Genomic DNA, 71,368 nt, shown 5'->3' on the forward strand with positions numbered 1-71,368 from the left:
GGGTGGTGGAGGGGAAGGAAGCCGAATGTGCTGGAGCCAAAGCGGAAGAAGCTGACACAAAACCTTGAAGCTGCAATGAGGAATACTGTATGTGCTATACTTGTACCTGTTGATTTTATTTGTGGGAATCAAGTGCATTTTAAAAATAAAAACAAACACGATATCTATCCCTCCCCTTTCCCAATCTCCCAATGCTGTCCTGGACACAGAGTGAGAGAATTGGGAGCCTGCACCAACATTGAACAGATCATAAGTGAATATGAATATACCTACAGCCAGGTTGATAGATTGGGTTTTCTTTCACTGGAGCAGAGGAGATTGAGAGGTGACCTTATAGAGGATTATAATATCAAGAAGGGTATAGATGAGGTGAAAGGCAGGTGTCCTTTCCCTAGGGTGGGGCTTTCAAGGTTAGGGAGCAAATTTTGAAGGGGAGAGGAGAAAGATTTTAAAAAGACATGAAGAACTCCATTTTTATTCACACAGAGAGTGGTTTGTGTGTGGAATGGGTATCCAGAGGATGTAGTGGATGCATGTACAGTAACAATGTTTAAAAGACATTTGGAAAAGTACATGAATAGGAAAGGTTCGAAGGTATATGGGCCAATCACTGGCAGATGGGATTAGTTGGGTTTGAGAACATGGTCAGCATAGACTAGTTGGACCGAAGGGTCTGTTTCTGTGCTGTATGACACTGTAGCTGTTCTGTACTGGTCTTAAAACCATTTTCTCGGAAATCCAATGTGGCGGTGGTTTAAGTGGTCTGCTGTGGTGGGCTCTGTGCAATACCCCGGCAAGGTGGACTTTGACCCCTCCCCCCACCTCATTAACCATCCATAGGAGAAAGGAATTGCTAATATAAACTTACTGAACGTCTGGAGCTGCTGTAATTGTGGTTTGACAGGTTTCGGACAAGAATGAAAACAAATGAAGGAAAGGGGCCGACAGACGTGCAGCAGGCAGGGCACTCCCCTACTGCATCGGGGGTGCCTGGAGCCAATGCTCAAACTCCCAGGGCAGTCCCTTTGGATTTAATGGGACAGCAGCAGTTACTCTTGGAGTTTGCCAAACTCTGAGAAAAGATTGAAGCAGCGGTGGAACCATTATCTGCCGTGCTGAAAAAGCATGAGCAGGAAATTCAAATGTTGGCCCAAAGAGAATAGGCAGCGGAGGAGAGGACCGTGGCATCAGAGACTGTGGCGGAGGTCTCAGGAGGAAGGATCCAAATGCTGGAAGACCAGGTTCGGGTCCTTCAGGAGCATGTGGACGACCTGGAAAAGTGAAGTAGAAGAAAAATCTTACAGCTCGCGGGTCTTCCGGAATGCAACGAAGGCAAAGACCTTATTGGATTCTTGGGGATGGAGTTGGAGTCGGGCCTGTGGAGTGGACCCACTGGATCGCAATGTGGAGGTCCAGGTCGGACCCGCAGTCTCACGTGGTCCTAATGCGCCTCCTGCATTATGAAGAAAAACAGTTCGTGATTGAAACAGCAAGAAGACTGGGAAGAGATCCGCAGGCGTTAATGCACAAAGGCTCAAGAATAATATATTTTCAGGACTTCTCAGGAGCCTGGATTAAGAAAAGGGCATTTGATGAAGTTAAGAGAAAATTAAGGAATCTGAACATACAATATTCCTTGAGGTCCCTGCATTTCACTCATGGAGGCATGGTATATAACTTTGATTCAGCAGAAAAGGTGAAGGACTTTGCGAATTCTCTGAATTAAAGAAATCGAGTCGGGTGAAGGCGAAAGGGACATCATTACAGACAACGCTACTTTTTCGCCCCTTTTTTGTGGTTATCGGCTTTATTCATACTGCTTTGACGTAAAACTGGAATTATTTAGTATATCGGTCAGTTAAGTATTGTCGGGGGACTATTTTTTACTGCTGTCCTTTTGTTTTTGGATTGGGGGTGGCTATACCTGTGCTTAGGATGAATGGAGAAGGGGTATGGGGAGATGGGCAACCATTGTTAACTCTCAGAATGTAAATAACATGTTTTTTTCAATCTGTGGATTGCCTGGCGTTTGGGGCACAGCCTCAGTGGGAAGGAGCCAGGATGGTGGGGCTTGGGGTGGGAGGGTGGGGGGGGGGTGGAGGGAGATGTTGGGGGTGGGTGGGGAAGACATCTCTCCATAATTGGCGGTTATTTGAGTATTTTCTTAAGTTATATGTGGTGGTTAGATTTTTATTTATAGTAGTTTTTCATAGGAGCAGTTTTTAGACTTTATAGAGTTAATGTCTTTGTTGCTCACCACACATCAGATAAGCTTCCTCCTCTTGGGAAACCACGGGCTGCCCAGGATGGCCATGTCTACTGATTCGTTCAGGTGGTGCACCTGGAATGTAAAAGGGAGCCATTCCCCCGTTAAAAAGAAAGAAGGTGCTGTCAAGCCTCAGGAGGGAAAGGGTGGACACATTTAACTGATAAGGAACATCTGAAACTGCAGCAAGGAGGTTATGATAGGGTATTCTTCTCCTCCTTTAGCTCCAAGTGTAGAGGAGTGGCTATACTGGTAAGAAGGAAGAACCTCCCTTACCAGATAATTGAGCAAATTAAGGACGAACATGGACTGTCCGTCATTCTTAAAACTCTAATACATGGAGGAGAGTATGGCGTTCTGATTGTGTATTGTCCCCCCGGTGCACCCTCTTAATTTATAATTGATGCAGTTGCTAAATTAATGAGTCTTGGGGTACACCGCATGGTCATTGGATGGGATTTAAATCACCCGAGGTAGACAGGGTGCCAAGGGGCCAGGCAGGTACACCCGCGCAATCGAAGCAGTTGGTGGACATGTGTGAGGAGTTGGGATTAGTGGATGTGTGGAGGCATCTCCACCCTAATGGAAGAGACTTTACTTTCTCTTCCAACCCACACAAGTACCACATGGGAACTGACACTTTTTAATGCCATTGGATTACTTGGACAGAACATTGGCTTGTGAAATTGGCAATGTAGCTGTCTCGGACCATGTGCCAGTGTATTTAGATGGTAAAATCAACAGTGGTGGAATAGATGCACAGCACTGGTGCATGGACCCATTCCTGTTAAGGGATAGCAAATTTGTTGAGTACATCACAAGAGTTCAGAGACTTCTGGGATTTCAACTCGGTTACGGCCAGTAATTCGGAAATACTGTAGGAGGCCACTCAGGCATATTTATGAGACCTGATTATTTTTTATTCAGCGACTAGAAGGACGCAGAGGAAGGAGCAACAACAGATGTTGGAGACCCGTCTGCAGATAGCTGAGGAAATATATTATAATAGGCCTTCACTGGTCAAGCTGCAGCTCTCTGGGCTGCTCCCAACTCATTGCACACACTGGGGAAAAAAAAAAGTCTGCTTTGCTCAACAAAGATTGTTTGAATTTGGAGATACGCCAGGTAGATATCTGGCCAGAAAGAAAAATGCTTCCCAATCTATTATGTCTGTTAGAGAGAAGGCTGGCACAGTTACCCGTGAGTTAAAGAAGATTAATGTTAGATTTAGGGAATACTTTGCAGTGTTATATCAGTCGGAGGGAGATGAACATCGTGCAGCGAGAATGCAGGCCTTTTTTGAGATCCTGCACCTCCCTAATATAAACGCGGAACAGGTTTCCTGTTGAATACACCTATGACGATACAGGAGGTGCAGGATGCAATAAAGCACCACGGCCAGATGGATTCCCAAGTGAATTCTATAAGGAATTCAATTGGTGGAGCCATCTCTGGGAATGTATAGCGATTCATATGCACAGGATTGTCTTCCGTCCTCTCTTAGGGAGGCTAATATCTCCCTCATTTTAAAGAAGGGGAAAGAGCCCGAAGAATGTGCTTCATACAGACCTATTTCACTGTTGAATGTAGATTTTAAAATTCTACCCAAGACGCTGGCCCTGAGGTTGGAAAAGGTATTGTCCTGTATTGTGAAAGAAGACCAGATGGGTTTTGTTAAGGGCCGTAGCACCTCCAACACTATCAGGAGGGTACTGAACATGGTGCAGGTATGCCAGCAAAGATTGATCCCGGGTTTGGTAGCCTCCTTAGATGCAGAAAAGGTATTTGACCAGATAGAATGGCTGTACCTGTTTGGGGTCCTCAAGCGCTTTGGTCTGGGGACAACCTTTGCTCGATGGGTGGTGGTGTTGTATAATGATCCCAAGGCAGCAGTCATCACAAATGGCACTAAGTCAGCTAACTTTAATACTGGGAGAGGTAGTCGACAGGGGTGTCCTCTTTCACCGCTGCTATTTACCTTGGCAATTGAGCCATTTACTGAGGCTATCAGGAGGGATCCTGAAATAGTGGCGCCAGGAGTGGGAATGGGGGAACATAAGATCACCCTATGTGCTGATGACGTCCTTTTGTTCTTGGCCACTCTGGAGGAGTCCGTTCCTCGATTGATTCAAACAATTAATTTGTTTTGGCAGTTTTTTGGGCTGCAGGATCAACTTTACAAAATCAGAAGCCATGCCGATATGGGGGGAGAATTAGTGGAGGTGCCTGATCTGAAGGATGGAATGCAGTTCCTGTTTAGATGGTCGTCAAAAGGGTTTTTGTATTTGGGAATTTTTATTACCCCTGCCTTCCACCAGCTGTATAAAGCTAACTGTGTACAATTACTGGAGAGGATAAAGCGGGATTTGCAGCGATGGGACGGATTACCGTTATCATGGTTTGGCCGAATAGCTCTGATTAAAATACATGTTCTTCCTCGCCTGTTGTACGCTATGAGAATGCTCCTGTTGTTGCTCCCCAGATGAGTATTACTGAGGCTCAATGGTTGACTCGCTTCTTTTATTTGGTGTCACAGGTGCCCCCTAATTAAGTTTACCAAATTGCAGCTCTCACAGGGTGAGGCAGAGTGGACCTTTTGGACTTGAAGAGATATCAAATAAGCGCTTTCTTAGCATATGTGGGTGACTGTGCACGGGGGGAGTCGGGGTCAATTTTGCTTGACGTTGAAGCATTGCAGTCGAGATGTCCCCTAGTTAATCTATTATTCATTGATAAGATGAAATCCGAGACTGAACAGTGTAAGAGTACAATCATTTTAAATACAGTGAAAGCCTGGAGGATAATGAGGCAAGACAAGGGCAATTGGCTGAAGACCTCACTGATTATCCCACTGGTGGCAGCCCAAGGATTTAAACCTGGACTCCGGCTTTAAATCATGGGAGAATAAGGGAATCTCCTATAGGGAAGATTATTTGAGGGTTAAGTCTTGATGTCATTTAGCCAGCTAAGTCAGAAATATGCATTGTCTAATAGGGACCTTTTCCGGTACTTTTAGCTAAGGGATTATATACAGAGGAAGACCATGCTCCTGGCTCAGCTTTACACGTCAAATGTGGAGTAGAGAGTACTCTGGTGTACAGGCGCTCTTTCAGTTAGTACGTTGTATCATTTACAGAAGGGACGTACCTTAGGGGATGTGGAGGGACTGTCTAGGATCTGGAATCAGGAGCTAGGATAGGATATTTCATTAGAAATATGGCAAGATATATGGGAAAATATAAGGAAAATTTCAATATGTAACAGCACAGGGCATGCAATTGAAGATTTTATACAGGGCTTATGTGGCGCCAGAGAGGCTAGCTAAGTTCAAGAGAGGCGCATCACCAGGGTGTCCCAAATGTAAAATTAGTATAGTCACTCACACACTGCTATTGGTCATGTTGTAAGATCCAGAGATGCTGGAGTGCTACAGTAATGGAGCTAAAGGACATCCTTGAGGATTGAAGTTAAAGTGAATCCGGTATTTCTTCTTCTGGGGTTGCCAAATTTGCATTCTCTCGGAGAACACAGGAACAGACTGTGTAACATTCTTACGCACTGTGCAAGGAAGAACATTTTAATTAATTGGACGTTGGAAAAACCCCCAGGGCTTATGTGGTGGCATATGCTGGTGATGGAGCATCCCCCCAAGATGACCTCACAAATATGGTGCACCACAAAACAGTAGTTTTACAAGACATGGCAGCCCTTTCTAAATTATATTGATGCAGACTGATCAGCAGTATCAATTAGACCCGTGGTATAGCTGTGGGAATCAGTCTGGGCGCTCATGGGGCCCTGGGAGGGCAAGGCTGGGTGAAAAGAATACGGGTGCAATAACTGGTGCTCCCATGGATGGGAGCATTAATAGAGGTGTGGTGAGTGAAATAGAATAAAGTAATGTGATTGAATTCAAATTAACTTAAATTGTGTTTAATTTTATTTTTATTCAATTTGATTGTAGTTTAGTTGAAGCTAAGTTTGTTCTAGTCGAATAATAGGTAGCTCATTATTAATATTTTCATAATATGACATTGTTGTATTGCTATTTTTCTGTATTTTGGTATTGTTCTTTTTTTGTATAAGAGGTGTTTTGAGAGATTTGAAAAAGTTTCTAATAAATTTTGTTTTAAATTTCTTGCCTTCCCCCATAACTATTTTTGACATTCAAAAGTCAGATGAACTCAGCTTTGAATATATTCAATATGTCCCTAACTACAGGAAGGCACCCCCACTTTGAACTCAATTCCTCTTGCTAATATCCCACTTGCCTTGCTGATTGCTTGCTGCACCTATGTGACAACTGGCATTGACTGGAGTAGAAAGCCTGTGCAGAAGGTAGCTGAGGCACGTTTGTACATCCACACAGCATTCTTGATGAAGGGACTTTTGCCCAAAACGTTGACTGTTCTGCACCTCGGATGCTGTCTGACCAGCTGTGCTTTTCCAGCGCAACAATTTTCGACTCTGATTTCCGGTATCTGCAGTCCTCACTTACTCCACATCCCAATAGATCACATTTAAACAGTGTGCCTCCTTTCTGTTTTTATTTTATAGGAAAGGCTTGTGTTTGCCAATTAAGACACATACCTGAACCAACTTTGCTGCTAGTCAAGAACTGAACACCAGAGTGAAAAAATAAAATGGAAAAGGGGATGAGAAGAGTGTGTTGTGCTCACAGATGTTGGACAGAGGAAAAAAGTTGCAGTCTGGGATGAAGTTCAATCTTTATTCATAGAGAGAGGAGCAGCAACACCTTCACAAGCGCATGGTACAACTTCCGCAGTCAGGCAATAGGGGGGAGATTCTCAATGGCAGGAGAACCACACTCGTTCCAGTCCTTCAGGGCTTCCCATGGTCGCTCAGAAGACTGTTGTGAGCCGTTTCCGCTGACAGCAAAGAGCATGCGCAGTATTTTGTTGACACCAGCGCACATGCGCAATGCTTCCTGACATCGAGAAGCATGCGCAGTGTGCCCAGTGGTGATACTGGTCCAACTGCCAATCGGAGAGAAAAAAAGGCTGCAGCCACACTTTTGTTTTCCTGGGGCTCAACAGTTTATTCCTTTTGCATTTTGTCTGGCTGCTCAATTTTTGAATGTCTTTTCCCTTGGGTAGAGGAAATCCAAAACTGGAGGGGCATAGTTTTAGGGTGAGAGGGGAAAGGTTTAAATGGGACCGAACTGGTAACATTTTCATGCAGAGCGTGGTATATGTATGGAATGAGCTGCCAGAGACAGTGGTCGAGGCTGGTACAATTCCAACATTTAAAAGGCATTTGGATGGATATATGAATAGGAAGGTTTGAGAGAGATATGGGCCAAATGGTGGCAAATGGATTACCAGATTAATTTAGAATATGTGGTTGGCATGCACCGAAAGGTTTGTTTCTCTGCTCTGCAACTCTATGACTCTATTTTTACTTAATCTGAACCAACTTCACAAGATGAGGAATTGGCCATTCCATCCTTACAGCCTGTCCTCAACTGTGGCCTAATTGCACAGATTTCAATGCAAGTTTCAGAAAAATGTCTGGAGCTTTTTTTAAAAAAATAATTAATTTGATGTTTTTGAAAATATCATTTTAGCGATTCTCAATGTTAAAGATTAGCCATTTCTCACACCATCCCTTCCCATCTCCCAGGTAGAGTCATCGCCATCCGCTCTCTCTCTATCCTTAGAAGGGCTGATACAGTGATCAAAGAGGGTTCGAGGCACAAGAAAGCATGAGGGTGGGGGTGCGGGTAGAGAAATTGGACGGGAAACAGAGGCTAGGGGGAAGAGAGAGAGAGAGAAATGGACACGGGGACAGAGCATTGAAATTAGAGAAACCCTGGGGGTGCACAGGGTGCGGGGGGGCAGAGCGTTTCTCAGCGAGAGATAATGGGGGTGCAGACTGTGGGGAGAGAGAATGGTCGTGGGTAAGGGGGAGGGGAGAGAATGGAAGGGGGCAGAGGGTGGGGGAGAAAGAGAGCAACAATGAATGTTAGGAGAGGGTCGGGGAGAGAGAGGGAATGGATGGAGAGCAGAGGGTGAGGGAAGAGAGAGAATGGAGGGGGCAGAGAGTGGGAGGAGAGAGAGATGAGTGGGGGGAGAGGGACTGGATGGAAGAAGGCAGAGGGTTGACGAGAGACGACTGGACAGGGGGCAGAGGGTATGGAGATAGAATGGACGGAGGTGCAGAGGGTGGCATGTGTGTGTGGGGGGGTGGGGGGGAAGCTCGGGATAGCGAGAGGGAATAGACTGGGGGCGCTGTGGGCATGATTGGATCTTGATTGAACGGGGAGTTGGTGAATGCGTCCCGCCCACTCCCAGCAGCCCCTTCTTTGCACATGTGTAGTGTAGATTTTTGTGAATGACACGAGAGAGAATCTGGAGCGTGAGCGAAGTTACCCTCAGATCCTTGCATCAGCAAACCACTGCCTTTCTGTTTTAAAAACTAAATAAAGATGTGGGCAATATACTGGGAATGGCAAGAAGTGACTAAGAAACTGAACCGAGAGTCAGCACTTTCTGGTGAGGGGAGCTGGGCAAAAATAGGATGAATTCGAGTTGGAATCCATTGAAAGATGGAAGAATTGGAAGACAGGTTTAGGGTAGGAGATAGGGAAGGCTATTCGGTACAAACTAGAATTCTCCTATCCTATTTCCTGCCCTGCACTGACAGCAATGATGTGTTTTCTCAAGGTATTAGCAGAGGAGGATTTGCTGTTCAGGCGTGCACAAGAAATTTACTCAGGGCCTGAATATCAGCAGCGTTTGAATCCAGGAGGGGAAATTATTTCAAACATCAACGTGACTTGAGAAGGCCCGTGATTACACGCAGCCTGCGTGGGAGTGTTCCAGGGTTCTGATTGTGCAGAGAACTTTAACTCTGTAGCGAAATGTGGACTAGTGTTCTCGCTGTCGACAAGCCCTTCTTTGGATCGTTGAAGCTGCTGAGACGCAATGACCCCTGCACCGTGGAAACTCTGTGGAAGCAAATTCAATTCCCCAAACGGGCTGGAGTGTCACCAGGACTGGCATGAAGCCAATCGAGTCCTTCAATCCTGGAATGAAGTCAATCGATTCCTTCAATCCAAGACTGTGGGCGGCGCGGCAGCAGCTCAGTGGTTAGCGCCGCTGCCTCACAGTGCCAGGGAGTTGAGTTCGATCCCACCCTCAGGGTGATTGTCTGTGTGGAGTTTGCACTTTCCTCCCCCCCTCCCCCCCAATCTTTGGGTGCTCTGGTTTCCTCCCAAGGTGTGCAGCTAAGAGTGGATTGGGTGTTCTAAATTCAGGGATTAGCTGTGGAGGTTATTGGGTGGGATGCTCTTAGGGAGGGTCAGTGTGGATTTTTGGGTCAAAGGGCCTGTTTCCACAGTGTGTAGGGGGTTTGATGATTCCCCCAACGTGTCCGCAGCCTGGCTTCCAGCTGCATCTCTCTGAGCCAAAGGTCCTCCAGCATGTGTTTTCCCTAGTTTCCAGCACCCAGAACCTCCCACCTTCTGCAAATCAAAAGACAAGTCCCACCCTGCCCTCTCCACTGTGTGCTATGTAACTGCTTATCCAGTTTTAGTGGCCCAGCAGAGGCTGGTAGCCAAGTTTGGAACACATGAGGATGGGATCAACCAGGATCTTGATTTCTTGTCACATGACAGGTAAATCCACTTCACTCTCACGTGCTCTCACACCCACACAAAGCACACACTCTCACATTCACACAGATCTCTCTCTCAGACACACACACATATACACCCTCTCACAGAATGATACTCTATCACTCACACACTTTATCAAGCACGCACACACTCACACATACTCTCATGCATGCACACTTACATATAAGGCTTTGGTGTGATTTTGTATTTGCAGATACATTGTATTTGGCTCAAAAAGTGCACAATCTACAGGCAGTCAATCCATGTGAGATTTTATAAATTCCTACTTTGGAAATAGAACCAGTCTCACTCAAGATTGGGATACAGACCTTAAGTTGTCTTGAGAATGTGTCTTCAAACAAGTTCTGGGATTTACATATTAATGAACCAAAACCTGCAACCCATTCTAAAAGATGAAAGACTTCACAACAATCTAAGTCTGTTCTATATCATCATTTCTGTTGCATGAAACTGCGATCTTTTGCTATAGACTCTCCTATGATCCTGCTCCACAAACACCTGATGAAGGAGCAGTGTTCCGAAAGTTAGTGCTTCCAAATAAACATGTTGGACTACAACCTGGTGTTGTATGATTTTTAACTTTGTTTCTCGTGAATACATCCCACACTTCCAGGTGCTGCCAATAAACCTTATGATGTCGATGAAATGATGCAATACCTGCAGAGATGAAAAATTTACAATTTCGAATGATATGAGCTACTCATTGACTGCTCCTTCTGATACACGATATTGGAAACGTAGTGCAAGAGGTTGAAAGAAATGAGCAGCTTTAAAACAAAAACCTATTGGATCTCATAGGTTTCATTGACAGTCTGACACTGGGGTTAAGTTCAAGTAACCTTTATTGTCACCCAACTTTGTTACAGCTTCAGATCTCCCCAGCAAAAAAAGTGTATGAAAAGAAGCTTTTTTTTTAAACAGCTCAAAGCTCACACACTCCTCCCAACTCCACTACCTTTACAGTTGGTCCCTTTATGATTGGATCCTTGGTATAGCCATAAGCTGAAGGAAGTATTGCTTCACTCAGCAATTTCAACCCACACACTGTATCCATTTAAGTTACTCCCACTCATTTGCCAAGGAGGGGGGCAGTCAAGAGTCAACCATGCTGCTGTGGGTCTGGAGTCAGGTGTAGGCCAGACCGGACAAAGGATGCAGTTGAGATGACTGAGTGAATCCTTTCCCACAATGGCAGTTTCCTTTCCTAAAAGGGACATGAGTGAATTAGATGGCAGTTTCTCCCCCCAAAAATGGTTTCATTATTAGATTCAGAACTCCAAATTTCTGACCGAATTCCAATCTCACCATCTGCCTTGGCGGGATTCGAACCCCGGGAATCCCCGGAACTGGGTGATAGTCCAGTCGATAATGGCACTCAGCCGTCGCTCCACAATCCCCCTGCAATGGCACATGAACTCAATAGACAATACGTACAGGAGTAGGTCATTCTGCCCTTCGAGCCTGCACTACTATTCATTATGATCATGGCTGATCATCCTCAATCAGTATCCTGTTCCTGCCTTATCTCCATAACCCTTGATTCCACTATCCTTGAGAGCTCTATCCAACTCTTTCTTAAACGAATCCAGAGACTGGGCCTCCACTGCCTTCTGGGGCAGAGCATTCCACACACCTACCACTCTCTGGGTGAAGAAGGTTCTCCTCATCTCTGTCCTAAATGGCCTACCCCTTAGGTATAAGCTGTGGCCTCTGGTTCGGGACTCACCCATCAGCGGAAACGTTTCCTGCCTCCAAAGTGTGCAATCCTTTAATAATCTTATGTCTCAATCAGATCCCCTCTCAGTCTTCGAAACTCAAGGGAATACGAGCCCAGTCACTCCAATCTTTCAACATAAGATAGTCCTGCCATTCAAGGAATTGACCTCATGAACCTACACTGCACTCCCTCAATAGCCAGAATGTCTTTCCTCAAATTTGGAGACCAGAACTACACACAATATTTCAGGCCAACATGCTATTGGCTTTCTTCACTACTTACTGTATCTGCATGCTTGCCTTCATTGACTGGTGTACAAGAACGCCTGGATCTCTTTGTACTGCCCCTTTATCTAACTTGACTCCATTTAGGTAGTAATCTGCCTTCCTGTTCTTGCCACCAAAGTGGATAACAGTACATTTATCCACATTAAACTGCATCTGCCAAGCCTCTGTCCACTCACCTAACCTGTCTAGGTCACCCTGTAATCTCCTAACATCCTCCTCACATTTCACCCTGCCACCCAGCTTTGTATCATCAGCAAATTTGCTAATATTACTATTAATACCATCTTCTATATCATTAATGTATACTGTAAAAAGCTGCGATCCCAGCACTGATCCCTGCGGTACACAACTGGTCACCGCCTGCCATTCTGAAAGGGAGCCATTTATCACTACTCTTTGTTTCCTGTCAGTCAACCAATTTTTAATCCAACTCAGTACTTTGCCCCCATACCATGCGCCTTAATTTTGCTCACTAACCCCCGATGTGGGACTTCATCAAAGACTTTCTTAAAGTCCAGGTACACTACTTCCACTGGATCTCCCTTGTCCATCTTCAGAGTTAGATCCTCAAAAAATTCCAGAACTCGCTGGTGGCTCCGCTAGTGGGAGGAGCGGGTGAAGCCCTTTCCACACAGAGAGCAGATGAACGCCCTCTCCATGATATGGACCCTTATGTAGATTACAGTGTAGGTGTCTGAGTGAACCCATTCCCACACACAAAGCATGTGAACGGCCTCTCCCTGGTATGGATCAGCTGGTGCCTTCACAAGTTGCCCACATGACTGAAGCTCTTCTCGCACTTAGGGCAGGTGAACGGCGCCTCTCCGATGTGGATCAGCTGGTGTGTCAGCAGGGTGTAAGAATCGACAAATCCCTTCCTGCACTCAGAACAGGTGAATGGCCTCTCCCTGATGTGAACCTGCTGGTGTGTCTGCAGGTGGGACGACTGAATGAATCGTTTCCCACAATGGCGGCAGATGAACGGCCTCTCACTGGTGTGAACCCGCTGGTGTGTCTGCAGGCTGCACAGCCAACTGAATCCCTTCCCGTATACTGAGCAGGAGAACAGCGTCTCCCCAGTGAGAACGCATCTGTGGGTGTCTAGCCCCAATGGGGAAGGGAGCCCTTTCCCACAGTCCCCACATTTCCATGGTTTCCCCATGAGGGGAGCATTCTTTGTGTCACGCTGGGTTTGAAATTAAAAACAGAGTGGATACATAGTCTCTCCCCACTGTGAGGGGTGAGATTTTGATCCCCCAAGCTGACTAAATTGTTTGACGCATTTTTCACAGACAGCGTACTGAATCTCCCTCACTCGGGTGTCTCAGTATTATTCCTGCCATACCAGTATCCAAAATCTCTCACACAGAAAAAAGTACCCATATACCCATCCAGCTGCCTTTTAAAACGTATATTTGTGCCAGCCTCCACCACTTCCTCTAGCAGCTCATTGCACACATGCATCACCCCCTGTGTGAAAAAGTACAAATCTATGCCTTCCTCATCCCCCGTTTTAGCTGTACTGATACCTTCTGGGATCTCTGAACTTGGACAGCAAGGACCCTTTGTTTCTCTGCACTCTGTAGGGATCTACTATTTATTACTTCCTTCCTTCCCTTAATAAATTTCCCAAACTGCCTGGAGATTAAATTCCATCGTTCTAACACATTTATTAGCTGATAGATATCAGAGTGTAGCCAGAGACCATCCTCCTCCCTATGAACAATATCACCTTTCCAGCATTTTCTCCTGGACAGAGTGGGCAGCACTCTCTCCAGCTGAGCAGTGTGTTTGTTAGCTTATCAGCATGTCCAACTATATTAATCAAAAGTACCTCATGCGAGCTACACAATACACCAGTGATGTTAGTTCCCATTATCTCTTTAGTTGTGCCCTTATAGTTTTTCCTACATTCTACTTAATGTTATTCTAATATCACAGTTAGAGATTTAGTGCCAGCTTTTGAAACAATGGTCTTGCATTCCAGACCCTACTTAATATTTTCCCAATGTCATGATTAAATATTTATTCTCAATAGTCTCAAGCAGGCTGAATCTACTAATTATTAATTAGATATTTAATGTCATGTCCCAAATATTTATTGTCCCAATCCTGTCAATCATATTTAGCAGGTGAGGCTAACTTTACTGACTGTAAAGTGACCTTTCAGCCTCAACCTTACTCTGCTAATTGGTGTAAGAGCTTTCCACTATCCTTTGCAACAAATTGGCAGTGGTCTCCATGCTCTAACCCTTCCCATGCTTTCATGCTCTTTATTTTCCATACTATCTAAAAACAGACTCAGAGTTGTAGAGCACAGAAACAAACCCTTTGGTCCACGCTGACCAGATGTCCTAAATTAATCTCGTGACCCATTTGCCAGCATTTCACCCCTTACCACTCTGAATCTTTCCTATTCATATCCGCATCCAGATGCATTTTAGGTAATGTAATTGCACCAGCCTCCACCACTTCCTCTGGCAGCTCATTCCATAAGCATACCGCCCTCTGTGCGAAAAGATTGCCCCTAAGGACCCTCAGAAATCTTTCCCCTCTCACCCTAAATCTATGCCCTCCAGTTCTGGTCTCGGCGCCTTGCCCCCACAACAAGGGGAAAAGACATACAAAAATTGAGCAGCCAGACAAAATGCAAAAGGAATAAAATATCGACCCATAACGAAAAAAAAATTGTGGCTTTATCTTTTCTCCCCTGTTGGCATTTGGACACTTAAAATCTGTCTGTTAGATGAACATCCCCGTAGAGCATACTGCGCATGTTTGCCGGTTGCAACAACGCAGTGCGCACTGAGCATGCTCATCGCTGTACGCAAAAAAAGGCGCGAGACCTTCTTTTGATTGACCAATAGGCAGCATTGGAGGTCTGGAAGGAGACTGGTCCTCCTGCCAATCAGAGCAAGCCCATTGTCTGAATGCGGAAGTTGGACCATGAGCTTCTCAAGCTGCGACTCCTGATCCTCTTTGTTTGAGTAAAGATTGAGCTTTACTCAGACTGCAAATTCCTTCCTATGTCCCAGATATGTGAGTACGGCATTCTCTTGCTCCCATTCCATTTCTTTTTCATTCTGGGGTTCAGTTGTTGACTTGCAGCAATTGAAAGAAAAGAGACTGAATCCGGGAGGGACAGACTCCGGAAACGTTGGTCCAGGTCTGTGTCTCAATTTGCAAAATAGACAGGCATGAGGTGGAGAAGTCGACGTTTCGGGTGTAACCCTTCCTCGGGGCTGGGGCTGGGTGTAGAAGCTGCAGATAAAGGGGGTGGGAGTGAAGTGGGGATAGGTCAAGACAGGTAGAGGTAAGACCTGGTTGGTCAATGGGAGGAATGAATCTGGTTGGTGGCAGGGAACGAGGAGGGAGGTTTTTTGAAATTGGGAAACTCAACGTTGAGTCCTTCGGGCTGTAGGCTGCCTGGAAGATGAGGTGTGGTCCCTCCACAGAAAGGGGGTGGGAAGGGGAATTGAAATGGGTGGTAACTGGGAGGTCTGGTCAGCTCTGTGGACCCAGCTGTGAACCATTCCCCAAGTTTGCTCTGGCTCTCCCCAATATAGAGAGGACCACAATCAGCAAACACAGGGCAAGTGCAGTACCACAATATGAAGTTATAGCCTTGGCTGTGGCAAAGAAAAACAGAAAGGAGGTGCATTGCATTGTTTAAATGGAGATGTATTTGGATGTGGAGAAAGTGAGAACTGCAGATGCTGGAGCTCAGGGTCAAAAATTGTGGCACAGGAAGAGCACGGTAGGTGAGGCAGCATCTGAGGAGCAGGAGAGTTGACGTTTCGGGCACGAGCCCTTCATCTCGACTGATGTGTCGATGGGCAAAGGGGCCTCAGTGTCCTCCTACTCCAGTTGTCAGACAGGTGCAGCAGGCAATCAGCAAGGCAAGCATTATATGAGCAAGAGGAATTGAGTTCAGAAGTGGGGGTGTCTTCCTACAGCTAGGGTGTTATTGAGTATATTTAAGGCTGAGTTCATCTGATTTTTGAACAACAAAGAAGTGGATGTTTGTGGGGGAAGGCAAGAACATGGTTTTAAGACCAGTATAGAACAGTTCCAGAGTCATACAGCACAGAAACAGACCCTTTATTCCAACTAGTCATAGAGATGTACAGCATGGAAACAGACCCTTTGGTCGAACTCATCCATGCCGACCAGATATCCCAACCCAATGCGGTCCCACCAGTCGGCACCTGGTCAGGATCCCTTGAAAGCCTTCCCATTCATATACCCCATCCAGATGTCTTTTAAATATTGCAATTGTACTAACCTCCACCACTTCCTCTGGCAGCTCATTCCAAACATGTACCACCCTCTGTGTGAAAAAGTTGCCCCCCAGATCTCTTTTGTATCTTTCCCCTCTCACCCTAAACCTATGGCCTCTTGTTCTGGACCACCGCCCCCGCCCCCCCGCTATTTATCCTATCCATGCACTTCATGATTTTGTAAACCTCTATAAGGTTACTCTTTAGCCTCCAACGCTCCAGGGAAAACAACCCTAGCCACCCTATAGATCAAATCCTCCAACCCTGGCAACATTCTTGTAAATTTTTCTGAACCCTTTCAAGTTTCACAATGTCTTACTGATAGTAAGGAAATCAGAATTGCACACAATATTCCAAATATGGCCTAATCAATGTCCTGTGCAGCTACAACATAACTTCCCAAATCCTATACTCGGAGGATTGGGAAAGTTTTCAAAACCTACAAAAGACAACTGGGTAAGAATGGAGGGACAAACCAAACCTCTGAGGGTCAGCTTGGAGACATCAAGGTCTCAGGACAGGGGGTGGGGATGAACCCAGCTATGGGCCATATGCCAGCAAATGGGACTAGATTAATTTAGGATATCTGGTCAGTACAGTTGTGTTGAGCAGAAGGGTCTGTTTCTGTGCTATATATCTCTATGACTCTGGCGTTGCACTAACGTTTGCCACGTGAGTAGATTACTTACAGTGTGGAAACAGGCCCTTCGGCCCAACAAGTCCACACCAACCCGCCGAAGCGCAACCTACCCAGACCCATTCTCCTACATTTACCCTTTCACCTAACGCTACAGGCAATTTAGCATGGCCAATTCACCTAACCTGCACATTTTTGGACTGTGGGAGGAAACCGGAGCACCCGGAGGAAACCCACCCAGACACGGGGAGAATGTGCAAACTCCACACAGTCAGTCGCCTGAGGTGGGAATTGAACCCGGGTCTCTGGCTCTGCGAGGCAGCAGTGCTTACCACCATGCCGCCCCGGGTAGGTTCACTTTCTCTCCACTGTCAATGTTAATGCCTTGACGTCGCATTTTGCTCCAACCTTCCCGGGGACGATAACCATTTTGTGTCTGGTTGTTCCTAAAGAAGCTGCGTGGCAGGTTCACCCTGAATTGGCACTTTCTTTTTGCTTCCCAAAATCAGACCTGCTCACTCTCAGCAGTATCCCAGTGTTGTGAAAGATATTAGCTTTTCAGGCGGAGATATTCAAAGTTCAGAGAGATGGCAGTCTTGACATTTTTGCTTTTCTGCTCTGTAAGATCCTGAATCAGCACCCTCAGGAGAAATTAGTTAGAGCTGAGTGAAAACAGAGGGGGAGAGAGAGTGGGATGGTGCTTTCAATTATGTGGAATAACAAAAGAAAAGAATATTGCACAGAAAGTAGAATTGCTTGTTCAGAATTTCTACCCTGCACTGACAGTGATGACCTTTGTAATCTCTTTATACAGAGAACAGTAGCGCCTCGACATATGAACGACCCCATTCATGTACAAATCGGTTTACGAACAGGATTGTATGTAAAATTTTGCTTCAATGTACATATGAAATTCAAGGTATGAACGCAAAAAGCCCATGTGCGACCACGTGGTTTCATTGTTCTGCTTTGCTACGCGCTTATTGAACGCAAAAGCTCTCGGGCCCCGAGTGATCTCATTCAGTCCGTCTTTGGTGCGTGTGCTGTGAACAGCCGTCCAAGCATTCTTACACTATCCGAACAATGGGAAAAATTGATTCAGTTCACTGAAACCAGGAACGGATTAAGTTTGTAAGTCGAGACACTACTGTATTTGAAGATCTGAAGACGGAAGTTTCAAAATGAACAGATGAAGGCCTTATGCCCGAAACATCGACTCTCCTGCTCCTCAGATGCTGCCTGACCTGCTGGGCTTTTCCAGCACTGCACTTTTCAGCACTGACTCTCCAGCGTCTGCAGTCCTCACTTAGACTTCAATGTCTGACAGTCACTCAATCCATCGGGACCGCAACGGTTATCAACTATGATTCTGTGAGAAGGAGTAAAGCTTTTTGGTTCCTGTTTGAGTACGTTTTCAGCATCAGTGGGACTGGATGAGAGACCCTACCATTGCAGCGCACTGAGTGTGGAGCCTAAAACAGCTATACGGTCTGGAAAGAGGAATTCACAGCAGGAAGTGGCTCCACACTTCGGCCATGGAGAAACCTGAGGAATCCCACCTCTTGGAGAAACCGTGGAAGTGTGGTGACTGTGGGAAAGGCTTCCGTTTCCCGTCTTCCCTGGAGATTCATCGGCGTAGTCACACCGGGCAGAAGCCGTTCCTCTGCCCTGTCTGTGGGGAGGGCTTCAGACATTCCTCCACCCTGCTGACCCACCAGCGGATCCACACGGGGGAGAGGCCCTACAGCTGCCCCGAGTGCGGGAAGGCCTTTACCCAGGTCTCTGGACTGCTAAACCACCAGTGGGTCCACACGAGGGAGAGGCCCTTCAGCTGTCCCGAGTGCAGGAAGGCCTTCAGTGATTCCTCCTCTCTGCTGAGGCACCAGCGGGTCCACACGGGGGCGAGGCCATTCAGCTGCTCCGAGTGCAGGAAGGCCTTTAGTGATTCCTCCTCTCTGCTGAGGCACCAGCGGGCCCACACTGGGGAGAGGTCCTTCAGCTGCCCCGAGTGCGGGAAGGCCTTCAGCGATTCGTCCTCTCTGCTGAGGCATCAGCGGGTCCACACGGGAGAGAGGCCCTTCAGCTGCCCCGAATGCAGGAAGGCCTTCAGCAATTCCTCTGCCCTGCTGAGGCACCAGCGGGTCCACACCGGGGAACGGCCCTTCAGCTGCACTGAGTGCAGGAAGACTTTCAGCAATTCCTCCGCCCTGCTGACTCACTGACGGGTCCACACTGGGGAGAAGCCCTTCAGCTGCCCCGAGTGCGGGAAGGCCTTCAGCAATTCCTCCGACAGGCTGACCCACCAGCGGGTCCACACCGGCGAAAGGCCATTCCCCTGCCCCGAGTGTGGGAAGGCCTTCACCCGCTCCTCCAACCTCCGGAGGCACCAGCGAGTTCATGTACAATCGCAGGGGGATTGAAGGAGCGATGGCTGAATGCCATTATTCACTGGACCATCAACCCAGTTCCCGGGACTCCCGGGTTTGAATCCCGCTGCGGCAGATGGCGCTATACAGGGTATGGGTTGAAATTGCTGAGTGAGGCAACACTTCCTCCGGGTTACGGCTGTACCAAGGACCCAATTAGAAAGGGACATCTTGGTGCTGATCAATAGTAAAGACAGTGAGGTGGGGTGAGGGTGTAGGCTTTGTGAGTGAGTGCGCTTTGATCTTGAGCTGTTTAAAAAGCAGCTGCTTTTTCTCTGCTTTTTTTGCTGAGGGGGATTTGAAGCTGTAACAAAGTTGAGTCACAATAAAGGTTAAGTGAACTTAACGCCGAGCTCAGACTCTCATTGAAGGCTTTGAGCTCCGAGACGTTTTTGTTTTAAACCTACTCATTTCTTTCAGCCTCCTGCACTATGTCGTGTATCAGATGGTTCAGTGAATGAGCAGCCAGTATCGTGAGAAATTGTCAATTTTTCATGACTGCAGAGTGTGTCGTTTCATCGGTGTTGTAAGGTTACCTGGCAGCATCGGGTGGTGTGGGCTGTGTTCACCAGAAACGGTGTGGAGGAGCCAATGTTGGGCTGGGCTGGATAAAGTTAAAAATCACACAACACCAGGTTATAGTCCAACAGGTTTATTTGGAAGTATGAACTTTTGGAGCGCTGCTCCTTCATCACGTAACTGTGGAGCAGAATCATAAGACACAGATTTTATAGCAAAAGATCACAGTGTCATGCAACTGAAATGACATATTAAAAACCAAGATTGCTGTTAAGTCTTTCACCTTTTAGACTGAGTTGCAGGTTTCAGTTCATTAATCTGTGAATCCCAGAACTACTATTAATTCACGTTCTCGAGATGACTAAAGGTTTTTTTTTAAAACGTGACACCTCAGCCCAGACAATGCATTAAAGGTGTGAGGTTCGAGTCTGTCAGTATCCCAATCTTGAATCAGACTGGTTCTCATTCCAAAGTCGGAATTTATAAAATATTACACGGATTAACTGCCTGCAGTTTGTGCACTTTGTGAGCAAAGTAGAATGTATCTGCAAACATAATTCTGCCAATACAAGTTTGACCACAAAGTGATGTGTGAATGCGTGCATGTAAGTGTGTGCGCGCGTGCTTGGTAAAGTGAGAGTGTGATGGATTATATGTCTGTGAGTGTGTTGGGGGTGTATGTGTGGGTGTCTGAGAGAGCACGTGTGTGTGAGTGAGGTATTAATAAAAGCAAGGCTTGCATTTTGCTAAAACAAGGAAGGGCAGGACTTTGTACAGATTTTGGTAGGGCCCTGTGTCGTGCTGTAAAAGAGAGACATGATGGTGTTCAGGTACACAGTTCTTTGAAAGTTGCATCGCTGCTAGACAGGGTGGTCAAGAAGGCATTTAGCAAACTTGCCTTCATTGTTCACACCATTGAGTAGAGGGGTTGGGACATCATGTTGAGGTTGTACAGGATGTTGGTGAAGCCACTTTCAGAGTACTGAGTATGCTTCTAGTGTCCCTGTAATAGGAAGAATTCTATTACAGAGTGTTCAGCAAAGATTTACCAGGATGTTGCCAAGACTGGAGGGTTTGAGTTATAAGAGAGGCTGGGACATTATTCACTGGAGCACAGGAAATTGAGGGGTGACATCATTGAGATTGATAAAATCATGAGGCGTGGAGGTAAGGTGTACACCAAAGGGCTCTTCCTTAGCGTAGGGGAGCTCAAGACTAGGGGCATATTTCTTTAAATCTCTCTCCTCTCACTTTAAAGGGAACCTGAGTGGCAACGTTTTTACAGAGGGTGGTTTGCATGTGGAATGAACTTAGATGAGGATGTGGTAGATGCAGATGAAGTTACAAATTTTAAATGACATTTGGATGAGTACATGAATAGAAAGGTTTAGAGGGACATGGGCCAAACACAGGCAAGTGGGACAAGCTTAGTTTGGGAATCCTGACTGAGTGATCTTATTGAAACCAGTACAATTCTGAAAGGGGCTTGACAGGATAGATGCAGATAAAATGCTCCTTTGTGGGGAGGGTCATAGAATCCCAACAATGTGGAAGCAGGCCATTCAGCCCATCTATTCCACATTACCCTCAGAAGAGCATCTTGCTCACATCCATCCCATGGCCAATCCACCCGAAGTTTCACATCCCTGGTCACTAAGGGTAATTTAGCACAGCCTATCCACCCTAACCTCTACACCCTAATCTATAAATTACCTTCTCAAAAATGTCATTTAAATATAGAATTTTTCTCTAAGAACAATGTCAGTCCTGACTCAACATTCGGGCGCAGACAGAATTCACACTTATTGTTAGAAAAGCTCTGCATTTGAATGACATTCTTGAGAAGGTGACAAAAAACAAGTTCTGGGATTAACAAATCAAAGAGCAGAAACCTACTCTAAAGGTGAAAGATTTAATCTAAAATTGTTTAATGTGTCACATTTCCATGACGCTAGACTCCTTTGGATATAAATTGTGATCATGATCTCATTCTTCACAGCCACCTGATGAAGGAGCAGCGCTCCGAAAGCTAGTGCTTCCAAACAAACCTGTTGGATTATAAGCTGGTGTTGTGTGATTTTTAACTTTGTCCGTGGGAAACACATGAGTTGTGGGACTGGTAACAGTTCTTATTTTGTGATCTATTCCACGTGAAATTTCTCCTCTGTGCAGACATGGGTGAACAGTTTGTTTTTGTGCATTGTGTGAGATCAGGCTCGCAGCTTTTAAATCCTTATGTCAAGCAGCAGAAGTAAACTATTGATCAGTAATTGTTTTCCGACAGTGGTACTTCCAGCTCTGGGAATCCTGTTGCATCAACAGAGAGAGGTGGAGGATGTCACATCTAAAGAGCAGACAGAAAAGTTATTTCACTTGTTCAGTCAGTTGAGTTGGTTCTGCACTCAGATGAGACTGGATATTGCTTTTACAGGATCAGAATTGACCTGCTTATTTCCTTAAAAATTAAACCATCCCACGGCCATTCCACCCCCCCTTTTTAAAAATGACTGCACTGTTTCCAATACGGTCGTGCTTTCTAAGTATTACCACGTATTTTTAATTATGTACAATGTACCTGTTTAAATATAAAAATGCCCCTTTACATGTAGCTCAGCCCTTTAAATGTGTTATGTTCCCCTCAGCGCAATCTTGCTCCTCGATAATGTATATTTACCCCTTTAGATATCAGTATGTCTCTTAAAGAGGTACTTCTGCTTAAAAATAGGGCAACGTTTCTTCGAAATGTAGATTCACTTAGATATAACTGCGTCACTTTACTTATTAAGATATCCCTTTGAATGTGCCCACACCTCTTTTGAAATATAATCTCGTCCATTTTTGCCCCGCGCGGCCCGGGGCAGACACCCGTCACTGGGCACCGCCGCCTTCCTGGTGCAGCTGCTGTGTCACGGCCACACCGCCCGGCTGTACAGCAGGCAGGAGCCGGTGACCATTCTGGAGGCGGATGGGGTTAAGGGCCTGTTTGGGAACCCGTCGGCCGCCTGGGTGGTGGAGTTCTACTGGTCGTGGGGCGGCCCCTGTGTCAACTCTGGGGCCACCTGGAAGGTACTGGGCCCGGGAGGTGAAAGGTGAGGCAGGTTGGGGGGGGACGGAGGGGAAGGAATGTGGGGCCTGTCCTGTCATAGTGACACTTTACACTCACTTTCCATCTGCTTTTACTGGGACTTGTACTGTTTACCCCCTCACTGTTTGTTTAATCCTTGTGCTGTTTACCCCCCTCACTGTCTGTTTAATCCTTGTGCTGTTTACCCCCCTCACTGTCTGTTTAATCCTTGTGCTGTTTACCCCCTCACTGTTTGTTTAATCCTTGTGCTGTTTATCCTCACTGTTTGTTTAATCCTTGTGCTGTTTACCCCCTCACTGTTTGTTTAATCCTTGTGCTGTTTACCCCCTCACTGTTTGTTTAATCCTTGTGCTGTTTACCCTCACTGTTTGTTTAATCCTTGTGCTGTTTACCCCCTCACTGTTTGTTTAATCCTTGTGCTGTTTACCCTCACTGTTTGTTTAATACTTGTGGCCCTATCAGTTTCAGAGCGATACTCCCTCCCTTAGTTAAAAATCACACAACACCAGGTTATAGTCCAACAGGTTTAATTGGAAGCACACTACCTTTCGGAGCGATGCTCCTTCATCAAGTGATAGTGAAGGGCTCGATCGTAAAACAGAATTTATAGCAAAAATTTACAGTGTGGTCTAATTGAAATTATATATTGAAACATTGATTGTCTGTTAATCCTTTCATCTATTAGAGTACAGTGATAGTTTCACTTCTTTCATGTGTAAATCACAAAACCGTTTTTTTGAAGTTGCATTCTCGGGTTAGCTGTTAACAATGGTGATAGCTAGACCTCCTCCAAGACTTCTGTTTCCCCGGCCCCCAACGCCTCATCTTCACCATGGATATCCAATCCCTCTACACCTCCATCCGCCATGACCAGGGCCTCCAAGCCCTCCGTTTTTTCCTCTCCAGACGTCCCCAACAGTACCCTTCCACCGACACTCTCATTCGTTTGGCCGAACTGGTCCTCACCCTTAACAGTTTCTCCTTTGAATCCTCCCACTTCCTCCAGACCAAAGGCGTAGCCATAGGCACACGTATGGGCCCCAGCTATGCCTGTCTCTTTGGCTATGTAGAACAGTTGATCTTCCGTAATTACACCGGCACCACTCCCCACCTCTTCCTCCGCTACATTGATGACTGCATTAGCGCCACCTCGTGCTCCCGCGAGGAGGTTGAGCAATTCATCAACTTCACCAACATATTATACCCTGACCTTAAATTTATCTGGACACTGTGCCACCGTTGTGGGTGGCACGGTGGCACAGTGGTTAGCACTGCTGCCTCACAGCGCCAGAGATCCGGGTTCAATTCCCGCCTCAGGCGACTCTCTGTCTGGAGTTTGCACATTCTCCCCGTGTCTGCGTGGGTTTCCTCCGGGTGCTCCGGTTTCCTCCCACACTCCAAAGATGTGCAGGTCAGGTGAATTGGCCATGCTAAATTGCCCGTAGTGTTAGGTAAGGTGTAGATGTAGGGGTATGGGTGGGTTGCGCTTCGGCGGGTGCGGTGTGGACTTGTTGGGCCGAAGGGCCTGTTTCCACACTGTAAGTAATCTAATCTAATCTAATCTAATCTCTGACACCTCCCTCCCCTTCCTGGACCTCTCCATCTCCATTAATGACGACCGACTTGACACTGACATTTTTTACAAACCCACTGACTCCCACAGCTACCTGGATTACACCTCTTCCCACCCTACCTCTTGCAAAAATGCCATCCCGTATTCCCAATTCCTCCGCCTCCGCCGGATCTGCTCCCAGGAGGACCAGTTCCACCACAGAACACAGCAGATGGCCTCCTTCTTTAGAGACCGCAATTTCCCTTCCCACGTGGTTAAAGATGCCCTCCAACGCATCTCGTCTACATCCCGCACCTCCGTCCTCAGACCCCACCCCTCCAACCGTAACAAGGACAGAACGCCCCTGGTGCTCACCTTCCACCCTACCAACCTTCGCATAAACCATATCATCCACCGACATTTCCGCCACCTCTTAACAGACCCCACGACCAGGGATATATTTCCCTCCCCACCCCTTTCCGCCTTCCGCAAAGACCGTTCCCTCCGCGACTACCTGGTCAGGTCCACGCCTCCAAACAACCCACCCTCCAATCCTGGCACTTTCCCCTGCCACCGCAGGAACTGTAAAACCTGCGCACACACCTCCTGCCTCACCTCTATCCAAGGCCCTAAAGGAGCCTTCCACATCCATCAAAGTTTTACTTGCACATCCACTAATATCATTTATTGTATCTGTTGCTCCCGATGCGGTCTCCTCTACATTGGGGAGACTGGGCGCCTCCTAGCAGAGCACTTTAGGGAACATCTCCGGGACACCCGCACCAATCAACCACACCGCCCCGTGGCCCAACATTTCAAATCCCCCTCCCACTCTGCCGAGGACATGGAGGTCGTGGGCCTCCTTCACCGCCGCTACCTCACCACCAGACGCCTGGAGGAAGAACTCCCCACCCCCACCCTCCTCTAGCTTATCTCTCCACGCTTCAGGCTCACTGCCTTTATTCCTGATGAAGGGCTTTTGCCCGAAACGTCGATTTCGAAGCTACTTGGATGCTGCCTGAATGGCTGTGCTCTTCCAGCACCACTAATCCAGAATATGTTGAAGGTGTTGGCCCCCATCATATCATCCATCGTCATTTCTGCCACCTCCAAACGGACCCCACTGCCAGGGATATATTTCCCTCCCCTTCCCTCACCTATCAGCGTTCCGAAAAGACGACTCCCTCAGTGACTCCCGTGTCAGGTCCACACATCCCACCAACCCAACCTCCACTCCCAGCACCTTCCCCTGCAACCGCAAGAAATGCTAAACTTGCGCCCACACCTCCCCCCCCCCCCACTTCCCTCCAAGGCCCCAAGGGATCCTTCCATATCCACCACAAATTCACCTGCACCTACACACACATCATTTACTGCATCCGCTGCACCCGATGTGGCCTCCTGTATATTGGGGAGACAGGCCGCCTATTTGAGGAACGTTTCAGAGAACACCTCTGGGACACCCAGACCAACCAATCCAACCACCCCATGGCTCAACACTTTAACTCTCCCTCCCACTCCCTCAAGGACATGCAGGTCCTTGGACTCCTCCATCGCCAGACCATGGCAACATGATGGTTGGAGGAAGAGCGACTCATTTTCCGGCTAGGAACCCTCCAACCACAAGGGATGAACTCAGATTTCTCCAGTTTCCTCATTTCCCCACCACACCCCCTACCCCCCAGCACCCCCCCCCCCCCCCCCCCCCCCCGTGAGGCAGCAGTGCTAACCACTGTGCCACCGTGCCGCCCCAAATTTCAGCTCTAATTTCCAGCATCTGCAGTCCTCACTTTCTCCCCTGTGATCTCTGTCTGTCCTATGATGTTTAGATTGATTCTAATCTAAAAAGTAAGATCACGGAGTTTTACATAAATTCATGCAGTTTCTGAGCTCAGAGTTCTACATGAATGCATGCAGTTTTTGAGCAAAGTACAATGTAACCCTGCAAGTACAAATTCACCCCACAAAATATGTGTGCATGTGGGTCTTTGTCTGTCTGTCTGTCTGGGGTGGGGGTTGTGAGTGTGAGAAAGTGTATGTGTGTGTGTAGTGAGTGCAGAGTGTCTTAAGTGTGTGAGGGGGTGCTTGTGTGAATGTGTGTGTCCATAAGGGTTTGTGTGGGTGTCTGTGTGCGCGTCCGTGTGTATGTGAGAGTGTGTGTATGTGTAGGAATATCTGTGTATGTGTGTATAGTGCAATGGTGATCACCTGTAATGTGACAGGAACCCAATGTCCCGGTTGAGACCCTCCCTATGGGTACCGAACTTAGCTATCAGCCTCTGCTTGACCACTTTTCTCTGCTGCCTGTCCCGAAGTCCACCTTGGACGATGGTCACCCGAAGGTCCGAGGCTGAATGTCCTGGACCACTGAAGTGTTCCCCAACTGGGACGGAACCCTTCTGTCTGTTAATTGTTGTGCGGTGCCCATTCATCCGTTGTCGTAGCCTTTGCTCGGTTTCCCCAATGTACCATGCCTCCAGGCATCCTTGCCTGCAACGTATAAGATAGACAACGTTGGCTGAGTCACATGAGTACCTGCCATGTACAAGGTGGGAGGTGTTCCCACGCGTAATAGTGGTATCTATGTCCACAATCTGACACGTCCTGCAGCATCCACCGTGACAGGATTATATGGAGTTGTCCTGAGAGCCGGGCAGTTTCCTGCAAACAATGATCTGTTTGAGGTTTGGCGGTTGTTTAAAGGCAAGTAGTGGAGGTGTGGGGAAGGTCTTGGTGAGGTGCTCATCCTCATTGATAATGTGTTGCAGGTCACAAAGAACATGGCGTAATGTTTCAGCCCCTGGGAAGCACTGAACAACGAAGGGTACCCTGTCAGTTGCAGCACGTATCTGTCTCCTGAGGATTCATTACGGTTCCTTGCTATGGCACGTTGGAACTGGCGGTCGATGAGTTGAGCATTGTACCCCATTCTTGTGAGGGCATCCTTGAGTACTTCCAATTGTCCGTCACGTTCCTCCTCATCTGAGCAGATCCGGTGTATGCGTAGGGCTTGTCCATTGGGAATGGCTGTTTTAATGTTTTGGGTGGAAGCTGGAGAAGTGTAGCATTGTGAGGTTGTCTGTGGGTTTGCGGTAGAGAGTGGTGCTGAGGTGTCCATCCTTGATGGAGATGTATGTGTCCAAGAATGAGACAGAAGTCAAGAGTAGTCCATGATGAGTTTGGTGGGATGAAACCTGTTGATGTTACTATGTAGTTTTATCAGTGACTCCTCGCCATGGGTCCAGAGGAAGAAAATATCGTCAATGTATCTGGTGTACAATGTTGGGTGGTGATCCTGCATAGAGAAGAAGTCTAGTTCGAACCTGTGCATAAAAATGTTGGCATATTGGGGTGCACATTTGGTCCCCATGGCTGTTCCGTGTGTCTGGGAAAAGAACTGGTTGTCAAAGGTGAAGACGTTGTGATCGAGGATAAAGCGGATGAGTTGTAGGATGGTGTTTGGAGACTGGCAGTTGTTGGTGTTGAGTACTGAGGCTGTTGCTGCAATGCTATCATTGTGGAGGATGCTGGTGCAGAGTGCGGAAACGTCCATTGTGACGAGGAATGTTCCCGGTTCGAAATCCGTAGTGTCGCGACAGAAGCTGGAGATCCCCTGTACAATAGGTTTCAAGATGCCTTCCACATAGCCAGAGAGATTCTCACATAGGGTCCCATTGCCCGACACGATGGGACGTCCTGGTGTGTTGGCTTTGTGTACCTTTGGAAGACAGTAGAAGTCGCCTTCACGAGGAGTACGTGGGATGAGGGCGCGTAGGGAACTCTGAAGGATTGGATCCAAAGTTCTGATCAGTGTGTTTGATTCTCGGGTGTGTTCTTTGGTTGGATCAGCTGGAAGTTGCCTGTAGTGTTCCTGGTTGTTCAGTTGTCGGTACACTTCCTTGCAGTAACGTGTTCTATTCTGAATGACAATGTCATCAAACCAGCAGATAAAGGAGGAGCCAATTTTTTGATTGGTTTTGAGAGTGTGGATGGCATTGCGCTGTGAACGGGTGATGTTTTGCTCTACCTTGTGGGTACGGCTGATGAATCTGGCATTTATATATTTCCTGACGGTTTGAGCATACATGCCAAGCCCAGGGCAGTGGCCCTCCGGTGGGGTCCACGTTGACACCTTCTTTGGTTGCTCCTCTACAGATCCCTGTGATGACTGTTCCAGTTCATCAGTGGGATCACTGCCGGCATCTTGAAAGAATTCCCAGAGTCTCATTCGTCTGATGAACTCCTGTGTCTGCTGCCAGAACCAACGGATCCATTTTGGTGGTGGGGCAGAAGTTGAGACCCCTCTGTTCGGCAACTCTTCACATTGGGAGGTTGGGAATCTGTTCACTTGTAGCAACTGGAGTGAATCCAGGGAGGGAGCAGACTCTGCAATCTCAGGTATGGGACTTAATTACCCGGGTGAGGAGGGACAGAAGGATGGAGTGGGTTTGTTTTCCCTAGCGCGCCAGAGTCTGAAGGGTGAACTTATAAACTTTTATAAAATCATGATGGGCATGGATAGAGTAACTAGACCAGGTCTTTTCTTTGGGATAGGGGAATCCACAACTAGAGTTTAGGGTGAGGGCAAGGCAGATGGAGAATTAAAAGGCTTGAGGAACAACTTTTTCACAGTGTGTTGCGTGTAAAAAAAATGAGCTGGCAGAGAAAGTGGTCGAGGTTGGTACAATTACACCATTTAAAAGGCATCTGGATGGCTATATGAATAGGAAGGGATATGGGCCTAGTGCTGGCAAATGCGACCACATTTATTTAGGATATCTGGCCAGTATAAAAGAGTTTGACCAAAGTGTCTGTTTCTGTGTTGTATATCTTTGTGACTCTGGCTTGCCACCAACATTTGCCATATCTATCAGTTCAGTTTCTCTCTGGTGTCTGTATTAATGCCTTGATGTCTCATTTTGCTCCTGCATGCGTTTGTGTTCAGCTGAAGCTTCGGCCATGGAGAAACCTGAGGAATTCTGCCCCGTGGAGAAACCGTGGAAGTGTGGCGACTGCAAGAAAGGCTTCTGTGTCCCATCTGCCCTGGAGATTCATTGACGCAGTCACACGGGAGAGAGGCCATTCTCCTGCCCTGAGTGCGGGAAGGGCTTTGCCCAGGCCTCGACCCTATTCACTCACCGGCAGATCCAAACCGGGGAGAGGCCGTTCAGTGGCCCCAAATGCGGGCAGGCCTTCAGCAATTCCTCTGACCTGGTGAGGCACCAGCGGGTCCACACAGGGGAGAGGCTATTCAGTTGCCCCGAGTGTGGGAAGGGCTTTACCCAGGCCTCTAATCTGCTGACTCACCAGCGGGTCTACACGGGGGACAGGCCATTCCCCTGCACCGAGTGCGGGAAGGCCTTCAGCCATTTCTCCGACCTGCTGAAGCACCGGTGGGTCCACACTAGGGAGAGGCCATTCACCTGCCCCATGTGTGGGAAGGGATTCAGTCAGGTGGGCAACTTGCGGAGGCACCAGCGGGTCCACACCAGAGAGAAGCCCTTCAGCTGCCCTGAGTGAGGGAAGGCCATCACCCTCTCCTCCCACCTGCGGAGGCACCAGCGAGTTCACATGCCACAGCAGGGGACTGAAGGAGTGACTGCTGAGTGTTGTTATTGACTGGACAATCAATCAGTTCCAGGGATCCCGGGTTCGAATCCCACGGCAGCAGACGGCGGAATTGGAATTCGGTCAGAAATCTGGAGTTCCGAATCTAACGATGAAACCATTTTCAGGGGCAGGGTTGGACCCTCATCTGATTCACTCGCATCCTTTTAGGGAAGCAAACTTCTGTTGTGGGAAAGGATTCACTCAGTCGTCCCAGCTGCATCCTTTACCCGGTCTGGCCTACACGTGACTCCAGACCCACAGCAGTCTGGTTGACTCTACACTGCCCCTTCCTGGCAAAGGAGCAGGGAGAAACTTACTTGGAGACAGGGTTTGGGTTGAAATTGCTGAGTGAGGCAATACTTCCTCCGGCTTAAGGCTGTATCGAGGATCCAATTACAAAGGGACAACTTCGTGCTGCCCAATAGTAAAGACAGTGAGGTCCGGTAGGGGAGGTATGTGGACTTTGACCTTGAGCCTTTTAAAAAGCAGCTACATTTTTGCTGGGGGATCTGAAGCTGTAACAAAGTTTCCTCACAATAAAGGTTACCTGAACTTAACCACCGGGCTCAGACTCTCATGAAAGCTTTGAGCTCCAAGAGGTTTTTGTTTTAAAGCTGTTCATTTCTTTCAGCCTCCTGCACTAAGTTTCCAATGTCGCAAATCAGATGGAGCAGTGAATGAGTAGCTAGTATCGTTAGAAATTGTAAATCTTTCAGGAGTGGTAGAGTCTGTCGTTTCATCGGCGTTGTAAAATTTATTGGCAGTATCGGGATGTTTTGGGCTGCGTTCACGAGAAACGATGTAGACGTGTCGGTGTTGGAATGAGGTGGACAAAATTAAAAATTACACAACACCAGGTTATAGTCCAACAGGTTTATTTGGAAACACAAGCTTTTAGAGCACCACTCCTTCATCAGGTGGTTGTGCAGAATGAGACCATAAGCACAGAACGTAGAGCCAAAGGAGTTGAGTGTCACGGAGATGTGATGCATTAAAGGAGTTTAGATTAAATCTTTCATCTTTTAGAATGGGTTTCTGTTCTTTGGTATGTTAATCCCAGAATTTGTTTAAATTACATTCGAGAAAATAATTTAAACATCAGGCTGACTTGACATTGGGACACAGACAGAAGTCACACCTACTGTTAGAAAAGCTCTGCATTTCAATTACATTCTGAAATTACTGATCTTTTACATTTGTATCATTTTAGCTATTCTCATTCAGAAACATCATTAAAGTCTGAAAGCATGTTCAATTTTTTAAGAGCTGTAAAATCTTTGAAACTTACATTCAAATATGTGGAGTTAGGCCATAGCTTAGGACTGGCTGTAGGGGGTGAATGGCCTATTCCTCATCTTGTGAAATTAATTCTGACTGTGTTGAAATAGAGTTACAGAGCACAGCCACAAATCCTTCAGTTCAGGTCAACCAGATATCCTAACTTCATCTAGTGACCCATTTGCCAGCTTATGCCCCATATTCCCTCTAAACCCTTCCTATTCATACCACCCTCCAAATGCCTTTTAAATGTTGGAATTGTAACAGCCTCCACCACTTCTTCCGGCAGCTTGTTCCATACACACACATCACCCTCTGTGTAAAAAATGTTGCCCTGAGGTCCCTCATAAATCTCTTCCCCTCTCATCCTGAACCTCTGCCCTCTAGTTTTGGACTTCCACCTCCCCCCACAATGGGGAAGAGACATAAAAAACGCAAAAGGAATAAAAATGTCGAGCCATATAGAATAAAAAAAATTGTGGCTCTACCCTTTATTTCTCTTGTTGGCACTTGAACACTTACAATCTGTCCACAGGGCACACTACGCATGCTCATCGGTGTTAGTAAGCACTACGCATGTTTGCTGGTGTCAGTAAAACATTGCGCATGCTCATTGCTGTTTGCTGAAAAGGCGGGCGACCTTCTTTTCACGGACCAATAGTGAGCCCTGGAATACAGGAAGGAGCGTGGTCCTCCTGCCAATCAAAGCCCAGTCTCTCTCTCTCTCCCCACCCCCACCCCTCCATTGTCTGAAAGCGGAAGGTAGCTTTTGAAGCTGGTGCTGCTGCTGTTTCTGCCTTTCTGAATGAAGACACAGCTTCAGTCTAGACTGCAACTTCCTTCCTCTGTCTAACATCTGTGAGTACAGCACTCCCTTTTCCCACCCCCCTTTTCCATTTTTGTTTTTCATTCTCGGGTTCAATTGTTGACTTGCAGCAACTGAAAAGAACGGAATTGAATCCAGGGAGAAGAGGCGCTGGAAAACCGACAAGAAGCTTGAAGAACACAGTGGGAAGGGGAATTAAAATGGGTGGTGACTGGGAGGTCCGGACGGCCTCTGCGGACCTGGCTGCGATGCTCTGTGAACCATTCCCCAAGTTTATGCTCAGTCTTCCTGGTGTAGAGAAGACCACAACTGTCAAACACATGACAAATGCAGTACCACAATGTGAAGTTATAGCCTTCGGTGTGGGAAAAAAAAGCATAAAGGAGGTGTATTGTTTAAGTGGTGATTTATTGGGATGTGGAGGAAGTGAGGACGGCAGATGCTGGAGATCAGAGTTGAAAAGTGTGGCGCTGGAAAAACACAGCAGGTCAGACAGCATCCAAGCAGCAGGAGAGTTGATGTTTCTGGCCCGAGCCCTCCTTCAGGAATGATGTGTGGATGGACAAAGGGGCCTCAGCGTCCTCCTACACCAGTCACTGCCAGTTGATGACAGGTGCAGCAAGCAATCAGCAAGGCAAGTGATATATTAGCAAGAGGAATTCAGATCGGAAGTGGGGATATCTTCCTGCAGTTAGGGGGTCATTGAATATTTTCAAGGCTGAGTTCATCTGATTTTTGAACAACAAAGTGAATGGTTATGGGGGAAGGCAAGAACATGATTTTAAGACCAGTATAGAAGTTAGTCATACAGCACAGACGCAGACCCTCCAGTCCAACAAGTTCATGCTGACTATATTCACAAACTTAAACTAGTTCCACCTGCCTGTGTTTGGCCCATATTCCTTCGAACCTTTTGTATTCATGTACTTATTCAAATGTCTTTTAAATGTTGTAACTGTACCTGCATCCACCATTTCCTCTGGACATTCATTCCACACACAAACCACTCTCCATGTACAAAAAGATGCCCCACCTGCCTTTTTAAAATCTGTCTCCTCTCACTTTCACAGTTGCTGCCTAATCTTGAAAACCCCCCCCAACCTCTGGAAAGGAGACCCGCCGTTCACCTCATTGATGTCCCTCATGATTTTATAAACCTCTCGAACGTCAACGCTCAACCTCCTGTGCTCCAGTGAAAAAAGTCCCTGCCTATGCACCAAGATGTTGGTAATTTCATATCCAGTTATGATCTGTTCAATGCTGGTGCAAGCTCAAAAGACCAAATGGCCTACTCCTGCTCCCAATTCTCTCTCTGTGTCCAGGACAGCAATAGACCATAAGACACAGGAGCAGAAATGAGGCCATTCAGCCCATCAGGTGTGCTCCGCCATTCAATCATGGCTGCTCGGTTTCTCAACCCCATTTTCCTGCTTTCTCCCCGTAACCCTTGATTCCCCCCTTTATTCTCAAACCTATCTATCTCAATCTTAAATATCCTTAGTGTCCTGGCCTCCACAGCCTTCTGTGGCAGTGAATTCCATAGATTCCCCACTCTCGGGCTGAACAGGTTTCTCCTTATCTCTGTTCTCAAAGGTTTTGCCTTCACTTTAAGGCTGGGCCCTTAGGTCCTAGTCTCTCCTATCAATGGAAACATCCTTGCAACACCACTTTGTCCAGGCCGTTCAGGATTCTGTATGTTTCAATGTGTAGGCTTGTTAACTAGCATGAACCAGACCCTTCAGGATGATGTACAGCAGGGATTAGGTTCAGCAAATTGAGAATGGAGGGAGAGTGTGTGGAATAGAGATTTTCGGCTTAGAGGGAATAAAAGAGGAAAGAGATTCGCTATAAATTAGAATCGATCGGATGGGCTGAGGACTGGCAGGTGGAGTTTAATTTAGAGAGGTTGAGGTGTTATATTTTGGTCAAACAATCCAGGCAGGACTGACACAGTTAAGGGGAGTATCGTAGAACAAAGAGACCTTGGAGTGCAGGGTCATAGTTCCGTGAAAGTGGAGTCTCAGTTGGACAGGATAGTGAAGGTGGCGTTCAGTGTGAAGATGAAGAGGAGCTCCTTTTCCCGGTGAGTAGTGAATCTATGGAATTCTTTGCTCAAGAAAGCAGTACAGGCAGCTTCATTAAGTATATTCAAATCACAGTTGAATGGGTATTTGCAATGATAGAGGAATGAAGGGTAGTTGGGACAATGCAGGGAGGAGGAGCTGAGTCGATGGATAGATCAGCTCTGATCTAAATGAATGGCGGAGCAGGCTGGATGGGCCAAATGGCCTATTCCTGCTTCTATTACTATGAAACTATAACCCTTCATTTCCCATGGCTAACCCACCTAACCTGTACATCCCTGGACACTATAGGCAATTTAGCATAGCCAATCCAAATCTAGGCCAGTGAGCAATGTAGTGATGTGGAAAATAAATATCGGAACGATAGAAAGGGACAAGGAGAGTAAATATTCCAGCAATCAAAACTGGATTCTAAAGATCACAAAAATTGTTTTTAGTTTCAATGTTTCTGAATGTGTGCTGCATTGTAACAAAAGTGAATGAATTGACTGCACACACCGAAGAGAACAATTATGATCGGAGACTCCTTACAGAGACATGGCTTCAGGATGACAAGGATTGGATCCTGAATATCGAGGGGGTAGTCATACGGGAGGCGGGGTAAAGGTAGAGGGTTGGCACTGTTAATCAAAGCACTGATCACAGGGTAGCCTGGTGCCAGCTCGGGTTTTAGGGCCTGATTTCTCTGTCCTCTGTTGATCTCCTTGTTTGCACAAAGTAAGATGTCAGTCTGTTCTCGGCTCTGCTGGATTTTTGCTGAAGCTTTCAAGCCCCTTTTACACCTTCCAGAACAATAAAACATTCACTCAATTGAAACCCAACTCACAATCTCCCAGCTTGTTAATCAACCAGACAAGAGTGTAGTCAGAGCAGGGAATCAATGAAGAAAAATGGAACAAAATTAGAAATGAATAGGTGCTCGTGCTTACTGTTTGTTCATTAGGAAGTAAACCAGAAATAGGGCTCTCCCAGGATTCTGATAGTGCCCTACTTGAGGAATTCTCTCTCCCTTCGATGTAACTATTAGTATGGTTGGGGCAAGTAACTCGTGTGCCAGATTGTTTAAAGCAAAGTAGTCAGGAGAGGAGACCTTGGAAAATATCTCTTAGTTCAAAACAAAATCTGATGTATTCCAATAAAATACAGAATTTTACAAGTTTTATAGTAAAACACAAGCCCCACTCTCCATTAATTATGCAACTGAGGGGCAGTTGTAAGGTTCACATACATTGTCCAGACCTACACTTCTTAATGTTTACGAAACTGAATGTTATCTTATTCTGCAGGTTCAGCTCAGCTCAAATTACTGATAAGGGACAGAGAGAACCAATCCATCATTCTATGAAGCAGCACAGTCTAATGGCCCGAGGAGCAGAGACAGCCTGCAGCTGCAAGGTCAGGCTATCAAAACAGAATTCCTTAGCCAGGGCTCAGACAACATTATGTTAACAGGCTACATTTTACTGCAAACATTGCTTCGTGACAAAATGACTTTGACGTAGTTTTGTGGCAATTTTGGTCAAATTCTCCCACAGTCCCTCCTTTTTATTAAAAAGAAGAGCGTGTGGGTGTCAGCAAAAGGGGGATTGTCAAGGAGTGGTGGTTGGAGATCAGACAGATAGTCCTCGGGTTTAGTAAGGACAGGGACAGACAGCTCCAGGGATTGGGAATCATTATCAGGAAGGGGGAAATCCCGGCATCTGAGAGATCGCTGGAGAGGAGGGCCACAACAGTGAACTGAGCCGAGCGCAGGATTGTCTGTGGGGTGACTTTGATTTCCAGTTAAGCAGTTCCAAAGGCAGGGGGAAAGAAAGCTGCAAGTTGCTCAAACTCCATAAGGGCTCACTTGGTACGAGTTCGGGATGGATGGGGATAATGGGCACATACTCAGCAGCTGGAGTGGTTGACCTACTGTGTATACAGAAAAGCATGAAAGTGTAATTCCCGTTTACTAGAGGTTATCAGGCCCAATCAAACATAGTTAGTGAAAGGCAGAAAGATCAAATTAAAATTTACAAGTTAAACACACTTCAGCTCTTTTCCTCGCTGCTTTCTGAAAATCCAGGTGCCACCAAGTTTGTAACAGAGTATTAACCATTCCCTCCTTGCCCAAGTGTGTACAATAATGCATATAATCAACTAAAATAGGCAGCAGCAAAGAAGGAACACAAACCAGTCCAGCAGGGGTCACCCAGATTTTGGTTTGGGTGTAGAGGGAGTACCCTATTTGAGACCATAGTTTGTGCTCTTCAGCAGGGGCTTCCCCTGTGATTTCAGTGTCAGACCCAGGCGAATGTGCATTCAAACCAGATTACAAAGTGTTAACCTTTCTGCAAGCTGCAGGGTGTTGGCACTGAGGCAGTCTCTCCCTGTCTGTCTGTCTGCCTGCACGGCCTTCTCTCTCTCTCTGCCTGCCTGCGCCTCTCTCTCTCTCTGCCTGCCTGCGCCCCTCTCTGCTTGCCTAGGCCCTTTCCCCCCCTCCCTACGCACCTCTCTCTCTGTAACATTCTCCAACTTTCTTCATATCTGTTTGTAAGCTTTTGTTTATTCCTTCTTTCCAAGGGTAATGAGGCACTCACATTTCAGAACAGTCCAAGTTAGGGAGTTGAGCCTCATAAATCCTGGCTGTGACGCATAGTTGCTTAACCAAGTGTGCAAACTCTAAATACCTCTCAGCCATTCTATTTGCAAATCGAACACTCTTTTCAATCAAGTTGTATGTTTCTCTGCATGAGTCCACAACCCAGGGGAGGTACAACGGCGTCTTTAATAGTTGCCCAATGTGTCCTGTATGTCGAATTCATTCAAGTCTGGACATCCTGAAGCGAGCAATTATACTCACTGCAGATTTCTACTCTGCAATTAAAACTAATGTTGGGCACTTGAACAGATCGGGGACCTCTTGAAGCATGCTATGGACCTCAGTGTGAGTGCAGGGTTTATCAAATAGGGTTTCAACTCAAAACCCTGGGGCAAGCAAATTCATTATTACTAACTTTGTAAAGCACAAGTGCTCTCAGCAACATTATGTCCAGATGCTAGGACCCTGTTGAGTATTCACCTAGTATCTTGTGGCTGAGTAGCGAGAATTGTATTAGCATTTCTAACAGCATTTTTGTCCCTGGCCAGCTTTCCTTTTTATTTTGGACACAACAGAAGCAGCAAGTACCTTCTATATTTCTTTTCTCAAAGAAGACCTGGCAGGACCAGGATATCTCCTGCCTGACTCCTGGGGGATAGAAAGAATTTGTTTCAGGGAGCAGTACAGCTGCAGGCCAACCACCTCCGCTTAGCCTGGGAACCATAAGCTTTAGCAAGCAGGCACTAAGATGAGAGTCAAAATGGTTTCCAGGCTTTTAATATGTGACAAAATGGCTGAACCAAATCTAACAATTCTCCCACATCCTTGCAGGGAATAAAACAAGAATAATGGAACAAAATGAGGAATAAATAGGCGATCGTGCTTAATGTTTGTTCATTAGGAAGTAATCCAGAAATAGGGATCTCCCAGGATTCTTATGGTGCCCTACTTGAGGAACTCTCTCTCTCTCTCACACATCTAAATATTAGTACCTAGCTAAGATTTACTACACTATTTACATAAACAGAAATAAAGCATCTGTTATCAAATAGACATAGAGACGTACAGCACTGATGTAGACTTTTCTCTCTGTCATGCACATATGCGCACACATAAGTCCATGGGAGTGAATGTCTATTTGCAGAGTTAAAAATTACACAATACCAGGTTACAGTTAATCGGAAGCACTAGCTTTAAGAGTACAGGTCCATCAGGTGTTTGTGGAGTATAAGATTGTAAGACACAGAATTTATACCAAAGTTTACAGTGTAATGTAACAGAAATTATATATTGAAAAAGATCTGGAATGTTTGTTCAGTCTCTTATCTGTTAGAATGACCATGTTGGTTTCAGTTCTTTTGTATGTAAATCATAAAACATTGTCACCTTTTGCTACAAAACCTTGTTATTTCAAGAAGATAATGTACAAGAAATTCTGGAGTTTACATTGTAATGATACCTGCAACCCATTCGAAAAGGTGAAAGACTTAACAATCCAGGTTAGTTCAATATACCATTTCAGTGGCAGGATATGGTAACGTTTTGCTATAAATTCTGTCTTATTGTGAGAAACAGAACTCACTGACAAATCAATCAGCCTGAGACAAAGCCTTGGAAACAAGACCAATTTATTACAGCCTTGCAAGAACTGGACGCTTCTGCAATCAAGCAGAAATGCACGCGAAAACAGAGCATTCTTATTTAATTTACAAGTTGCGGAATCATGCCTCCCTTTTTCATCCTATCATAAGCCGATTACCTCACTTCTTAGTTATTTTCTTATCTGGCCATCCTGCTGTCCTTGTCTGCATTCTTTGTTCCTTGTTTGTTACAGCTTGTTCTTTTATCCAGTTTCTCTTATCATACTATAAGCTTTATTGTGAAATGCCCTGTTGCTTCTTTTTGTGGTCAACTACAACACTTTAAAGTTATTTCCTAGCTTAAAACTATTTTCTATATTCATTAAAGTCTTAGCCTTAAGTATGCTACATGCTACAAGAATTAACACCCCACCACCCCCACTTGCAAAAACAACATTTCTAATCTCCCACATTATGATCTTATATGCCACAACCACCTGAATTAATCACAGGGCCCAGGGATGTGCAGGTTGGGGTGGATTGGCTTTGCTAAATTAAGCATAATGTCCAGGAATGTGCAAGTAAGATGCATTACTCAGGGTTAAATGTAGAGCAATGGGGGTAGGGGAATGGGTGTGGATGGGTTACCCTTGGGAGGGTCGGTATGGAGTCGTAGGGCCCAGTGGCCTGCTTCCACACTGTGGAGATTCTCTGAAGTGAAGGGGTTTTTGGACAGTGTTCTCCACCCCTTCTGCTGCAGGGCAGCGCATGCGTAGCGCGGAAGCCCGCTGACGATCTCGCCCCGCCCCTCTTTATTGACGTCACACCGCGGAACAGAAGGATCGACGTTGGGAAGGTGGAGGGGTAGATAGTGTTCTTGTTTTTATTTTTTAAAATGCGATTCCCACCAGTAACTGCAACAGGTACAAGTACAGCACATGCGATATTCCTCACTGCAGCTTCAAACCGGTTTTGCATCCTCTGTTCTTCCTCCAGCTTGGCTCCAGCACATTCAGCTTCCTTCCCATTCCCCCGCCCTGATGTCCAAGCTGACCCTCAAAAGTTCGGTTTGTCCCTCCATTCTTTCCCGGTTGTCTTTTGTGGATTTTGAAAACTTTCCCAATTCTCTACTTATAAGAGTTATGGGAAGTTATGTTGTAGCTGCACCAGACATTGGTTAGGTCACTTTTGGAATGGTGTGTGCAGTTCTGGTCTCTATGCTAGTGGAAGGATGTTGTGAAACTTGAAAGGATTCTGAAAAGATTGACAAGGATGTTATCAGGGTTTGAGCTCAGTCGGGTGGGGCTGTTTTCTCTCGAGCGCCAAAGGCTGAGGGTGACCCTACAAACTTATATAATATCATGAGGGGCATGGATAGGGTAAATAGACAAGGTCTTTTCCCTGAATGGGTCATAAGTGCAGGGTGAGGGTGGGATTTAAAATGAACCTAAGGGGCAATTCCTGTATTCAGAGCATGGTGCGTGTAAGGAATGAGCTGCCCGAGGAAGTGGTGGTAGCTGGTACAATTACAGCATTTAAAAGGTACCTAGCTGGTGTGATGGAAAATTAACATTTATTGTGAAATCTATAAAAGCATAGGGAAACAAAGAAGTAAGGGCCTGACTTTGCAGACAGGCAGAGAAAAATGTAAAGTTAAACCGACCTAACAGCAAACGTACAAGACCAGTAAACTATCATATCAGTCAAGGAATGAGAAAAACAACTCCATATATGGAAAGGAACTCAAATGTTCCAGGTTCCTGGCCTTGAGGTGTTGATAAGGTGAAGCGAATCCAGCCAGGACTGACACAGTTAAGGTGAGTGTTGCAGAGCAAAGAGACATAGTTCCTTGAAAGTGGAGTCTCAGGTAGGCAGGATAGTGAAGAAGGCATTTGGTATGCTGGCCTCTATTAGTCAGACTAGGAGAAAGTGAAGACTGCAGATGCTGGAGTACCAGAGTTGAAAAATGTGGTACTGGAAAAGCACAGCAGGCCAGGAAGCATTCGAGGAGCAGGAGAATCGACGTTTCGGGCATAAGCCCTTATTCAGGAATGAGCTGAAGAAGGGCTTATGCCCGAAACGTTGATTCTCCTGCTCCTCGGATGCTGCCTGGCCTGCTGTGTTTTTCCAGCACCACATTTTCAACTTTATTAGTCACAGCAGAGAGTACAGGAGCTGGGAGGTTCTGTTGTGGATGTGCAGGGCATTGGTTAGGCCACTTTTGGAATACTGTGTTCAGTTCTGGTCTCCCTGCTATAGGAAACGTATGAAACTTTGAAAGATTTACAAGACTGTTGCCAGATTTGGAGGGTTTGAGCTACAGCAACATACTGAATAGGCTGGGAATATTTACCCTGGAGCATCGGAGGCTGAAGGGTGATCTTATAGACGTTTGTGAGGGGCATGGATAGGGTGAGTACTTAAAGTCTTTTCCCCAGGATAGGGGAGTCCAAAGCTAGAGGGCATACATTTGAGGTGAGAGGGGAATGATTTGAAAGGAACCTGAGGGGCAACCTTTTCACACAGAGGATGTTACATGTGTGGAACGAACTGCCAGAGGAAGGGGTGGCGACTGATGTAATTACAACAGTTAAAAGGCATCTCGATGTTAGTCTGTTCTCAGCTCTGCTGAAGACTTGACTCTTTCCCCCCCTCCCCCACCAACAAAATTCAGAGAGAAGTCAGTCTTGGCGTGTTTGCTTTTCTGCCCGTGTAAGATCCTGAATCAGCACCTTCAGGAGAATTAGTTAGAGCGGAGTGAGAACATAGGGGGAGAGAGAGTGGGATGGTGCTTTCACTTTTGTGGAATAACAAAAGAAAAGAATATTCCACAGAAAGTAGAATTACTTGTTCAGAATTTCTACCCTGGGCTGGCAGTGATGACCTTTGTAATATCTTTTTACAGAATATTTGAAGATCTGAAGACGGAAGTTTCAAAATCAACAGATGAAGGGCTTATGCCCGAAACATCGACTCTCCTGCTCCTCAGATGCTGCCTGACGTGCTGTGCTTTTCCAGCGCTGCACTTTTCAACACTGACTCTCCAGCGTCTGCAGTCCTCACTTTGATGTCAATGTCTGACAGTCACTCAATCAATCCATCGGCACCACAACGGTTTTCAACTATGATTCTGTGAGAAGGAGCAAAGCTGTTTGGTTCCTGTTTGAGCATGTTTTCAGCATCAGTGGGACTAGATGAGAGACCCTACTATTGCAGTGCACTGAGTGTGGCGCCTGAAGCAGTTATACAGCCTGGAAAGAGGAATTCACGGTAGGTAGGGGCTCCACACGCATTTGTGTGTGGCTGAAACTTCGGCCATGGAGAAACCTGAGGAAGCCCACCCCGTGGAGAAACGATGGAAGTGTGGCGACTGTGGGAAAGGCTTCCATTTCCTGTCTGCCCTGGAGATTCATCGGCGCAGCCACACTGGGGAGAGGTCATTCCCCTGCCCTGACTGCGGGAAGGGCTTCAGCAATTCCACCAACCTGCTGACCCACCGACGGGTCCACACGGGGGAGAGGCCCTTCAGCTGCCCAGAGTGTGGGAAGGTCTTTGCCCAGGCCTCCAACCTGCTGAGGCACCAGCAGATCCACATGGGGGTGAGGCCATTCCCCTGCTCTGAGTGCGGGAAGGCCTTCAGCAGTTCCTTCCACCTGCTAACCCACCGGCGGGTCCACACAGGGGAGAGGCCCTTCAGTTGTCCTGAGTGTGGGAAGTCCTACAGCAATTCCTCCAGCTTGCTGACCCACCAGCGGGTCCACGCAGGGGAGAGGCCCTTCAGCTGCCCCGAGTGCGGGAAGGCCTTCAGCGATTCCTCCACCCTGCTGAGGCACCGGCGGATTCACACAGGGGAGAGGCCCTTCCACTGCCCAGAGTGTGGGAAGGCATTCCGTGATTCCTCTGACTTGCTGAAGCACCGGCGGGTCCACACAGGGGAGAGGCCCTTCAGCTGCCCCGAGTGCAGGAAGGCCTTCAGCAATTCCTTCTACCTGCTGAGGCATCAGTGGGTCCACACGGGGGAGAGGCCCTTCAGCTGCCCCGAGTGCGGGAAGGCCTACAGCAATTCCGCCCATCTGCTCACCCACCAGCGGGTTCACACAGGGGAGAGGCCCTTCAGCTGCCCTGAGTGTGGGAAGGCATTCCGTGATTCCTCCACCCTGCTGAGGCACCAGCGAGTCCACACGGAGGAGAGGCCCTTCCGCTGCTCTGAGTGTGGGAAGGCATTCCGTGATTCCTCCTCTCTGCTGAGGCACCAGCGGGTCCACACGGAGGAGAGGCCCTTCAGCTGCCCTGAGTGCAGGAAGGCCTTCAGCGATTCCTTCTACCTGCTGAGGCACCAGCGGGTCCATACCGGGGAGAGGCCCTTCAGCTGCCCCGAGTGCGGGAAAAGCTTTGCCCAGGTCTCCAACCTGCTGGCCCACCAGCGGGTCCACACGGGGGAGAGGCCCTTCAGCTGCCCCAAGTGCGGGAAGGCCTTCACCCGCTCCTCCCACTTGCAGAGCCACCAGCGAGTTCATGTGCCATCACAGGGGGATTGAAGGAGTTACGGCTGAGTGCCATTATCGACTGGACTATCAACCCAGTTCCAGGGATCCCGGGTTCGATTCCCCCCGCGACAGATGGTGGAATTGGAATTTGGTCAGAAATCTGGAGTTCAGAATCTAAAGATGAAACCATCGTTGGTGAGGTCGGGGTGGAAGAAAACCCCCATCTGATTCACTCAGTTCTTTTTTAGGGAAGACTTGAGCAGTTATTAGAGAACATCGTCCCAGCTGCATCCTTTACCCTGTCTGGCCTACACATGACTCCAGACCCACAGCAGTCTGGTTGACTCTACGCTGCTCATACAACTTACTTGGATATAGGTTGAAATTGCTGAGTGAGGCAATACTTCCTCCGGGATAAGGCTGTACCAAGGATCCAATTACCAAGGGACAACTCAGTGGTGACCAATAATCAAGAAAGTGAGGGGTTACACTTTGACCTTGACCTGTTTTGAAAAAATTGCTACTTTTACTGCACAGTACTGGAGCTGTAAATAGGATTAACTGTGATTTCCCTGAGAACCCTACAGTTTTAACAAATTGACTTGACATGGAAAGGTGAGAGGCACACCGCGACTGTACACAAGTGTACATAGCTCCAGTATCTATCATCACCGGTGTCTGCCACCCCTCGATATTAACTTGTATTACTGGTTCTTGCTACTAGAGGGTAGTGCCCCTTCCCACCCAGGTTGTCAGGGCATCCCTAACACATCCCATAAGGGCCTGTAGGTGTCTGGGAAGTGGGCACTGGGGATTCCCGCCATCTAGGCCCACTGTAGGGCAGGGGGGGTCCGGTCCAATAAGGGCAATTCCTCCTAAAGTGGCCTGGTTGATGGAATCTCCCTCACATCATTTCTGGCCCGCCTTGAGCCTGATTATTTATCATGTACCATTCATAGGTCCCAGTCCTTGGGGACTCCAGTTCTGTTTCGGCTGTTGTTTAAATCTGCCCTGCCCCGGATAAGTCACCTGCAAGAAAGTTTCTCTTAAAACCCTCAATTGCTGGCATGGGACTTTCTGGCCCCCGTCTGGTTACCTGATAGGAACCCCCTTGCGCTGGCACTTGGTTCACGCCAATGTTGATTGTTGTGTCGGTTCTTACTGGCAACACCATTTTAGTCTTTTTTTTTCTTTTTAAGCTCTTCGAGCTGCATTTGCGCCAGCTTCCTTTGCACCTCCTCCTGCTGTTTAAACAGTTTCTCTTTGACTTTTTGAAACCTTTCAGCTGCATGAGCTACATGATCTCTCAATTCCTGGTGGCTCATTGATGATGTCAGACCCACCACCTCCTCCAGCCTTGACCAGACTTGGGAGGGCATTGCCTCTGATGGAATTTCAGAACATTGTGGTCAGCAACTGATTAGAATCTATGTCTTGCTCTGTTTCCAGCCTCCATTTCTTTAACTGTCTCTCCAAGTAGGCAGCCGGGTTTTCACTTTCTCCTAGTGGATCCCCTCTCAGAGCCTGGGGGTCCATTTTGGGTGGATAACAGTCTCTTAAGGCCTGCCATACATTCTGTCTCACTTGATCAAACCCGACCCTGTCAATCATTGGATCGTCTGCTGCACTTTTCAAGCGGGTTCGGACCATTATTTCCTTTAACTTTCGGGAGCCCTACCAACCTCACCAGTGCCTTCAAGTCTCCTATAGCCAGCAATCGCCCTGTGGTTTCATCTTCAAAAGCCCTGATTCACTTTCCTGCTCCCTCATGTAAACTTGGCAGTGCATTCTTCAGTCTTTCCAGATCCTGAGTTCCCCAAGGCATGTAGGGTGGGTTTCTCCCCTCTTTTATAAGGAGCGGTAGCATCCTTCCTTGTTCGCCCCTTTTCCCTTTACCAACACTACTTCTCAATAATTCTCCCTCGGGCTCTGAGTGCAATGCTATTTCTAATTTCTCCCATTCTTTAGATACTGGGACCTTTTTCTTTCCTGGTCTCTCATCATCCCTTTCTGCTTGTTTTGCGTCACTTTCACAGCTTTTCTCTTCAGCCCTCCTTTCATATCACAATGAGTATTCCTCAATTGCTTTTTGTTCCCTTAGCCCACGCATCACACTAATCTCATGTTTCAGCTCTTCTTGCTCTCGTTGTATAGCTTCTATTTGCTCCTGCATGTCCCTTTTTTCTCTTTCTCTTCTTTCCCTCAGTTCATTTTTGTCTTCAGCACTTCCATCCCATTCTAACTGTCCCTCTATTTCTACTGTTCCCTTTATTACTGGACACTGCTTCAATGCCTCTTCATTCAAGTAGGGAGGAGGTCTATTCAACTCCTCCACATCTGGGTATAGAGAGGGTGGGGGGAGCCGATTCCTGTTTCCCGTAACTGCTCAGCTTGTTGTTTTGCAGCTTTCCTGGTCACCACATGTGCCTGACAAGCTACTTTCAGTTCCTCACCCTCTTTCCTGAAAAGTTTCAGTATTTCCATCTCCTGATCCCTTTTTTGGTTTTTATTTTTAGATTTATCTTGCGGCTTATAGTTCTTAATTAATCCTTCCATCTCATTGCACATATGTTAATCAAAAGTACCTTTTTTTTCACCATTTAGTCAATAAATCCTTAGTTCTTTTTTCCCATTTCTCTGAAATTTTTACAATATCAATTCTTGCCATTGGAAATTTCTCACTCAGTATCTCAACTGCAGTCCCTTTATCCATTCTACGATATATTTCAGTCCAACTAATGTATTGTCTTTGCTCTCATAAATCACTTGCTTATACCATTCAAGTCCAATAGTGCTTTGTTCAATAATATAAGCAATTCCTAACTTTATAACTTGCAATTGTCCCTTCCCAATCTATCAGTTTCTAAACGTCCTCAGTTGCAGCTAGTTAATACAAACAACCTATTCTCATTCATTCAGCCTAAATCAATCTAACACTGCATCTTCAAAATGCACCAATCACTAACTGTTTTTTGAGAAAGTTCTCTCAAAAAATAACTCTTAAATTCTTACAGTGCAAAATAAAATCAAAATAAACATTTAACCACCACAAACAATTATGCATACAAATCAGATCACAATAACTAAACTATAAGCTCTCTTTTTCTCTCACAGACACATATACACATACATTCTGCAAGCTACAGCTGCTCCTGCTCTCACACATACAGAGCTTTGCTGCTAACAGCCAATAACTCTGCTTTAAATCAATTGCTGTCACCCAGAGCCTTACTTAAACAGACCCTTTGTTCATTTCCAAAAATCCTATTATCCTACAGGCCTTATCTAAAACAGTCTAGTAACAATATAACACTATGACTATTCTCTGCTATTTTACTTTTAATCATCCACTGCCAATCTGCCAATTTTCTAAACAGGTCCATCAGTGCCTCCAGTAAAACAATTTCCCCTTCTTTATTCTGCCCTATCTATTTCTCGGGTCTTATATACACCACATGGAATTTTTACTCAACAATTGCGACGTTCTATTCTTACTCACCCCTTACCCCACTACGCAGTTTTCTTGACCTATTCTCCACGTCTCCATCAGTTGCAATTTACTCCTCGCCTTTGGATCTTGGATCGGAGACACCCTCCGGCAGGTTCCTGCATCTGAGTTCCCTAGGACCACTCGAAGCCAACAGAATATAGTCCGAATTCACAGCAAAAATGCTAACGTTCTTTTGTTGGGTACTCTTATTCTGTCAGTCTTGGGAATGCCCCCGGTGGACCAACAAGCACCCTGTTACTACCGCCCTCTGTCCAGGTGGGTCTCTGCACAACCCTGCTCGCAGCACCAAATTTGTTGTGGAGAAAATGTAGAGAACCACCAGGAGATGCAGAGAGTTCTTCAAGAAGTCGGTCTTTTATTTGCAAACAAAAAACCGTGACACTGAGAAAGCAGATTCTTGAATTCCCCCGAACCTCAGGGTCCGTGGATCTTTATATCATTTTTATCATGTTTCTGTTAGCTTATCATGTCCAACTATATTAATCAAAGTACCTCACTCTCGCCATACAATAAACCAGTGAAGTTAGTTCCCATTATCTCTTTAGTTGTACATTCTACTTAATGTTATTCTAATGTCACGGTTAGATATTTATTGCTAACTCAGCCACAGTGATCTTTGTATTCCAGACTAGCCTGTCATGAGAGATATTTAGCTATTCCATCTGTCACAATAGTCTCCTGTCTCAAGCTGACTCTATTAACTATTAATTAGATATCTTAATGTCATGTCCCAAATACTTATTGTCCCAATCCTGTCATAATAACACTTAACAGAGAAACTTGCTTTATTACTTGTGTTATCTCATCTCGCCATAGTGACCTTTCAGTCTTAACCTTACTCTGCTAATTAGTATAAGGAAATTCCACTATGCTTATCCTATCTTGCCTTCCACAGATTGCCAGTGGTCTTCATGCTTTAATCTTTCCTATGCTTTCATTGTTCTTTATTTTCCTTAATTGCAGGTTTCAGTTCATCAATACATAAACTCCACAACTACTTTTAATTTACTTTCTCGAGATAGTTTAAGGTTTTATAAAAATAGGTGATATCTCAGCTCAGATACTGCACAAAAGGTGTGAGGTTCGAGTCTGTATCCCAATCTTGAATCAGATTGGTTCTATTAACCAAACTAGAAATTTATAAAATATTATATGGATTGACTGCCTACAGTTTGTGTGCTTTTTGAGCAAAATTAAATATATCTGCAAATATAATTCTGCCAAAGCAAATTCACTCCATTGACTTGTGCATGCTAATGAAGTGTGTGCTTGATGAAGTATAAGCCTGTAAGACAGTGTGTGTGTGTGTGTGTGTGTGTGCGCGCGCACGTGTCTGAAAGAGCAACAGATGAAGGCAAGGGGTTTTATTTTGGTAAAACAAGGAAGAGCAGGACTTGTGCAGTTAATGATAGAGCCCTGCGACGTGTTGGAGAACAGAGACATGGGGTGGGGAAGAGTTCAGGTACATAAAGTTAAAAATCACACGACATCAGATTATCATCCAACTGGTTTATTTGGAAGCACGAGCTTCTTTATTGGGTGTTTGTGGAGCAGGATCATAAGAAACAACCACCTGATGAAGGAGCAGCACTCCAAAAGCTAGTGCTTACAAATGAGCCTGTTGGAGTATCACCTGGTGCTGTGAATTTTAACTCCATTCAACCCAGTCCAACACCGGCATCTCCAAATCGGGTACATAATTCTTTGAAAGTTGAATTATTGGGAGACATGGTGGTGTAAGAGGCCAGTCAGGAGCCCTGGCGGACCAGAAGGTGACTGGTTCTCCTGCCAATCAGAGCCTTCCTATTGTCTGAATGCAGACGTTGGAAGCTGCTCCTGCTGCTCGCTGTCTCTGTATGAAGATTGAGTTTGCTCCAGACTGCAACCTCCTTATTCTGTCAACCATCTGTGAGTACGGCGCTCTCCTCTCAACTCCTTTTCCATTTTTTCATTCTGGGCTTCAATTTATGACTTGCAGCAAAGAAAGGAAAGGGAATGAATTCACAGAGTGGACAGAATCAGGAAAAGTTTGTTTATAAACAGAGTGGTTCATGTATGGAGTGAATGTAAAGAGGACGTGGTGGATGCACGCATAGATGCAACATTTAAAAGACATTTCCATAAGTACATGAACAGACACGGTGCCGATGGAGATGGGCCAAACACTGGCAAGTGGCAATAGTTTAGTTTGAGAACATAGTCTGCATGGAATAGTTGCGCTGAAGCACTGTCTGACTGTAACTGTTCTGTCGTGGTCTTCAAACTATTTTCTTGCCTTCCACTTTAAACGTGGTTACTGTACCTGCATCCAACACAAACCACTCAAAAAAAACCTCATCCACACAACATAAATATCCACACACTGTTGTTCAAAAATCAGACAAATTCATCCTTGAATATATTCAATGACCCCCTAACTGCAGGAAGACACCCGCACTTCTGATCCCAGATCATCTTGCTAATACACCACTTGCCTTGCTCATTGCCTGCTGCACGAGTCTGACAACTGGCACAGAAGGACACTGATGCCCCTCTGAACATCCACGCATCATTCCTGATGAAGGGCTTGTGCCCAAATCTTCGACTGTCCTACTGCTCGGATGCTGCTTGACCTGCTGTGCTTTTCCAGCACCACACTTTTTGACTCTAATCTCCAGTCCTCACTTTCTCCATATCCCAATATATCACCATTTAAACAATACACCGTTCTGTCTATTTTCACAGCAAAGGCTTTAACTTTACATTGGGGTACTGTATTTGCCATGTGTTTGCCAACTGTGGTCCTCCCTCTATCGGGGAGACTGAGCTTAAACTTGGGGAACGGTTCGCCGAGTATCACAGCCACGTCTGCAAAGGCCGACCGGACCTCCCAGTCACCACCCATTTTAATTCATCTTCCCACTCCCTGTCTGACATGACCATCTTTAGCTTCCTCCATTGCCACAACAAACCAAACCGCAAATTGGAGGAACGCCTCATCTTCCGCCTGAGCAGTCCACAGTCCGGAGGATTCAACATTGAATTTTCCAATTTCAAATAACCTGCATACCCATCCCCCCAACTCCATTCCCAGCCTGCCACCAACTAGATTCCTTCCTCCCATTCACCAACCAGGTTGTACACTCTACCTGTCTCCACTTCTCCCCAATTCATCACCCTGCCCCCAGCACACCATTGTTCTGCAGTTCTCCCTGTGCCCCTCCCCCCCAAGTCCTTAACAAGGGTTACACCCGAAATGTCGACTTCTCCACCTCCTGATACTGGCTGGCTTGCTGCGTTCTTACAATCTCCTGTCTGTCTATTTTGCCAATTGAGACACAGGCCTGGACCAACCTTTCCAGAGTTTGTCTCCTCCCTGGATTCACTCCCATTCCTTTCAGTCGCTCCAAGTCAACAATTGAACCTCAGAATGAAATATAAATGGAAAAAGGGGTGAGAAGAGAGTGCCATACTCTCAGATGTTGGACAGAGGAAGGAAGTTGCAGTCTGGGGTGAAGCTCAATCTTCATTCAGAAGGAAGAGCAGGAGCTTCGTCAACCTTCTGCATTCACTGCTAGGGGAGATCTGAATGGCAGGAGGACAAGTCTCCTTCCGGTCCTCCAGTGCTCCTTATTTGTCCATCAAAAGTAGGTCTCGCCCTTTATCTGTTGACAGCAAGGAACATGCCCAATGTTTTGGTGACGCCGGCAAACATGCGCCATGTGTCTTGACACTGAGGAGTGTACACAATATGCTCTGTGGCGATGCTGGTGTTCTTGACAGATTTTAGGTGTACAAATGCTAATCAGAGAACAAAAAGGGTAGAGCCATAATTTTTTCCCCCTATGTGGCTCGATATTTTATAGCTTTTGCATTTGTCTGGCTGCTCAATGTTTTTATGTCTTTTCCCCAGTGTTGGGGTCAAATTCAGAACTAGAGGGCATAGATTTAGGGTGAAAGCAGAAAGATACAAAAGATATTTAAGGGGCAAGTTTTCCATTCAGAGCACGGGGTGGTGCATGTTTGGAATGATCCCCCTTTTCCATTTACATTTCATTCTGGGGTTCAGTTGTTGACTTGGAGCAACTGAAAGGAATGGGAGTGAATCCAGGGAGGAGACAGACGCTGGAAAAGTTGTACCATGCCTGTGTCTCAATTGGCGAAGTGGTGGAGACTGGTACAATTACAGCATTTAAAAGTCATCTGAATAGGAAGGATTTAGATGGATGTGAGCCAAGTGCTGGCAAATGGGACGAGATTAATTTTGGATAGCTGGTCAGCATGGATGGGGAGGTCCAAAAAGGTCTGTTTCTGTGCTGTATATCTCCAAATCTAAAGAATAAAGAATATACTTTCACAAATAACTAACTATATCCATGTTGATAAGGCTTAGTGCACCACATACTTTACTAACCATTCTCAACAGGTCCTGCCCCTTCAATAACTGAGGAACATAGACATGCTGGTGCATAATCTCCTTCAATAGTATTTACACACTACCCTCAGCAATTGCACAAGTAACATTACAAGGATTAAACAAACACTGAGGGTAAACAGCACAAGCCCCAGTAAAAGCAGATGGAAAGTGAGTGTAAAATGTGACTATGACAGGACAGGCCCCACATTCCTTCCCCTCCGTCCCCCCCCCAACCTGCCTCACCTTTCACCTCCCGGGCCCAGTACCTTCCAGGTGGCCCCAGAGTTGACACAGGGGCCGCCCCACGACCAGTAGAACTCCACCACCCAGGCGGCCGACGGGTTCCCAAACAGGCCCTTAACCCCATCCACCTCCAGAATGGTCACCGGCTCCTACCTGCTGTACAGCCGGGCGGTGTGGCCGTGGCACAGCAGCTGCACCAGGAAGGCGGCTGTGCCCAGTGACGGGTGTCTGCCCCGGGCCGCACGGCGCCATTTTCCTAACGGCCGCCCCTTCCCCGCTCGAGCGACTTCTCCTCCCAACCGCCTTCAACCCCGCGTGACGTCAAATCAGGGGGATGGGCGGGTCCGGGGAGCCTCACCGTCACCAAGTAACAGCCACCTCGCGCTACAACTGCTCATTCACAAAAACAAACTCTCCTGTCTCACTCTGCAGCTGCAGGGGGGACACTGCCACGTTTCGAGGAGCCCTGTCTACATTGGGAAAGCTCACGGCTCAATTTAAACAGATATCCCGACATCTAACGGAACGGCGTCATATCTAAAGGGAAAAATCTGCATTTTCAACGGACGTGGACATTTTAACGGGTATTTCTGCAAATAAAGAGGTTTAAATAAACGAGATTACATTTCAAAGGGATGTGGGCAATTCAAAGGGATATCTTAATATGTAAAATGACGCAGTTATATCTCAGTGAATCTACCATTGGTGGGTCCACATGGGGGAGGTGTCGTTCAGTTGCCCGAAGTGCTGGAAGGCCTTCAGCAATTCCTCAGCCATGCTGAGGTACCAGTCCGTTCACACCGGGGAGAAGACGTTCTCCTGCCCGAGTGTGGGAAGTGCTTTACCCGCTCCTCCACACTGCTGAAGCAACAGCTAGTCCACACGGGTGGGGGAGGGGGAGGCCATTCTGCTGCCCTGAGTGCGGGAAGGCCTTCAGCAATTCCTCCACCCTGCTGAAGCACCAGTGTGTCCACACTGGGGAGAGACCCTTCAGCTGGCCCGAGTGTGGGAAGAGGTTCATGTTTTCCTGCAACTTGCGGAAGCACCAGCGGGGGCACCAGCGCTCCCAGCAATCAGATCCCACCAGTGACGCTGCCTTCGGTCACCCCCAGGACTGAATCTGCTGCCAGTTCTGACAGTGGGTGCTCTCGGTCAGATCCACCGACGTCAAGCCGGTGTTCTTCTCTGACCACTGCCTCCTGCTGGCCGACTGCCACCTACAGGACGAACAGCGGGCGGGCAAGGGAACGTGGAAACTGAACACTAAGCTGTTGACCCCGGGAAACATCGAAGAGCTCAAGAGGGATTACGCAGGTTGGAGAACCGTGAAGCCCCTCTTTGAGTCCCCAGCGGACTGGTGGGAAACGGTAAAAGGGAACATCAAGAGGTTCTTTATCCTCAAAGGTGTCCAGGAGGCGAGAGAGAGGCGGGGAAAACTGTCCCAGCTCCAGGAAAGTATGCAGAACCTGCTCCTGCTGCAGACGATGGGGGTCGATGTCACGGAGGACCTCAAGGAGGTGAAGGGCCAGCAAGCCTCGGAGGCCTCCAGGATAATCTTCCGGTCCAGGGTCCGCTCGGTGGAGCAGGACGAGACGTGCTCACGTTTCTTCTTCCAGAAGGTGCACAAAGAGAGCTCCGTGCTCAGCAGCCTGAAGAAAGAAGATGGCTCGGTAACGTCATCTCAGGCTGACGTCATGAGGATCAGCAAATTCTTCTACGCCAGCCTGTATGACTCGAAGCCAACCGACAGCGCGGCCTCCCAGTCGTTCCTGTCCTCTATCACGGAGGTCCTAGATGACGGAACACGAGAGAGGCTGGACCAGCCGCTATCTCTGGATGAACTGACCAAGGCCCTCGAGTCCTTCGAAAAGAATAAAACTCCCGGAAGCGACGGCTTACCGGTCGAGGTTTATTCCGCTCTTTGGGACTTGATCGGCCAGGACCTGCTGGAGGTATATGTGAGTATGCTTCGGGCAGGTACCATGAGTGAATCCATGAGGAAAGGCATCATCACCCTCGTCTACAAGCGGAAGGGGGAGAGGGAGGAAATTAGAAATTGGAGACCGATCTCACTGTAAAATGCAGACTACAAAATCTTGTCAAAGGTCATCGCCAACCGGGTCAGGTCTGCTCTGGGATCGGTGATCCACCCGAACCAAACCTGTGCTGTACCGGGCAGGAAGATCTCTGAGAGTCTTGCACTCCTCAGGGATACGATCGCGTACGTGCAGGACAGGGGGGTGGACACCTGCCTTATCAGCCTGGACCAGGAGAAAGCCTTTGACAGGATATCGCATACATATATGAGGGATGTCCTCTCCAAAATGGGCTTTGGGGAGGGAATCGGAAATTGGATCAGACTACTCTACACCAACATTGTCAGTGCAGTCTCAATCAATGGGTGGGAATCAGATAGCTTCCCTGTAAGATCTGGAGTCAGGCAGGGATGCCCTCTCTCTCCTGCCTTGTTTGTGTGTTGCATAGAGCCATTTGCCGACTCCATCAGGAAGGATGTGAGCCTGAGAGGGGTGACTATTCCTGGCAGCGGGGGCCTGCAGGTTAAGGCCTCCCTGTACATGGATGACGTCGCTGTTTTCTGCTTGGATCTGCTGTCTGTGCACAGACTCGTGTGCATCTGTGACCAGTTCGAACGGGCCTTGGGGGCCAAGGTAAACCGAGGCAAGAGTGAGGCCATGCTCTTCGGGAACTGGGCCGACCAATCTTCTATCCCCTTCACCGTCAGGACTGACCACCTGAAGGTGCTGGGTATTTGGTTCGGGGGGGGTGGGGCATGCGCCAAGACCTGGGAGGAGCGGATCAGGAAGATGAGACAGAAACTAGGCAGATGGGGGCAACGGTCGCTCTCCATCGCGGGAAAAAACCTGGTCATCAGGTGTGAGGTACTCTCAGTATTGCTATATGTGGCACAGGTCTGGCCTATCCCCAGGACTTGTGCCACCGCAGTTACCCGGGCCATCTTCCAATTCATTTGGAGATCAAAGATGGACCGAGTCCGAAGAGACTCAATGTACAAAGACCGGTGCAATGGGGGAAAAAACACGCCCAATGCCACCCTCACCCTGATGGCCACCTTTGTGTGTGGTTGCATCAAGCTGTGCGTGGATCCCCGGTACACAAACACTAAGTGTCACTACGTACTGAGGTTCTACCTGTCCCCGGTGTTGCGAAGGATGGGCCTGGCCTCGCTGCCGCGGAACGCTCTGAGTGGTTGGACCGTTCCATATCACCTGTCCTTCGTGGAGAAATTTATGAGGAAAAACACCTTTGACCACAAGTCCATCAGGAAGTGGTCAGCACGTAGCGTCCTTGAGACCCTTCCGGAAAAGGAGAGGGCGGATCCTGTCGAGCGGTTCCCTGAGCAGACTGTCAAAGCCATTTGGCAGAATGCCTCATCGCCAGAACTTTCCAACAAGCACCAAGACGTGGCTTGGCTGGTGGTGAGAAGGGCTCTGCCTGTGAGATCCTTTATGCACGCCTGGACTCTCAGCCGCACCGCACGCTGCCCTCGAAGCGGCTGCGGGGGGGACGAGACTGTCACACACCTCCTTCTGGAATGTGCCTATGCAGAGGAAGTGTGGAGAGGAATGCAGTGGTGCTTGTCGAGGTTCGTCCCGAGCAGCGCCGTGACGCGGGACTCCGTGCTCTATGGCCTGTTCCCCGGGACTCATACCGAGACGAACATTAACTGCGCCTGGAGGATCATCAACTCGGTGAAGGACGCTCTCTGGGCGGTCCGAAACCTGTTGATCTTCCAGCTGAAGGAGTTGACCCTGACCGAGTGTTGCAGACTGGCACATTCCAAGGTCCAAGACTACGTGTTGAGGGACGCGCTGAAGCTTGGGGCAGCTGCCGCCAAGGCGCGGTGGGGAAAGACCACCGTGTAAGATCGGCCTGCCTAAAGAAGAACAGGGGGCCCATGCGGATGTTTTTTGGGCTCTGCTGATGCCTCAGCCAAATATATGTACAAGATTGAAAAATGCACAGGATTGTAAATGACAAGGATAAATTCGAATCTGTGTTTGTAAATGTGGACATATGTATGGCATGATCAAATGTACAGACCATCAAATCATTTTATGAATAAAGTATATTTTTGAAATAAAAAAAAAGAGAAGCCGTTCTCTTGCCCGAGTATGGGAAGTGCTTTACCCGCTCCTCCACACTGCTGAAGCACCAGCTGGTCCACACGGGTGGGGGAGGGGAGGCCATTCTGCTGCCTGAGTGTAGTCGTTCAGTTGCCCAAAGTGCAAGAAGGCCTTCAGCAATTCCTCCGCCCTGCTGAAGTAATAGTGTGTCCACACCGGGAGAGGCCATTCAGCTGGCCCGAGTGTGGGAAGAGGTTCATGTTTTCCTGCAACTTGCGGAAGCACCAGCGTGGGCACCAGCGCTCCCAGCAATCAGATCCTACCAGTGACACTGCCTTCGGTCACCCCCCAGGACTGAACCTCCTGCCAGTTCTGACAGTGGGTGCAGTGGGAGAGTACGTGGGCTGTTTTTGTTTTCTGCTGGACTGCAATTGCCCCCCCTACACCCCACAACCCCAATCCCATAGTAGCTCAGGGTTAGCACTGCTGCCTCATGGCACCAGGAACCCAGGAATAATTCCACCCTTGGGGGTCTGTGCAGTTTATGGAGGGTAGGAAAATGGATCTGAGTGGGTTAGTCTTCGGAAGATCAGTGCAGATGTTTTGGGCTAAAGGACCTGTTTTTCCACATTGTAGGAGTTCTACGATCCTATAAGCTTTGCTTTCAGTGGACACTGCTGCTCATTGAGCCAGGGACTGCACATTGCCAATGAAATGATCCAGAGAAACCTAAGACCGCCAGACCATCAGAGCAGATGTTAGGCCAATGGGCCGGACGAGTCTACTCGTTAGAGACAAAAGTAGAACAGATGAGATTAGCTACAGTGTGGAAACAGGCCATTCATCCCAACAAGTCCACACCGACCCTCCGAAGAGTAACCCATCCAGACCCATTTCCCTCTGACTAATATACCTAACTCTATGGGCAATTAAGCATGGCCCATCCACATGACCTGCACATCTTTGGTTTATGGAAGAAAACAGGACCACCCAGAGAAAACCCACGCAGACACTGGGAGAATATGAAAACTCCTCACAGACAGCCACCCAAGGCTGGAATCAAACCTGGGTTCCTGGCGCTGTGAGGCTGAGCCACTACATGTTGCAACCCGAAGTCGGTAAGCAGGAGGTTGGGAGAATGCAGCAAGCCAGGCAGCCCCAGGATGTGGAGTAGTCAGCGTTTTGGGTATTAACCCTTCTTCAGGACTGAAAGGTTGACTTCTCTGTGAGAAACGATTTACGTAAATGTTGGAGGTTTGGAGGATTTGAGCTACAGGGAAAGGCTGAATAGGCTGGGGCTGTTTTCACTGTAGCATCGGAAGCAGAGGAGTAACCTAATAGAGGTTACAAAATCATGAGGGGCATGGACAGGGTAATAGACAAGGTCTTTTCCCTGGGCTGGGGGAGTCCAGAACTAGAGGGCATAGGTTTAGGGTGAGAGGCGAAATATATAAAAAGGGACATCTTCTTCATGCAGAGGGTGGTACATATATGAAATAAGCTGCCAGAGTATATGGGTCAGGTGTTGTCAAATGGGACGAGATTAATTTAGGATATCAGGTCAGCATGGACAAGTTGGACCAAAGGGTCTGTTTCCATGCTGTACGTGTCTCTGACTACTGGTCCTGATGTAAGTTTAAAATAGAGTCCAAGTAACTTTGAATAGTTCAATCTTGTTGAGCTCACCTCCTCAAAAGTTTCAAATGAATCCCTCTGAGAGAAACTGTTTAAACATGCTGAGTTGCACAAAGTATAGTATCCTATCAAGTTCAACATAAACCCAGAGTAGAAGAAGTCAGAACATCAAGGGGGCCAAAACTGATCACAATATTCCAGGTACGGCCTCATCAATGTCCTGTATAACTACAACATAACTTGCCAACATCTATACTCAATTCCCTAACCAATGAAGGTCAGTGTGCTGAAACCTCTCTTCACTGCCTTGTGTACCGATGTTGTCAGAGATATAGGACCTACATTAAACTGATGCAGAATCCAGCTGCTGAGAGCCCAGAAGCAGAGTAGTGCTGCGTGAGTGTGCTGTGCTTTAGATTTTGACACCACCTCCCCACACCTCTCGAGACCTCAGGTCTGTAGCTTGCCTTCTTATCTTTGAGGGTTTTCCACCTGTTTGAAACAGCCTGTCCTGCAATTAACCCCTTTACGCCAAGGCCTTCCTTCTCCAGGCAGAATTAATTGTCCTTCTGTCACACAGTTATTAAACACCATTATCTCATCTGTCCAAAGAAACAGCTCATTGTTTTGCCTCCTCCTTCCCAGCGATAGTTAATGTATGTTATTTGTTAATTCCCTTGGAGCAGTTTCTCATTGGCCCTTTCGTTTCTTGGTCCAGAAAGAGTTATTGCTGACTCATGAAGTTATCAAAGTTCTGGAGCTTACAGGACCACACCACATTCCTCTCTGCCTCCCCCAGCAATAACGATTGCTCCTGAGATACTCACAGTTCCTGACGTTCCTTGATATCCCCAAATACAATCCATATGTCAGGAAATCACTGGTGCTGCCCTGACACCAGACAGTCACTGTTGGAACAGAAGGATTATGGGGAGAAAATGCAGAAATCCGAAATGCAAAGAGACTTGGGAGTTCAAGTCCAGGATTTTCTCAAAGTAAACTTGCAGGTTGAGTTGCACTTTCCCCTGCAACTGCCGAATGTTTGACACCAGCCCATTTACCTATTCCCTCCTCGCTATCCAAGGGGCCAAACTTACCTTCCAGGTGAAGCAGCACTTTACCTGCACTACCCACAACCCAGTCTACTGCATTTGCTGCTGACAATATGGGCTCATCTACATTGGGGAAAACGAACCGTAAACTGGGTGACTGCTGCACAGAACATCTACGTTCTGCCTGCAAAAAAGACCCTGAGCTTCCAGTTGCCTGCCAATTCCACACCCCACCCTGTTCCCTGTCCAACATCTCTGTCTCAGGTTTGCTGTTGTGTTCCAGCGAAGCCCAGCACCAGCAGAACGAAGAGGACTGAATATTTGACTTGGGGACATTGCATCCCTCCGGTCCCAATATCGAATTCAATAATTCTAGGGCCTGAACTCCATGGTATCCTCGTCCCTGCCGCACACGTCAAGCCCTGTTATCACACAGTCTGTCATTCCACACTACTTAACCACGAACAGTGTCCATTAACAGTTATTCACCCTCCCACCCCCCACCCCACTCCACGCAGATCGTTATCAACTCCTTTTTCTGTCCTTCGGTTTGGGCTCTGTCCTGATCTCCGCCTTCCTCCCACAATATCTCCTGCATATAAACGACATTTTCCCAATCACCATCTGTTCTGTGGAAGGGTCACCGGCAACTCCTGTTTTTTGTTCCTGATATACAGCACCCGCAGTTCTTTCAGATTTTTATTGAGAGAGAGCTGGAAATTGTTTCGAGAGACAGAAGGAGAAGGGGGAGAAACAGAACAGACATGAACGTAAAATCATTGTAGTGCGATCACTTCCCTTAAGCATCAATAGAGCGCACGGGCCACCTGTGAGCTTGTGGCGCAACGGTAGCGCGTCTGACTCCAGATCAGAAGGTTGTGTGTTCAAATCACGTCAAGCTCCCTACAGTCAACGTGCGTCGGTTATATCGAAAGTTCTTTGCAGAAGCTTTCGATCACATGTGAAACTTTGCTGTCAGTTTGATTTGTGAACACTGTGTCAGGGAGGTGGTGTGCCCATTGTTTGGGTAAATGCTCAGCTCCCCGCAATGTGAGAAGTCGAACACAAACTGTTCATCACGGGATTTAAACACACAGCCGCTTCGTTCAGTTGGTGACAGCGCAGTGTGAATAACATTATACCGATATTTTTACATTATCTAGAGATTTCCATCCAGGTTTTAGTCACATCAAACTGCCACGTAATGCTGTTATGGCCTCAGTAAACTATAATAACGTGAAGATCGCTGGGATGATTTTCTACATCCGACTGCAATATAAAGACAGATCATTGTTTCCAGTTTTGGTGGAACAAAAGACATCATATTGATGGAAAATTACAGTTAGTGCAAACACAGCTAGCCATCGATAAATATTAATCCTGATCACTTCAATGGCCAAATTTCAATTCAGAAACCAAGTGCACTCGGCTGCTTGTAACATAGACAACATGACAAAATGGCTCATAGGAGGAGAAATGGGGCATTGAGGAGGAGTGAAATGTTTGCTTTTGGTCACCTCCACAATTGTTAGAAAAACAGGTTGAAAGGATTCTTAAAAGGTGTCTGAAGGAGTGGTGAGGGATAACACTTCAGACAGCGCAAAGGGGAAGACCACTTTGTAGTGGAAGAAAAAGACATTCCTTATTTCTGAAAAAACTAGGAAACAGAAGAGGGAATGAAATCTGACTTGGGAGCTATTTCCTATTTGTTGAGGATGTTGCTTCATCACAGTCTTGGTTTAGAGCATAAGCTCTTCATCAGGAATAAAGGGTGGCCCAAGGGGGCTGAGAGATAAATGGGAAGGAAGTGGGGCTGGAGGGAAGGCAGCTGGGAGTGCAATAGGTAGATGGAGGTAGGGATTGATGGTGATAGGTCAGAGATGAGGGTGAAGTAAATAGGTGAGAAGCAAGGTGGACAGGTATGACAGGTCAAGAGGTTGGTGTCGAATTGGAAGGTTGGATCTGGGACAAGGTGGGGGAGAGGAAATAAGGAAACTGATGAAAACTGCATTGATACCATGTGGTTGGAGGGTCCTAAAGCAGAAGTTGAGGTGTTTTTCCTACAATGTCGGGTAGCAAGAGGTTGGCAGTGGAGGAGGCCCAGGACTTGCATGTCCTTGGTGGAATGGGAGGGGGAGTTAAAGTGGTAAAAACAATGACTGCAGATGCTGAAAACCAAATACTGGAAGAGTGGTGCTGGAAGAGCACAGCAGTTCAGGCAGCATCCAACGAGCAGTGAAATCGACGTTTTGGGCAAAAGCCCTTCATCAGGAATAAGGCAGTGAGCCTGAAGCGTGGAGAGATAAGCTAGAGGAGGGTGGGATAAAGTGTTTAGCCACAGGGCGGTGTGTCAGTTAGAATTAGAGTCCAAGAGTTGTTCCCTGAAATATTCGGTTAGTTGGCATCCAGTTTCCCCAACGTGGTTGAGACCATATTGCGAGCAATGGACATAATCTTATTAATACATTGCATAAGTCTTAGCCTGCCAGAATTATTTTCTTTTATTAAATTAAAGAAAATTTTTATTCAATTGGATGACTGCATGAAACGGTTTGTTGGTCAGATTTGAATCATCACTCCCAAATGAGACGATGCCATGAATATCAGTGAACTGCTCTTTTTGTTAAAAACCACAAGTTCTTGATTTATTTTCACAACTTACTGGTATTCACACCTGCACATTCAATGTCAAACTCTGACATCAGAAATTAAATTACAGCATTAATTTTGACTTGAACTATTCGAACAAACAAATTAATAGCACACAGTGAATCGCAAGTCTGATTAATCTGAAATTAAATTTGACCAAAAAAATATAAAATCAAGATGGGAGATAAGAAATGGGGGAAGGGCAGAAGGCGAGAAATGCAGCATCATAGAAAGTGCTCCCTCAGAAAGTGCATTTTACCAACTGCCACTGCTAAATATAAACACTCTGATATGATCCTTCGGTTTTAATGTAAACCATAGCCCCATACAGTAGGTACCATTTAAATGAGTTAAAAATACAAGCATTGAGCAAATCCAGCTTCCAGCCGTACCCCGCGCTTCTTGGAGCTCGGACCTTCCTCCAGCGCTGGGGGGTTGTTGAACTCCTGGGCTCCAGCGGCCACGCCTCCACTGAAGAAGCTTTGGGAAGCAGATGCAAAGGCAAGATGCAGAACAGAGAACCTTTGTATATGAAAGCAGCTTACAGAGACATTGAGCAATAGAATCACATGGTTTTTACCCATCGACCTCTGGGTTATCTACCCAGCACACTCACGCAGCAATTCTCTACTTCTGTGCTCCCAGCAGCTAGATCGTGGATCAGTTTAAAGTAGGTCCTATATCTCTGTTTACATCGGTACATAAGGCAGTGAAGAAAGGTTTCAGCACACTGGCCTTCATCAGTTAGGGAACTGAGTACAGATGTTGGCAAGTTATGTTGTAGTTATACAGGACATTGATGAGGCTGCACCTGGAATATTGTGATCAGTTTTGGTCCCCTTGGTGTTCTGACTTCTGACTTCTTCAACTCTGGGTTTGTGTTGAACTTGATGGGATACTTTGTCCAACTCAGCATGTTTTAACAGTATCCCTCAGAGGGATTCATCTGAAACTTTTCAGGAGGTGAGCTCAACAAGATTGAACTATTCAAAGGTACTTGGACTCTATTTTAAACTTACATCAGGACCAGTAGTCAGAGACACGTACAGCATGGAAACAGACCCTTCGGTCCAACTTGTCCATGCTGACCTGATATCCTATATTAATCTACTCCCATTTGACAGCACCTGACCGATATACTCTGGCAGCTCATTTCATATAAGTACCACTCTCTGCATGAAGAAGTTGTCCCTTTAATTTGTTTCGCCTCTTACCCTAAACTTGTGCCCTCTAGTTCTGGACTCCCCTACCCAAGGAAAGGACATTGTCTATTACACTGTCAATGCCCCTCATGATTTTATAACCGGTATTAGGTCCCTTCTCTGCCTCCGATGCTCCAGTGAAAACAACCCCACGCTATTCATCCGCTCCCTGCAGCTCAAACCCTCCAACCCCCAGCAACATTCATGTAAATCTTTTCTCATAGATAAGGCACTCTTTCAGTCATGAAGAAGGGTTAATACCCAAAACGCTGACGACTCCACATCCTGGTGCTACCTGGCTTGCTGTATTCTCCCAACCCCCGGCTTGCCAACTTCGGGTTGCAATATGTAGTGGCTCAGTGATTACCACTGCAGCCTCACAGCGCCAGGGACCCAGGTTTGATTCCAGCCTTGGGTAGCTGTCTGTGAGGAATTTGCACTTTCCCCCAATGTCTGAGTGAGGTTTCTCTGGGTGGTCCTGTTTTCTTCCATAAACCAAAGATGTGCAGGTCATGTGGATGGGCCATGCTGAATTGCCCATAGAGGTAGGTACATTAGTCAGAGGGAAATGGGTCTGGATGGGTTACACTTCGGAGGGTCGGTGTGGACTTGTTGGGACAAATCGCCTGTTTCCACACTGTAGCTAATCTCATCCAATACTTGTGTTACTAACGAATGGCAGAGTAGGCCAAACTTCTTCTCCGATGGTCTTGCGGTCTTAGGTTTCTCTGGTTCATTTCATTGGCAATGTGCAGTCCCGAGCTCAATGAGCAACAGTGTCCACTGAAGGCAAAGCTCATAGAATCATAGAACCCCCACAATGTGGAAACTGGTCCTTCAGCCAAACAGATCTGCACTGATCTTCGGAAAACTAACCCACTCAGATCCATTATCCTATCCTCCATAACTTGCACACAGACTCCCAAGGGGGGAATTATTCCTGAGTTCCTGGTGCCATGAGGCAGCAGTGCTAACCCTGAACCACCATGGAGTTGTGATTGTGGGGTGTCGGGAAGGCAATTGCAGTCCAGCAGAAGACTAAAACAGCCCACCGACTCTCCCACTGCACCCACTGTCAGAAATGGCAGGAGGTTCAGACCTGGGAGGTGACTGAAGGCATCATCACTGGTCGGATCTGATTGCTGGGAGCGCTGGTGCCCCCGCTGGTGCTTCCGCAAGTTGTAGGAAAACATGAACCTCTTCCCACACTCGGTCCAGCTGGAGGGCATCTCCCAGGTGTGGGCACATTGGTGCTTCAGTAGGGCAGAGGAATTGCTGAAGGCCTTCCCACACTTAGGGCAGCAGAATGGCCTCCGCCCCTCCGCCACTGCCCCCCCCCCCCCCAACCCCCAACACGCCCGTGTGGTCCAGCTGGTGATTCAGCAGTGTGGAGGAGCAGGTAAAGACCTTCCCACATTCGGGGCAGGAGAATGGCTTCTCCCCGGTGTGGATAGACTGGTGCCTCAGCAGGGCCGAGGAATTGCTGAAGGCCTTCCTGCACATAGGGCAACTGAACGACCTCTCTACCATTTGGACACACCAATGGGCCAGTACATCGGAGGAAAGAGCAATGCCCCTCCTGCAGTTGGGCAGAAGAACGGCCTCTCAGTGTGGACCCACTGGTGTCTCAACAGATGGGAAGAACTGCTGAAGGCCATCTCGCACTTGGGGCCGGAGAACAGCCTTCCAAGGTGTGGGCCAACTGGCCCGTCAGCAGGGCAGAGGAGTCACTGAAGGCCTTCCCACATTCAGGGCAGTAGAAGGGCCTCTTCCCCTCTGTGGACCCATTGGTGCTTCAGAACCCTTTCAAATTTCACAATATCCTTCTGATTGGAGGGACACCAGAATTGCACACAATATTCTAAAAGTGGTCTCACCAATGTCCTGTACAGCCACAACATAACTTCGCAACTCCAATTCAGGCAGCATCCAAGCAGCTTCGAAATCGACGTTTCGGGCAAAAGCCCTTCGTCAGGAATAAAGGCAGTGAGCCTGAAGCATGGAGAGATAAGCTTATCTACGTTTTTCTCTTGTGGTGTTCGTCGTTTCTCTGTGCTGCAGTGTGTAGTGGCTCGTTGAAATAATGTCCTGATGCAGCTTCGTTTGTGGGTGTTGGGATGATTGCTTCTGTGGTTAAGTATTTGGTTTGTGTGTGTTGTTTTTCTGTAGATGCTAGTTTGAATTTCCCCATTGACTGTTCGCTCTACTGTGACATCGAAGAATGCTGTTTATTGTTGTTCTCCTCTTTTTCAAACTAGGAGCCCCCCTCAGGCCATAGTCTCACAACTTGGAACACCAATATACAGACTAGTCAAAGGCCTCCACTGAGGACTAAAACACCAAGTCGAAGATTCATGCCACTCCATTTACTCCATCCAAGAATTCCCGAACACCAAAGACACGAAGATAGAAGAGGATGGAATAATGTTGTCCTTTGACATAACAGCCCTGTTCACATCCATTAACATCAACGTGGCCAAAGAAAACTGAAGACACTACTCGAAGAACTAAAGACAAAAACACAGAACCAACTTCAGCAGCAAAGATAACACTGTCAACCTCGTGGAACTGTGCCTTACCACCCACTTCATATTCAGTAACAAGCCCTACAAACAAAACAACGAAACGCCCATGAAACACTTCTGTCATCAAAAAATGAAACAAATTAGAGGAAACCTACAACACCATCAACAATCTCCTTCCTGGCATAAAATTAACAAAAGAGGAGAACAACAACAAAGTGCCATTTCTAGATGTCACAGTAGAGCGAACAGTCAATGATAAATTCAAAACAGCCTCTGCAGGAAAGCCAGTACTTAGCTACAGAAGTAATCATCCCTGCACATACAAACAAATCTGAACGAGGACACTGTTTCAACGAACCACAACACTGTGCAGCACCCAGTGACTACGAAGACCAATAAGTAACTCTGCAGCGCATTTAAGGAGAAGGAGCAGCCAAAAAAGCACACTACAAATTGCTTCCCTGACCGGGAATCGAACCCGGGCCGCAGCGGAAAAAGCGCCGAATCCTAACCACTAGACCACCAGGGAGACGACAGCGAAGTTTGACAGCCCTACTGAAAACTGCTTCCCTGCCCGGAAATCGAACCCGGGTCACGGTATTTAGAAGGCTTCCACCAAAGTTGTTTCTTGTATCCATTGCTCCCGATGCGGTCTCCTCTACATTGGGGAGACTGGAGCCCCGTCGCAGAGTCAAGTCACAGCGTTTGAGGGAACATCTCCAGGACACCCGTCGCCCTGTGGCCCAACATTTCAACCTCCCCTCCCACTCTGCCAGGGACATGCAGGACCTGGGCCTTCTCCATCGCCCCTCCCTCCCCACCCGATGTCTGGGGTAAGAACGTCCCAACTTCTGCCTCGGATACATTCAACCCCAGGACATCGATGTGGACTGCACCAGTTTCCTCATTTCCCCTCCCCCCACCTTACCTGAGTTCCAACCTTCCAACTGAGCGCTGTCCTCAGGACCTGTCAATCTCCCTTCCCACCTATCCACTCCACCCTCCTCTCTGACCTGTCACCTACGTCCCCAACCCCATTCACCTATTGTACTCTTTGCTACCTTCGGCCCAGCACCCCCCAATTAATCTCACCACCCCTGGAAGCGTCCTGCCTCTGTTCCTGATGAAGGGCTTTTGCCCGAAACGTCGATTTTCCTGCTCCTCGGAAGCTGTCTGACCTGCTGTGTTTTTCCAGCACCACTCTGATCTAAACTCTGGTTTCCAGCATCTACAGTCCTCACTTTTGCCTAACCAATAAACGCAGTGTGCCGATTTCACATCAACAAACTGACACAAGCGGACACAACGTCTGCAGAAACCCTAGCGACATTACTTTACATTAAAGACATCTGGGAAATGATGTCCAGACAACTCAACCCTCTCAGCATCATGGTGGCCCACAAACCTCCCAACACACTCAAACAGCGGCTAATGAACCTGAAATACCCGATACAAACAACCAGAAAACGAATGTTATTTACAAAATACCATAAAGGAAATATATACATGAACTCTGCCGCACAGTTCTCTGTAGCAAGAAATGCTGGGATGAGATAAGGAAGATTATTTTCAGCCAAAACGAATCGGCACTGACTGGACAGCCATTTAAAATCAAGGCTGTCAGCCCAGGATGGAAGACCCGAAGGGATGGACAGTTTTCTTATTTCCTGAAGATTTACAAAGCTGAGACTGGGTTTTGGTGTTTGTTCCCTCTCCACTCCCAGGAGCCGCAGTGGTTGGGGCGGTGAGTTGGGAAAAGTGAAATGTTCCCATGAGCAGCGTGTGGGGCTATTTCAGCTTCCCCTCCTCTGACAGCCTGTGACTTGACTCTGATGTTCTCAGGGACATTTACTGACGCGAGACAGTGAAAAGAGTGTCGTTCCTGCAGATCGGGAATTCAAACCTTATGCCCGCTTCAGGACAATGAGAAAGATTATTTGGGGTGTGTGAAGAAGCTGTGAGCTGCATTTCAAACAGGGAGCTGGAGTCAGATGCATCATCCATTGCGCCCCGGCCCTGTGCGGATCTGACACCGCCATGCTGCAGAGTTCTGACGTTAACACGGACATGCGCAGCAATGGGAACATTCACAAGGTGAACAACCAAAGATAATCACCATCACTGCTTCCCTTCCATAGTCCCAACTTTGTGAAGCAGTATCTTTCACTGGCAAATAAAACACCTTTGTCCTCAGGTGCCTGCTTTATTTCGGTCGCGACTTCACGCCCCTCACTGTTCTAGTGTCACTTCCAAACTCTTGGCTCATCGCCTCAAAAGCAGCTCTGTGGGTATCTGCTTGTTCCACCCTGACAGGCAGTGGGCTACAGATTCCCGACCAGTCCCAATGTGATTGAAATATTTCAACCCGTCCACTGATTGCATTTAAAAAAACCCGTCGAGCAATCTCCCTTTTCTTTTGATGTCGTTTCTCAACTGTAGTCGGCAGGGATCACACCTGCGTGGGGAAACCGCAATGGATTTCATGTCCATCGCATTCACCACTCGGCCCACCAATACAGAACCACACTGACAGCTTCTTTTCCCAGGTCTGTCTGCCTGTGGAGCTGAGAAAGAGTGAATCATTGCTGAGTTTGTTTGAATCCAATCACTTCACAGATTCGAAATATCTGCAAATGGCGAGTCTGGGTGTTTCATCCCGAAAGATGAAATGGACGTTCAGTCAAAAACAGAAATTGCAGGAGCACCTCAGCAGGTCAGGCAGCATCTGTGGAAAGAGAATCAGAGACAACATTTCAGAACTCGTTTATTTCCTCATCCAAGTACAGCCAAACCTGCTGAGTTTTTCCAGCAGTTTCTCTTTCTGTCTCGGATTCTCAGCATCCGCAGTCCTTTACGTTAGAAATTCAATAAATTCAGAAACCCCTTTGTCCTGCCTCAGTGGAGAAGATTTCCGTTTGGGAAACATTTTCCTGAAACCATGAAAAACGTGCAGTTTCGCAGCCAAGAAAGCGTTAGGAGCGAGAACAAGAAACACTCCGTCCCTGGGTGGTCTCGAACCACCAACCTTAACGGTTAACAGCTCAACGCGCTGACCAATTGCGCCACAGAGACAGGTCCCACCGCGGCCGGCAAAGTGTCTTTGAGGAACCTACTATTCAATTCATAATTCAACCTGCCCCGCCCAAAATTACCATTGTCTTCTATCAGTTTTACTTTTCCATAATAAAGCCTTGGACATTCATTATGGAGACATGGGGACAGTCTGATCCCACCATCTGCAGGCACATCCATGTCACGAGGAACGAACTCTCCGACACCGGGGCCATCGCCCTCCGAGCCTTTCAGTGTTTAGCCTCTTCCCGAATTTTCTCATTGGCCCCAAGCCGAGAATGGGTTTGAATTCCTGATGTGCAGAGAATTTTTTCAATGTCTCGGGTCAGTTCATGTCCCGAGAATATCAGAGTCAATCAGCCTCTGAAACAAGGGGACGGTGTCTGGACTGTCTCTGCTCAGTCGGACAGTTCATCCTTCATTCTCCTCTAATTCCACTTCCCAAAGAGTTTCGAAAGATTCACAAAGCTGGAGACTGGGATTTGTGTTTTACTTCCTGAACATTGTTCCACCTGCTAACTGACAATATTTTGCCAAAACCTCTTCCCCATTGTAACACATGCATCATGTGCAGGGATGAGCAATTTCCATTTTGTGGAGACATTCCCAAGTTTGGGAATGTTCTCTTTGGAGCAAAGAAGGTTAACTGGAGATTTCCAGGTGTTTCTGTCAATGATGGGAGAAGACGTGGTATTTTCGCTGCTCGTTGGATGCTGCCTGAACTGCTGTGCTCTTCCAGCACCACTAATCCAGTATTTGGTTTTCAGCATCTGCAGTCATTGTTTTTACCTTGTTGATTTTAACCCTACTGCGAATCCTTTTGCAAGGATGCCTGCCTTGAAGAAGTTTTCTTCCTTTCTCTACAAGAATCTCAGGGAGTCCCTCTCCCACTGCAACTCCCAGGTCATTTCCTCTGCTCTGAAGCTCTTCAACTATGTTGTGAAACAAACTCGGTACCACAGCCACAATTGCCTAGTTTCAAACTTCCAGCTCAGTTACTGTCTCCTTGACTTGTCCGACCTGCCTATCTTCTTTTCCACCTATCCACTCCACCCTCTCCTCCTTGATCTGTCACCTTCATCTCCTCCCCCACTCACCCATTGTACTCTATGCTACTCTCTCCCCACCCCCACCATCCTCTAGCTTATCTCTCCATGCTTCAGGCTCACTGCCTTTATTCCTGATGAAGGGCTTTTGCCCGAAACGTCGATTTCGCTGCTCGTTGGATGCTGCCTGAACTGCTGTGCTCTTCCAGCATCACTAATCCAGTATTTAGTTTTCAGCATCTGCAGTCATTGTTTTTACCTTAATGATCAGAAGAACCTATTGCCACTGACTAGGGTCAGTTACCAGAGGACAGGGATTGAAGTTCTTTAATGGAAAGCAGCATTTGTGTCAAACAAACACAGCGAATACTGCACAAAGCCAACGGGTCGAGTAGCATCAGTGGAAAGGTAAACAGAGCCGACGTTTTGAGTGTGCTACGGTTTTTGTTCAGAACTCAGTGTTTTGCCTCTTCCCGAAGTTGGTCCAGGTCTGTGTCTCAATTGGCAAACACATGGCAAGTGCAGTGCCGCAATGTGAAGTTATAGCCATTGCTGTTTAAAAAAAATGCAGTGCATTGTTTAAATGGTGATATATTGGAATGTGGAGAAAGTGAGGACGAGAGGTGAAAGTCGAAAAATGTGGCACTGGAAAAGCACAACAGGTCAGGCAGCATCTGAGGAGAAGGACAGGGAACGTTTCGGGCACACGCCCTTCATCAGGAATGATGTCTGGATGTACTAAGGGGTCTCAGAGTCCCTCCACACCAGTCAATGCCAGTTGTCGGGCAGATGCAGCAGGCAATGAGCAAGGCAAGTGGTATATTACGAAGAGGAATTAAGTTCAGAAGTGGGGTCATTGAACTTATTCAAGGCTAAGTTCATCTGAGTTTTGAACAACAAAGAAGTGGATGCTTATGGGGGGAGGTAAGAAAATGGTTTTAAGACCAGTACAGGTCATTCACAGAGTCTGACAGCACTGAACACAACCTTCATCCAACTAGTCCGTGCTGAGTATGTTCTCAAACTAAACTCGGCCCACCTACCAGTGTTTGGCCCATAAACCTTCGAAACTTTCGTATTCATGTACTTATCCAAATGTCTTTTAAACGTTGTAACTGTACATGTATAAAATCATGAGGGGCATGGATAGGATAAATAGACAAAGTCTTTTCCTGGGGTGGGTGAGTCCAGACCGAGAGGGCATGGGTTTCGCGTTAGAGGGGAAAGATACAAAAGAGATCTAAGGGGCAACTTTTTCACGCAGAGGATGGTACGTTTATTGAATGATCTGCCAGAGGAAGTGGTGAAGGCTAGTACGATTGCAACATTTAAAAGGCATTTGGGTAGGTGTATGAATAGGAAGGGTTTGGAGGGATATGGGGCAGTGTGCTGTCAGGTGGGACTAGATTGGGTTGGGATAGTTGGTCGGCATGGACAAGTTGGACCATACAGTCTGTTTCTGTGCTGTACATCTCTATCTCAATGTCCAACATACTCAGTGACCTGGCCTCCACAGTTTTCTGTGACAATGAATTCCATAGATTCACCACTCTCTGGCTAAAGAAATTTCTCCTAATCTCCATTCTCCCTTTATGCTTATGCTATGCCCATGGGTATTAGTCTCTCCTCCCAATGAAAACATCTTCCCAATGTCCACTCTGTCCAGGCCGTTCACTGTTCTGTACGGTTCAGTTAGATCCCCCTTGAATGTGGGCCTGTTAATCAGCATGAACCAAACCCTTCAGGATGAGGACATCCGTGATTAGATTCAACAAAGTGAGAATGGAGGGTGAGAGTGTGGGATGGAGATTTTCAGCTTTGAGGGAATAAAGTAGGAAAGAAAGTTTAATATAAATTATAATTGATCAGATGAGCCGATGAGCCAAGGAGTAGTGGATGGAGTTTAATTTAGACAAATATGAGCTTTTGCATTTTGATGAGGCAACTCAGGACAGGACAAATGTGGTTAATGGTAAATTAATGGAATTCTGTGCTCAAGGAAGCAGTAGAGGCAGCTTCATTAAGACACTGTTGGATGGTTTTTTTTGCGTGGTAAGGGAATTAAGGGAAGTTGGGATAATGCAATTAGGAGGAGCTGAGATGATTGATCGATCCGCCATGATTTTAATGAATGGCGGAGCAGGGTCGATGGGCCAAATGGCCTACTCCTTCTATTACTTTGAAACGATAACCCTGCATTTCCCATGGCCAACCCACCTAACCTGCACATCCCTGGACACTGGGCAATTTAGCATGGCCAATCCAAATCAAGGCCAGTGAGCAATGTAGTGATGTGGAAACCAAACACCAGAGAATGATAGAAAGGGACAAGGAGAATAAATGTACGAGCAATCAAAACTGGATTCTAACCATCACAAAAAATAAGACTAAAAGCTCAGTATGTGAATGTGTGCTGCATTGTAACAAAAGCGAATTAATTGACTGCACACATTGTAGAGAATAATTATGATCTGAGACTCCTTACAGAGATATGGTTTCAGAATGACAAGGATTGGATCCGGAATATCGAGGGGATACGTGGCATTCAAGTCGAGTGAGAGGCTCAGTAAAGGTAGAGGGTGGGCACTGCTAATCAAAGCACTGATAGCATGGTAGTCTGGTGTCAGCTCGGATTTCAGGTCCTGAATTCTCTGTCCTCTAATCTCCCTGTTCCCACAGAGTTAAATGTTGTCTGTTCTCAGCTCTGCTCGATTTCTGTTGAAGCTTTGACCCCCTTTTACACCTTCTGGAGCAATAAAATATTCTGAGCCTCCTGGGAATGACACCTTATCTATACCCCTTCTGATTTTAAAATCTCTATAAGGTTAACTGTCAACTTCCTCGGCTCCATTGGAAAAATGTCCCAGCTTCTTCTTAACTCAAACCCTCCATTCCCTGCAACACGCTGGTAAAGTCGGGAATAGGGAATTGTATCAAATTACATAAATGTACTGTCTGAAACAATCTAGCTGTGTTCTGGCCTGAGATATTGTGAGTCCCTGGTGTAAGTAATTACGAATGCAATAATTTTGGTCACAGAATTGAACAATCATTTT

General features: G+C 47.0%; 1 protein-coding gene, 2 long non-coding RNA genes, 2 other non-coding genes and 1 pseudogene across 12 annotated transcripts in view; 3 read left to right on the forward strand and 3 right to left on the reverse strand.

Moving 5' to 3' along the window:
* The window catches only part of LOC140460994 (uncharacterized), a 4,205-nt gene extending 1,861 nt beyond the window's left edge, over positions 1-2,344 (reverse strand). Inside the window, exons 1-2 of the long non-coding RNA XR_011954440.1 lie at positions 2,258-2,344; positions 1,303-1,453 (exon numbers count right to left, since the gene is read on the reverse strand). This is a non-coding gene — a long non-coding RNA (uncharacterized lncRNA). The remainder of the gene's footprint in view (positions 1-1,302; positions 1,454-2,257) is intronic.
* A 12,506-nt stretch (positions 2,345-14,850) lies between these two features.
* Positions 14,851-47,614, forward strand: LOC140460967 (uncharacterized). 8 transcript variants are annotated; one of them, XM_072555713.1, is made up of 3 exons: positions 14,864-14,969; positions 35,514-35,622; positions 41,294-47,614. In XM_072555713.1, the coding sequence occupies exon 3, from the start codon at positions 41,706-41,708 to the stop codon at positions 42,924-42,926; it is 1,221 nt and encodes a 406-aa protein (XP_072411814.1). In that variant the 5' UTR covers positions 14,864-14,969; positions 35,514-35,622; positions 41,294-41,705; the 3' UTR covers positions 42,927-47,614. The 8 variants fall into 8 exon arrangements, with proteins under 8 accessions (XP_072411816.1, XP_072411814.1, XP_072411813.1 ...); XM_072555712.1 differs by lacking the exon at positions 14,864-14,969 and adding an exon at positions 32,062-32,175; XM_072555715.1 differs by lacking the exon at positions 35,514-35,622 and having other exon boundaries at positions 14,851-14,969.
* Positions 14,859-30,596, forward strand: LOC140460063 (uncharacterized; annotated as a pseudogene).
* Positions 47,615-47,880: 266 nt separating the features above from the next.
* On the reverse strand, positions 47,881-51,336 carry LOC140460987 (uncharacterized). The gene is made up of 2 exons (XR_011954433.1): positions 51,179-51,336; positions 47,881-48,357 (listed from the first exon to the last, which is right to left on the reverse strand). It is a non-coding gene; the product is annotated as an uncharacterized lncRNA (long non-coding RNA).
* Positions 51,337-58,649: 7,313 nt separating this feature from the next.
* trnaw-cca (transfer RNA tryptophan (anticodon CCA)) lies at positions 58,650-58,721 on the forward strand. The gene has a single exon. It is a non-coding gene; the product is annotated as a tRNA-Trp (tRNA).
* A 5,930-nt stretch (positions 58,722-64,651) lies between these two features.
* Positions 64,652-64,723, reverse strand: trnak-uuu (transfer RNA lysine (anticodon UUU)). Its single transcript has one exon. It is a non-coding gene; the product is annotated as a tRNA-Lys (tRNA).
* Positions 64,724-71,368: the final 6,645 nt, after the last annotated feature.

Source organism: Chiloscyllium punctatum, chromosome 36, assembly GCF_047496795.1.
Source record: "Chiloscyllium punctatum isolate Juve2018m chromosome 36, sChiPun1.3, whole genome shotgun sequence".
Lineage (NCBI taxonomy): Eukaryota > Metazoa > Chordata > Chondrichthyes > Orectolobiformes > Hemiscylliidae > Chiloscyllium > Chiloscyllium punctatum.

Excerpts from the sequence above, each read along its gene's own strand:
- LOC140460967 (XM_072555715.1), top strand. The coding sequence starts at position 41,706 with ATGGAGAAACCTGAGGAAGCCCACCCCGTGGAGAAACGATGGAAGTGT.